Source organism: Pipistrellus hanaki (assembly GCF_964339955.1).
Source record: "Pipistrellus hanaki genome assembly, chromosome: X".
NCBI lineage: Eukaryota > Metazoa > Chordata > Mammalia > Chiroptera > Vespertilionidae > Pipistrellus > Pipistrellus hanaki.
In genome coordinates this window covers 92,046,880-92,112,251 of record NC_140524.1, presented here as the reverse complement: position 1 = coordinate 92,112,251, position 65,372 = coordinate 92,046,880, and the positions used below count along the sequence as shown (strand labels likewise).

The 65,372-nt window shown below is 43.4% G+C and overlaps 2 protein-coding genes across 3 annotated transcripts; one reads left to right on the top strand and one right to left on the bottom strand.

Moving 5' to 3' along the window:
• Positions 1–11,120: 11,120 nt before the first annotated feature.
• ACOT9 (acyl-CoA thioesterase 9) lies at positions 11,121–44,318 on the bottom strand. 2 transcript variants are annotated; one of them, XM_084869675.1, is made up of 17 exons: positions 44,113–44,294; positions 36,683–36,780; positions 36,418–36,460; positions 35,743–35,769; positions 35,085–35,130; positions 32,164–32,334; positions 31,872–31,909; positions 27,324–27,407; positions 25,619–25,722; positions 20,072–20,145; positions 15,852–15,919; positions 15,274–15,385; positions 14,763–14,853; positions 14,502–14,587; positions 13,269–13,356; positions 12,973–13,123; positions 11,121–12,083 (listed from the first exon to the last, which is right to left on the bottom strand). In XM_084869675.1, the coding sequence occupies exons 3-17, from the start codon at positions 36,419–36,421 to the stop codon at positions 11,959–11,961; spliced, it is 1,269 nt and encodes a 422-aa protein (XP_084725801.1). In that variant the 5' UTR covers positions 36,422–36,460; positions 36,683–36,780; positions 44,113–44,294; the 3' UTR covers positions 11,121–11,958. The 2 variants fall into 2 exon arrangements, with proteins under 2 accessions (XP_084725801.1, XP_084725800.1); XM_084869674.1 differs by lacking the exon at positions 36,418–36,460 and having other exon boundaries at positions 44,113–44,318.
• A 15,211-nt stretch (positions 44,319–59,529) lies between these two features.
• SAT1 (spermidine/spermine N1-acetyltransferase 1) lies at positions 59,530–62,468 on the top strand. Its single transcript, XM_084870326.1, has 6 exons — positions 59,530–59,803; positions 60,084–60,135; positions 60,229–60,312; positions 61,586–61,687; positions 61,780–61,820; positions 61,952–62,468. The coding sequence occupies exons 1-6, from the start codon at positions 59,738–59,740 to the stop codon at positions 62,120–62,122; spliced, it is 516 nt and encodes a 171-aa protein (XP_084726452.1). The 5' UTR covers positions 59,530–59,737; the 3' UTR covers positions 62,123–62,468.
• Positions 62,469–65,372: the final 2,904 nt, after the last annotated feature.

Here is a 65,372-nt window from a genome sequence, read left to right as displayed (position 1 = left end):
CCTGTCAAGGGCATGTACATTGGTTGTGGGCACATCCCTGGTAGGGGGTGTGCAGGAGGCAGCTGGTCGATGTTTCTCTCGCATCAACGTTTCTAGCTCTCTGTCCCTCGCCCTTTCTCTCTGTGGAAAACTAAGAATATATTTTTAAAAAATAAGAAAATAAATGCACTCCTTTTCAGTGCCTTTTATCAACTATCCTTTCTAACAACTGACTGGAATGCCCACATGTCCAAAATTACATCCTAAAGATGATCTCATGTGGCCATTGACGGAAAAAGAGCATCCAGAAAGGATAGTCCCCCTGGAGAGGATGGGCCCTGGGCCTGACAGGGTGGCAGCTATAGGAGACATTCCCAGAACATGCTGACCTATGCAATCGAGAAGTGCTTCTCACTCTGGCACAATTTGCCCCCAGGGGACATGGCAATTTCGAGATATTTTTGGTTGTCACATCTGTGGGGGTGCTGCCCATCATCCTACAATGGGCAGGACAGCCCCACAACAAAGACTTACCTAGCCTAAACTGGTTTGGCTCAATGGATAGAGCGTCGGCCTGCGGACTGAAGGGTCCCGGGTTCGATTCCAGTCAAGGGCATGTACCTTGGTTGCGGGCACATTCCCAGTGGGGGGAGAGAGGGTGCAAGAGGCAGCTGATCAATGTTTCTGACTCTCTGACCCTCTCTCTTCCTCTCTGTAAAAAATCAATAAAATATATATTTTTTAAAAAGACTTATCTAGCCCAAGATGTTAATAGTGGTAAGGTTGACAAATCCCTCTAGAGACAGCTGCCACCAGATAAAGGAAAGGAGACCAGTACAGTTTAGTAGCTGCCTCTGCAGCAGGACAGACCATGCCATGACATTTGGAGCTTATCCAAAATAATAGGTCAAGAGTGGCTTGGAGGTTCTATGAAATCACTAGGCAATCTCTCTTCAGTGCACACATTTATATACACACATGCTAGTATGTATCATATATAATTCCATGCTTCTCCCTCCAGGTCTGATCTGCTGAGTATTTCCCAGTTACGTCTTGCCAGTATGCCGAGCTTTACAGTGACTGTAGCAGACTGTTCTCCCAGGGATTTCTGAATCCCAGAATCCCATACAAGAAATCAGTCCCCACTCCCATCATTTCTTTTCTGTCCATGGTCACATCTAATCCTACATCCTAAACTTTCCATCTGTCGGTAGTCTTCCTGGTTGTATATTTTGTTCACAAAAACGTTAATCACTATTTCACTAGGTTATGATGCTCTATACTCTAACCACCCACCATCTGATATCACGGAATGCATCACTGTATTTCATTACCCATGAACTTTCTGATGCTATGTCACTGAAATATTTTTGAATAGACTTATCCTATATAATAAAAGGCTAATATGCAAATCAACCAAATGCCAGAACAACCAGTCACTATGATGTGAACTGAACACCAGGGGGAAGACACTCAACGCAGGAGCTGCCCCCTGGTGGTCAGTGCCCTCCAACAGGGGGAGCACCTCTCAGCCAGAAGCCAGGCTCATGGCTGGCGAGCACAGCAGTGGTGGCGGGAGCCTCTCCCACCTCTGCAGCAGCACTAAGGATGTCCGACTGATGGCTTAGGTCCACTCCAACATCCCCCAAGGCAGGGGTCTTCAAACTACGGCCCGCGGGCCACATGCGGCCCGCAGAGGAGTCTGATCCGGCCCGCCAGGTTTTTTGGGCAGTGAGCGCAGCCAAGGTGTTACAGTAGGAATTAGTAGTTCATATAGTCCGGCCCTCCAGCTCTCTGAGGGACCGTGATCTGGCCCCCACTTTAAAAAGTTTGAGGACCCCTGCCCCAAGGGCTCCTGGGCTGGGCTGAGGGATCCCCCCTCAAGTGCATGAATTTCGTGCACTGGGCCTCTAGTTAATATATGAATGAGATAAAACGTGTATCTCAGGTAAACAGCTCTATAAAGGTCTCCATATCAGGGGAGATCGCTATATGCTTGTGTGTGTATATATATAACATACATATACAGTATATGTATACATGCTTCTATAAACTCATTAAAAATTTTACCTAGCTTTTAAAAGAAGGAAAATATTTAGCATGGTATTTAGTCTTAGACAGCAAAGCAACTTTTACCAATTCCATTATTCACATAATATAATTTTGGCATAATGTACATTTATGTAAAATCCTGACAATATAGTTTTAAGTCGAGGCTTAACCTGACAATTTTTAAAAATATATTTTATTGATTTTTTTTTTTTTTTACAGAGAGGAAGAGGGAGGGGTAGAGAGCCAGAAACAACAATGAGAGAAAAACATCGACCAGCTGCCTCCTGCACACCCCCCACTGGGGATGTGCCTGCAACCAAGACACACGCCCCCGACTGGAATCGAACCTGGGACTCTTGAGTCCACAGGCCGACGCTCCATCCACTGAGCCAAACCGGTTTCGGCGTGACAACTTTTTAAATTACAAAATTCAAAAGCCAAACCAAACACCCAAATTCACCTACATCATTCATTTGTTCATACAAACAATATTTATTACTTACACATAAACAAGGTACTTTGCTAGTCAATGCAGATTCAAAGATATGACATCTCTTCCCACAAGAAGCCCACAGTCTCCCAAATAAGAGCATGCAGAAAGAGCAAGACGGTGTAATAAATGCTAAAAGACACTGTCACCTGTGGTAGCTCCAAAGCAAGCATAAGCAACTAAAAGGAAAAACTGGGATGAAGGAAGGTGTCACAGAGGAGGGGATTGTAAACCCATTTCCGATTGCTCCACTGAAGGCTGTCACCTATGAGTGCACTGTCCTTATAATGAAAAGACTATCTGTGACCCAACTTCAAGAGACAAAGCACTGACTGGTGTTCCTCTCATAATCTTGTGGGGAAATGGCACATACTTTAGAGCTTACTGGCTAAGGCAGTGGTCGGCAAACTCATTAGTCAACAGAGCCAAATATCAACAGCACAGCGATGGAAATGTCTTTGGAGAGCCACATTTTTTAAACTTAAACTTCTTCTAACGCCACTTCTTCAAGACAGACTTGCCCAGACCATGGTATTTTGTGGAAGAGCCACACTCACGGGGTCAAAGGGCCGCATGTGGCTTACGAGCCGCATTTTGCCGATCATGGGGCTAGGGTCAGCAGTGAGGGTATGACCAAGGTGAGATGGAAGGTAAGAATTGAGTCTGCAGTCCTACCAGCATGGCTCAGTGGTTGAGTGTCAACCTATGAACCAGGAGGTTGTGGTTCGATTCCCAGTGAGGGCACATGCCCGGGCTATGGGCTTGATCCCCAGTGTGGGGAGTGCAAAGGACAGCTGATCAATGATTCTCTCTCATAATTAATGTTTCTCTCTCTCTCCTCCATACCTCTCTGAAATCAACAAAAAAATATATTTTTAAAAATGGAATCTGCAGGTGTGGTTTTTTAACTTTATATTCTGGTCATTTACATAGCTCAGAAACAGGATTTACAAGTTTTTATTAAAGGGAGTACACAGCATTGTGACCCAAAGGCCACGAGAGGGCGCTCGGTGCACTGAAATCCCTCAGCCATCTGCCCCCCTTTCAAGCTACAACTGATTAGCAACAATGAATGAGAACAATTTTATGGGTTTTTTTTTAACCAATATAATTTAGAAAAAAAATCAGACCAATTCAAAACTAATTACAACTCAAGTAGGCATCTTAATTTGTACTGAGTATACTCCCACTAATGACCCTGACCCAGTTAAAGGCACATTTTACATCGTGACCTAGTATGCAGGTGCATGCGTGGGCAATTGCACGTTCACAATGAGTTTCACACACCGTTATGCATGATGCATTCTGAGCTTTTATTTTTGTAATGCTGGTCACAACCCAATAAATTTCATGGCCCAAGATATATACTGAGTGTCCAGATTATTATGACCACCCTATCAGCACTTCGTTGGGCCACCTTTTGCCTTCAGTACTACGGCGATTCTTCTTGGCATTGACACCACGAGATGGTGAAAGGTGATGGGAGGAATCTGACACCGTGCCTGATGAATAGCACCGTCCAGTTCTGTGAGATTGGATGGTGGTGGAACCAGCTGCCTGATGGCTCTTTTAACTTCCTCCCACAAATGCTCAATTGGATTGAGATCTGGGGGTTGTGGGGGCCACCTAAGCAAGGCAAAGTCTCCCTCGTGTTCTTGAAATCACTCCTGCACAATATGAGCACCGTGGCATGGCGTACTGTCTTCTTGGAAGCAGCTATCTCCGTGGGATCCGCCATCAACAGGATAGGATAAACTTGATCAGCAACAATACTTAGGTATGTTGTGCTATTCAGACATTGTTCCACATGAATTAATGGGCCCAAATCATGCCAGGAAAACATGCCTCAAACTATAACACTGCCCCCACCAGCTTGAAGGGTTGTACTCATGCATGTGGGTGCATGCTTTCATGCTATTTCTGTGAAATTCTCACTCTGCCATCTGCATGATGCAACTGGAAACATGATTCATCGGACCACATGTCTTTTTCCCAATGCTTGGTTGTCCAATCCTTGTGTTCCTGTGCGAATTGGAGACGTTTTATCTTGATAACTGCAGACAGCAAAGGTGTTCGAACAGGCCTTCGGCTTCCATATCCCATACGATGCAGTGTACAGATAATTTGCCTACAAATGTCAGGTGGTATACTGAGTGGCCAGATTATTATGACCACCTGAGATATATATATATATATATATATATATATATATATATATATATATATATATATATATATATATATATCTTCAGGATAAAAATAAATGCCTACTATATAAATACCTTGTCATCTGTACTTTTCATTTTACTTCCCTTATATTGTTTTAGGCATATTACCCATATTATTCCCTCTATTAGAGCACAATTTCTGTGAAACAAAAATCATAATATCCGGCCCAGCTGGCATGTTCAACTGATGAACAGGAAGTCATATTTGGGTTCCAAGTCAGGGCACACGCCTGGCTTGCGGGCTTGATCCCCAGCAGGGGGCATGCAGGAGGTAGCCGATCAATGATTCTCATCACTGAGTTTCTACTCCTCTCTCCCTCTCCCTTCCTCTCTCCGAAATCATTTTTTTAAATTTAAATCAAAATATTCCTACCCTGCCTTTGGTTACTATAATCCTTTCGCTGGGGTATTAATTTCTCAGTGCCTCTGGATTCCTAAATGGTTTTCAGAATGGCCTCTTTTCTTCTGAGGTTCCTTTTCTTTCTAGCATACAAATCTTAAATAGGATTTGATTTTTAAGATGATATTGAAAGAAATGTTCATTAAAATATTTCACTCACTGAACAGCTGACTCAAGTGAAGGGATATCAGAAGACTGTGGGGTGAGAACAATGCCCCAACTTTTATGGAGGAAGAATCAGACCTGAAGCAATGAATCCCCCCACCCTACCCCTTGAACTAGAGGCCTGAAGACACAGATCAACCTCACGGGCGTGAACATTCAGGCCAGCACGCTTCCCCACAGCACTCTGCCTGCCACAAGCCCACCCACCTGGACCACAGCACCCCAATCCCCCTCAGATCCAAATAATCTTATGATACAACAGTTTCATGAAACAATGTGATTTATTAAGGACCTTTAAGTCCATTTTAAACTTACCAAAGCCTTAGTTTTTAATTCCTCTTTCCTGTTACCTGTTTTATAGTAATTCATTATTTGTTGCCAAATGAGGGGTTGAAAACATTCACAAGTCAATTTAAAGAGTCAATCACAAATGTAGAAAACGTCTTATTCTAAGAGTTTTTTTTATGCTAAAAATATTTCAGCCAACCTCATCTATTATGGTTGAGATTCTATCATGTTCTGATATATATATAGTATATTCATACCATATACATAAAATCGTGTTAACTTTTTATCTTAACAGCTGAGAAAATATGTATAAAATGTGGCAAAGGGCCAAGATTCTAGATCTAGTCTGTGTCTATGTTCCCCTCTCTAAGCCTCAAATGCTATCCAAACTTTGGTTTTAAGAAACATAATACTGCCCTGGCTGGTTTGGCTCAGTGGATAGAGCACCCACCCATGGACTGAAGGGTCCCGGTTCAATTCTGGTCAAGGGTACGTACCTTGGTTACAGGCTCATCTCTGTTCCTGGTCCAGATGCATGCAGCAGGCAACCGATAGATGTGTCTCTCTCACATTGATGTTTCTCTCTGTGTCTCCCTCCCTCCTTTCCACTCTCTCTAAAAAAAATCAATGGAAAAATATCCTCTGGTGATGATTAACAACAAAAAATAAACATCATACTAATATTTTATTTTTCAGAGAAAAAGAGTGCAAATGATTTACTCCTTGGACATACTGTATAATATACTGGCCTTTCATGTAACAAAATAGAATAAAGAATGTGATCCCAGCTTTGTAAGAGTTATAAAAACTCCTAGTGTTCTTTATTTATTTGTAGGTGCTAACAAAAAGAAAAAGGTCCATGGTCAAGTTAAACAGGTGTTCTTATGGTCCTACTTTTCAGTCTTTTGTAAGCTAATATCCATTCGCTAGATATCAGAGGAGGGTTATCCTAGGCCAGTGGTCAGCAAACTCATTAGTCAACAGAGCCAGATATCAACAGTACAACGATTGAAATTTCTTTGGAGAGCTGAAAACTGACTTCTGCGCATGGACCACAAAGTTTCAATCACACTGTACGTGTGCGCCCGCACGTGGTATTTTGTGGAAGAGCCACACTCAAGGGGCCAAAGAGCCGCATGTGGCTCATGAGCCGCAGTTTGCCGACCACTGTCCTAGGCAGTTTCCCAACATTACTTGTCAATAAAATGTTTATAAAACAGCATCTCACTAGCAGCAGCATCCAAGGAATTCACCCAGGAAAGAGAGCTGGATGTTTGCAATGACTCAGCCCCTTGTCATCCAGATAAAAAAAAATAAATTAAAAAAAAAAAAAAAAAAAATATATATATATATATATATATATATATATATATATATATATATATATTAATTGATTGTTTTTTTACAGAGAGGAAGGGAGAAGGATAGTTAGAAACATTGATGAAAGAGAAACATTGATCAGCTGCCTCCGGCACACCCCCTACTGGGTATGTGCCCACAACCAAGGTACATGCCCTTGATTGGAATTGAACCTGGGACCCCTGGGTCTGCAGGCCGATGCTCTATCCACTGAGCCAAACCGGTTAGGGCTCATCCAGCTTTTTGAAATTGTTTTTTCTTACCAGCACCTCTTGATCATCCAACCTGTACCCTTTTCCCAATGCTCATCTTTGTCAGCTTCCACCAATTATTCCCTCCACAAAAACGGCTTTGAGAGGCAGGAGGGGGATATAGTTATGAACAAAGAATGTGTCTGGTTGCTCTTAGACCCCTTGAGCCTCAATTAAAGAAATCCAACCAGCCTATTAGAGAGGCGTGGGCAGCCCCCACCCATGCCAACCACCCCAGCTGAGGTGCCAGATGCGCCCATACTAGGCAAGCTACCCCAGTGCCACATCAAGCAGAAGAACCTCCAGATGAGCCCAGCCATCCCAAAGAATCAAATGTCTTTAGAAGGATCAAAGGTCTCTTACTGCACAAACTCATCAAAAAGAATATGCTGAACTCCCTGGGGTAAGAGAAAGACCAGTTCTTCAGGAATCGAGCTCCTGGTTCTATACAAAGAGATGAGATAAAGTAGATCATGTCATAGAGCATGCAGGCAGCAAAAATACATGGAGACAGGGTATTCAGATTGCAAGAAAGGATCTATAGCAGTGGTTGCCAACCTTTTGGACCTCACGGACCACCGGTTGGTGACTACTGATCTATAGTACATATGATTTGGATCAAGGGCATGTACTCAGTGGGGGGGGGGGGTTGCAGGAGGCAAGCTGATCCATGTTTCTCTCTCATCGATGTTTCTGACTATCCCTCTCCCTTCCTCTCTGTAAAAAAAAAAAAAAATCAATAAAACATATCTTAAAAAATTTTTAGCCCTAACTGGTTTGGCTCAGTGGATAGAGAGTCAGCTTGCACCTGAAAGGTCCCAGGTTAGATTCCAGTCAAGGGCATGTACCTTGGTTGCGGGCACATCCATAGTAGGGGTGTGCAGGAGGCAGCTGATCGGTGTTTCTCTCTCGTCGATGTTTCTGGCTCTTTATCCCTCTCCCTTCCTCTCTGTAAAAAATCAAGAAAATACATTTTTTTTAAAATGTTACCAAACAAAAACCTCTAGTTTCTATCATTTAAACAACTATATTGGTAGATAACAGATTTGTGGTTAAGACTCCAATATCCAAAATTACTCGAACAAGTAACAACCAAAGAAACAATGAGCCCTGGCCGATCTGGTTCAGTGTGTAGAGCGTCAGCTCGCAAACTGAAGGTCCCTGGTTTGATTCTGGTCAAGGCCATACAGGAGACAACCAGTCAACATGTTTCTCTCACATTGATATTTCTCTCTCTTTCCCTCTCTCTTCCACTGTCTCTAAAAATCAATGGAAAAATATCCTCAGGTCAGGATTAAAAAAGACAATGAGCAAATTTTTTAAAGTTCAATCTCAGTAGAATTAAAAGACAGGCAATTGATGAATGTAATTTTTTGCCTATCAAAATGGCAAAGATGTTTTTAAAAGAATAGGATAAAATGTGGCTAAGGTCAGGCCAACTGCTGATGAGCAAGTGAACGCATGCAACTGTTCTGGAGGGCAATGTGAAATACACTCAAAGCCTTCAACATGTATGTACTTCAACGTATGAACATGTGCAACTGTTCTGGAGGGGTATGTGAAGTACACTCAAAGCCTTCAACATATGCTCTATTTGGTCCTGGACATCACTTCTCTACAATTTTCCTAGGAAAATAATTTAAGGGTTAAATATTTTATTTTTAAAATATATTTTATTGATTTTTACAGAGAGGAAGTGAGAGGAATAGAGAGCCAGAAACATCGATGAGAGAGAAACATCGATCAGCTGCCTCCTGCACACCCCCTACCGGGGATGTGCCCGCAACCAAGGCACATGCCCTTGACCGGAATCAAACCGGGACTCTTGAGTCTGAAGGCCGACGCTCTATCCACTGAGCCAAACTGGTTTTGGCAGTGTTAAATGTTTTAACTACTTAAGATATTGATTGCAACACTAGAGGCCCGATACATGAAATTGACGCAAGAGTAGGCCTTCCTTCCCATGGCTGCAGGCACCCACTTCCCTCTGGAAGGTCATCCAGAAGGACGTAAGTCTAATGAGCATATTACGCTTTTATTATTATAGATTACTTAAAACAGCAAGGAAAGCTTTAGAAGAAGCTACAGTGCACAGCAATAAATGGATGAATGGATAATGTAGATTTCACATAACAGGATTAGGTCTCTTCACTGAACTCCACTTAACACATTCACACAACTCCCCAGAGCCCCTCCCTCTTCCTTCATCCCTCCCGGAAGCCACTTCAGGGGCCGCACTGGATTGTGGGTAGATATGCAAAACGCTGTGCTAAAGGGCCAGATGCAGCTCAGGAGGCCAAGACTGATGAACGCCACTCAGGCTACTGTTCGTTCTCAGGACTGGCGATGTCAGAAAGGTTTGTTCCTAGTAACTGTGATTTCCATAAAAACTAGACTAGCAGGATTTTTAAAGTATGCCAGCTGACTCTGAGGCAGAGCCAAGTTTGTGACTACTGATCTGGAACCCCCACTAAAGACTGCTTCCTTCCTTTCCAGAGATGGCTTTTTCTTCTCTGCAGCCCGGTCTTTGTCTCTTCTGAACTTGATCGACTTCCTGTCCCATCCAGGAAGAAACCGTGTCTTGGCTGCGATCTCAAAGGTTACCCCCCTTTGGTAATTGTGATATTGGGTACAGCCCTCCTAGGTGACACTGTGATTGATACTGGGTGTGGCCTCCCTTGCTACATTCCTAGAAAGCAGTCCAGTGTACTTACTGGTCAAGAGTACCCTGGCCCCACACAGTCTCATTCAAAATCCCAGCACCGCCGAAACTCGTTTGGCTCAGTGGTAGAGCGTCGGTCTGCGGACTGAGAGGTCCCAGGTTCGATTCCCATCGAGGGCATGTACGTTGGTTGCAGGCACATCCCCGGTAGGGGGTGTGCAAGAGGCAGCTGGTCAATGTTTCTCTCTCATCGACGTTTCTAGCTCTCTATCCCTCTCTCCTCCTCTCTGTAAAAAATCAATAAAATATATTTTTAAGAAAAGAAAAAGAAAAACAAAATCCCAGCACCACCCACTACTAGCAGTGGGACCCTGGCAACCTCTCTGTGCTTGTTTCCCGACCTAACCCTATGAGGGGGCTACAGAACCTACCACATAGTACTGATGGAAGAAATAAATGAGCTTGTCCAGCCAGTGTGGCTCAGTGGTTGAGCGTCGACCTATGAACCAGGAGGTCATGGTTCGATTCCCGGTAGTCATGGCATATGCCCAGTTGCTCACTCATTCCCCAGTGTGGAGCGTGCCAGAGGCAGCCAATCAATGATTCTCTCTCATCATTGATGTTTCTATCTCTCCCTCTCCCTTCCCCTCTGAAATCAATAAAAATATTTTTAAAAGAAATAAATGAGCTATCACATAGCAAGTATGATCCATAAGCATACGCAGCTGTTATTATTGTTCTTGGGTGTGTTTTCTTTTCTTTTTTTAAAAATATATTTTATTGATTTTATACAGAGAGGAAGGGAGAGAGATAGAGAGTTAGAGAAACATCGATGAGAGAGAGTCATCGATCAGCTGCCTCTTGCACACCCCCTACTGGGGATATGCCCGCAACCAAGGTACATGCCCTTGACCGGAATCGAACCTGGAACCCTTCAGTCCCCAAGCCGACGCTCTATCCATTGAGCCAAACCGGTTTCGGCTTGGGTGTGTTTTCTGTTGTTGTTGTTAATCCTCACCCGAGGATATTTTTCCATTGATTTTTAGAGAGAGTGGGAGGGGGACAGAGAGAGAAACATCTATGTAAGAGACACACATCGATTGGTTGCCTCCTGCATGCGCCCCAGCCCCAATGAGGGCCAGGGATTGAGCTTGCAACCGAGCTACATGCCCTTGACTGGAATCGAACCTAGGACCCTTCAGTTCGCATGCCGATGCTCTATCCACTGAGCCAAACCAGCTAGGACTTGTTTTTTGTTTGTTTTTAGTATTTTATTGATTTTTACAGAGAGAAAGGGAGAGGGACAGCGTTAGAAACATCGATGAGATGAGAGAGAAACATCGATCAGCTGCCTCCCGCACACTCCCCACTGGGGATGTGCCCGCAACCAAGGTACATGCCCTTGACTGGAATCGAACCTGGGACCTTTCAGTCCGCAGGCCGATGCTCTATCCACTGAGCCACACCATTCAGGGCAGGACTTGTTTTTATTATATATTCCACCTAGTGCCAGCAGAGTACCAGGAGCTGTCTAGTGAAAGAGTGAACACGCAGTCCTGTTTCCTCATCTGGCTCATCTCTGAACACCTCTGCTTATGGCTTCAGGTCTAAAGCTTCCCACAAATCTTTCACAATACCACCTCTGTCATCCAAACCCCCCCCCCCCTTTTCGTCTATCTTTTGCTAACAACAAAAGCTGGAAAGCAGGAGGAGGCAAACACTAAGGAATCACGGAGGGCTGCTGGGATTGAGAGGACACGGGGGAACTGCCCCCAAATGCCTGGGCGAGAAGCCGTGGACACGCGGACAGCCTGTGATGCGTGTAAGAAAAAGCGGTTTTCAATGGCATACAAAGGCATGTGTCCCGATCTCTTCAGCGGACAGGAAGCAACATGGTGGATTCACAATGTCAATCGTTTCGAAAGCGTTTATTCTTTAATGACTCTCTCTCCCTCTGCCCCAGCCAGCCACTGTCTCGTTCTACTTTTCTAATCACCCTAAAAGCTGAATACATTCTTTTTCTCTGCGGGGGATGAGCATGAACGCTAAACCAATACACGTGATGGGCCTTGTCAGGCGCCGCGTCACTGAGACACGCTGGTCTCCAAGGGTGGCTGTCCCTGCGGCTTCAGAAGGTAGTCCTTTTTCAGGGTCTGCGATGCACTCATGGAGTTGAAATGCCGCTGCCCATCTAGATACAGCATGGACTCTGAAACACAAGAGAGAGGACCACGGAGAACCTTGCAGTGTCTCAGGACAGCGAGGTACAGACACAGGACTACTCGGCAAGCGCTATTGGGCCAGGAGTGCGCGAGGTTCCCAGGGGAGCAAGCCTCGACCCGCACCCCTTTCCTTTGGCTGGACCCGTCTTTGACCTCCAGTGGCTGCTCGCAGCTGGCACCAGCCCTTCAGGCGACAGCCAGGTGGGCAGAGCAGCCACAGCCACCCGTGGGGCCAGGAGGCATTCTGGCCTTCAGGGCTGCAGAACCTGAACATGTGCAATCTCCTAAAGAGAAGCTCAGTGGTTTGAGTCCCCTTCAGGGCACATGAGGGCTTGATCCCCAGTAGGGGACGTGCAGGAGGCAGGCAATCAATGATTCTCATCATTGATGTTTCTCCCTTTCCCCCTCCCCCCTCCTCTCTGAAATTAATATATATTTTTAATAAATTAATAAAACACACACACACACACACACACATATATATATATATATATATATATATATATATATATATATATATATATATATATATTTTTTTTAAGATGTGCTCTGAGCTAACAGGCATCAGTGTGCTTCCTACAACAATTTAAAAGAAATTTTTTTAAAAAAATATTTTATTGATTTCTTACAGAGAGGAGGGAAGAGGAATAGAGAGTTAGAAACATTGAGGAGAGAGAAACATCGATCAACTGCCTCCTGCACACCTCCCACTGGGGATGTGCCCGCAACCAAGGTACATGCCCTTGACCGGAATAGAACCCGGGACCTTTCAGTCCCCAAGCCGACGCTCTATCCACTGAGCCAAACCGGCCAGGGAAAAGGAGAAAATTTGTTGCAAAGTTCCTGCCTTTGTCAAGGACAATCCTGGCAGCTTACCTCCATATGTCCTGGGGAAAACCAAAGGCACTTCGTTCTCCGACATGAAGGTGAAGTGAAAGACATTGGTGGTTGTGTGTTCTTTATTGTGCAAAGAGGCCACTTCGCTGTGGACTCTGACTTGAATGTAGTTGCCTTGAGTAAAGCAAACCTAAGAGATTACAGACACGAGTGAGCCCATCGCATCGGGCAGGGGGAACAGGCAGTCACGAGAGAAGCGATAGCTGCAGGATACCAAAACTTCTCTTCCAGGCCCGAATGATCAGAGATTGTACTTTATCTTGTCGCACACCTACCTGGGAAGACAGAAACAGCAATGATCCAACCTCCACAGGTTTCTGGAACATGATGTCATCCACCGCCACTACAAATGGCCGGGAACCCCTATTGGGAAAGGCAGAATTTGGGATCAAGTGTAAAATTCAGATGCTCTCTATTTTCCCCCTAACAAATGACTGAAATGGTAAAAAAAAAAAAAAAAAAAAAAAAAAACAAAAAACCTAGACAAGGGGAAAGCAATCATACCAGTGAGGAATGGTAAGACAATATCACTGTGACCAGATCAGTGCCAAAGTCACTGTATCTTTTCCCTTCAGCATGTTATCACCTCCCTTTCTCGGAGGTCTTTACAGGCAGACCTCGGAGATATTGCAGGTTCGGTTCCAGACCACCGCAATAAAAGCAAGCATTGAAATAAAGCGAGGCATAACCTTTTTCCTGGTGGAAGGTCTTGCCTTCCATGTGTAAAAAACACAACATCTGCCAAAACCGGTTTGGCTAGGTGGATAGAGTGTCAGCCTGTGAACTGAGGGGTCCCGGGTTCGATTCCGGTCAAGGGCATGTAACTCGGTTGCGGGCACATCCCCAGTGGGGGGTGTGCAGAAGGCAGCTGATTGATGTTTCTTTCTCATTGATGTTTCTAACTGTCTATCCCTCTCCCTTCCTCTCTGTAAAAAATCATAAAATATATTTTTTTAAAAACCAAAACATCTGTGGAGTGCAATAAAGTGAAGCACAATAAAACGAGGTATGCCTGCAATGTGCTAGCTAATTTACCTAGTCAGAGTAACAGACTTCTAAAATGAGGATCAAACCCAGCTGGAATAAGTGTGACATTTATTTTAAAAACACAACAAATTCCCCGGTACATCCAGACTGGACCAAAATGTTTCATTTCAGTGGGCTCTTTCTGGAACACACCTGTGCCTTTTCTTTTTTTCTTTTTTTAAATATATTTTATTGATTTTTCACAGAGAGGAAGGGAGAGGGACAGAGAGCTAGAAACATCGATGAGAGAGAAACATCCATCAGCTGCCTCCCGCACACCCCTCACCAGGGATGTACCCACAACCAGGGTATATGCCCTTGACTGGAGTCGAACCTGGGACCTTTCAGTCCGCAGACTAAGTCAAACCGGTTTCGGCACCTGTGCCTTTTCTTTCTCTGGTGTATTAAAAAAAAAAGTTTCATTTCAGTGGGGTAGTAAAAATTGCTTCTCAGAAGTCAATACTACCTTAAATCCAACTTACCCAAAGTTACAAGCAGTAGCCCATCCGAGTTCGTATGCTTTCCTCATAAGGAAACCACCAAAGATCCGATTGAAAATATTCCTCTCCTATAGGGCATGAAATGAATGATAGGAAATAAAATATATATGGCCAGCTGCATATACAGAATAAAGGAATTACCAATGCCAAAGAACAGAGGCCAGTGTAAAGATGTCATATCTTAGATGAATATCATGGATGCAAGTTATCCCATTCAGAAGATTTTTCATCATCTCACAGTACCTGAGGGTGGCAAATTTCCAAGCTCTTCAGTTTTGATTTCTCCATCCATACTGCATTAGGGGGCAGAATTCGACTTTGAAAACTTATAGTCCTGTGCAAATAGAGAATCAGGAAACCCTGTTAGGGCCATGGTTTTAGCTGCTAACAAGTCAAATATTTGCAAACAATTTCCAATATGTTTAGGCAAGCTTGGCTATGGAGAACACCAAGGATGAGTGCATTCCTAACATGGAATCTCACCAGCCTCTTACTAACTAATATTTGTTTCAAAATATATTTTATTTTAAAGAGAAAGGGAGAGGGAGAGAGAGAGAGAAACATCACTGATGAGAGAAAATCATTGATCGGCTGCATCCTGCACACCCCCGCCCACCCCCCACCCCCCCACACACACACTGGTGATCGAGCCTGCAACCAGCATGTGCCCTGACCAGGAATCGAACTGTGACCTCCTGGTTCATAGGTCAGTGCTCAACCACTGAGCCACACCGGCCGGGCCAGCCTAACTTACTTTTGATCCAGTGTGTTAAGAAACATCTCGTGGATGGTCGTCCTCTCCTCAGCACTGGGAGCCATTTTCAGTAACGACATGGAGCTGAAGGCGACCCTTCTCCCCTTGTTCACTGCAACATGGGACAATGAGGAACCATGGTGTCAGGAGGGTCACACTGCACTCCGGGGTTTCTGAGCTAGGCTGTACTTCCAGACTGCAACAATCCCCCTGGAATTGTCCACGTGTCTCACAAAAGCCTTCTGTGATTCTTCGCCAGCTCGGTGTAAAACCAGCTATGATCATCCTGACCTCGAGCCCCAACCAAGTTATTACATTAAAGATACATTTACCATTTCATGAACAGTGAGAAAAAATTACTTCAATTAATAAATGTTGGCTGATTGATAAAATTGTTCAAAGTATGAACTTCATGGAACAAAAAATAAGGTATTTTTCAATTTCAATAAACTCTTGGAATGAGTAAGACACCTGACTAATATGAGGAGTCCATGCATACTCTTAACCATCATCTCTTCTGCAGTACAGTTAATGTGCTTTTAAAAGTTTATCTTATAATAAAAAAAGAAATGATATACATTCTCCTTGTTTAAAGAGTGCTTCTTCCTTAGGGCCTTCAGGGATGAGTGGATTTACAAATGCCGACCTAAAAAGAAGAAAAGAGTATAAATTAAAATGTTATTATCTGCCCTAGCCAGTCTGGCTCAGTGGACAGAATGTTGGCCTGTGACTGAAGGGTCCCGGGTTCGTTTCCAGTCAAGGGCACATGCCCAGGTTGCGGGCTCCATCCCCAATGGGGGGCAGCTAATCAATGATTCCCTCTCATCATTGATGTTTCTCTCTCTCTCCCGCTCCCTTCCTCTCTGAAATAATAAAAATATATTTTAAAATATTCTTTAAAAAACAAGCAAACAGCAAAGACTTGAAAACTAGTGGGTAACAGTTCATCTTCCATTTCTATTAGAGAATAACATTTTTAAAAAATATATTTGACCGGCCTTCTACATGCCCCCCCACTGAGGACTGAGCCTGCAACCCGGGCATGTGCCCTGACTGGGCATCCAACTGTGACCTCATAGGTCATAGGTCAACAATCAAGCAATGAGCCACACCAGCAGGACTTTGCTGTTCATTTTGAATAACGCTGACTGACTGCCTCGCACGAGGACTCTGGAACAATAGAGGAAGCTTCCGGTTACAGGCCCATCTGCACAGTAGAAAGTTCACATTTGCAAAAGGACGTGGCTGCCTGCCAACGTGTTTCACCTGATCCTAATCAGGAGGAAGCAGTTAAAATCGGTTGCAGAACATTCTACGAGACCTCTGGACTCCACTCTTCAAAAATGTCAAGACAGAGAACGGCAGGGTGACTAATTTAAAGAACCATGGTAACCGATTGCGATACATGATCCTTGACCAGATCTTCCTTAAGGGAAGAAGCCATAAAGGATATTTTAGGGACAATTGGCAAAGTTTGGATATGGATCATATATGGCATAATACAATTATATCACTGTTCCATTTCTTGGGTATAATAAAAGCAGTGAGGTTATGTAAGAGAATTATCTTATTCTTAGGAGATATATGCTAAACTATTTATGCATGAAACAGTCTCAAACTTTCAAAGGATTCCAGGGGGGAAAAATGTGTATGTAAAGTAGGTTGGTGGCAAAACATGAACTGGCGAATTTAAATAAAGGGTATATATAAGTGTTCATTGCATTATTCTATTTTTCTGTAGGTGTCAACTTTTTTAAAATAGAAAATTAGCAAAAAGGAACATAGTATTGCACTGTGGTAGAACCCAAAAGTTGAATGAAACAACAATGGCAAGAAAAAAACCTGAAATGGCAGTTTGGGAACCTGAAATCCATTAGCTGGGAGGAACGTTAAGTAATGCCCCCCCTCCCAGTGCTGGCAAAGGAGCCCCAGGCCAGGCACTGCAGCAGCAAGCAGGTCAGCTGGGGATGATGGGAGGACTGAAGCTATATGGGTGCATTCTTTGCTCAGACCAGTTGCCAAGGTATTTTTAAAAATATATATTTTATTGATTTTTTACAGAGAGGAAGAGAGAGCGATAGTTAGAAACATCGATGAGGGAGAATCATCGATCAGCTGCCTCTTGCACACCCCCTACTGGGGATGTGCCCACAACCAAGGTACATGCCCTTGATCGGAATTGAACCTGGGACCTTTCAGTCCACAGGCCGACGCTCTATCCACTGAACCAAACCAGTTTGGTCCTCGCCAAGGTATTTTTCTTTCTTTTTTTTAAAAAAAAATATATTTTATTGATTTTTTACAGAGAGGAAGGGAGAGAGATAGAGAGCTTGAAACATCGATGAGAAACATCGACCAGCTGCCTCCTGCACACCCCCCTCCGGGGATATGCCCGCAACCAATGTACATGCCCTTGACCGGAATCGAACCCAGGACCCTTCAGTCTGCAGACCGAAGCTCTACCACTGAGCTAAACCACTTTCGGCGGTATTTTTCAATCTTATCACATTTTCCATGTCAGCTTTCCACGCAGCAAACTGACTTCTCATTACAAACTCCTCACTCAAGTTTCTAATACAAATTAGACTCCCCAACTGCCTCTAGACAGTCGTGTACATACAGCAATCCCGTAACTCTCACCCACCCTACACCCTCCACACACAATTAGATGGTTTTTTTCAGTTTGAAGGCCTTGGGTGTAACTGTTGTTAAGAACCAATCAATCAATTGAAGAGAAAAAAGATAAAGTGGAAAGCCAAATAAGGTAAGGCCTGTACAATTAAACTCAAAAATGACACTATACACTCATGAGGTTGTGTATGTATTTGCTTTCTAACATATACCCAAGCTCTGTCCACTAAAAAGGCCTAGACATGATGAAAGACTAGTAACAATACAGTTCTAGTGCCTAGATTTTGGTCTCTAAATACCAGTTCCCACTAAAAGGAACTTTAGGACTGCTTGGGGAAATGGCTGTTCTTAGGCCGGGGCAGGAAATGTGTAAGATGAGCCCAAGATACCTCCTTGCACCAGAGAGCAGGCAGACATCAAAAACCAATGGGGAAATGTCAAAAGGGCTTATCACAGGAGGCAGCTTAAAGGGACTCCCACTGCCGAAACCGGTCTGGCTCAGTGGATAGAGCGTCGGCCTGCGGACTGAAGGGTCCCGGGATCGATTCTGGTCAAGGGCATGTACCTTGGTTGCGGGCACATCCCCAGTAGGGGGTGTGCAAGAGGCAGCTGATCGATGATTCTCTCTCATTGATGTTTCTAACTCTCTATCCCTCTCTCTTTCTCTCTGTAAAAAATCAATAAAATATTTATTTTAAAAATTAGCCCGCTCTATTTGGACAAACATTTCATTAGCTCACCCCTAATGCCTTGGCAGGGCCAGACCAAATGATTTCACTGGCCTTATACGGCCCGCGCACAGGATGTTCCCCACCCCTGGTCTAGAAGAGCCTTTCAAGAGTTGATAAAACAATAAGGGAGCATGCAATGATGTTAACATTTTGTGTCAACAGCAGCTCACCTAGTGAGTGTTGATACTTGAGGTCTGAATGGGGGGAAAAGAGGAGGACAGTGGAGACACAACTATTCTGGATTTAAACAACCCGTAGAGACCACTGCACAACTGTGAATACACTAAAAGCCATAAAATTGTACACTTTCAATGGGTGAATTCTATAGTGAATTCTATCTCACTGAAGCTACTGACCAACAAAACAGGCTTATGAGACATAAAAATCAAATACCGTATGTGGACTTCGTTTGTATCCTAATTTGAACAAATCATTAAAAAGATATTTGGGGAAAACTGAATATGAACTATTGGAATATACTAAGGATTGACTAGTATTTTTGTTAGGTGTACTAATGGTAGTGTAGTTACTTAAGAAAATGTTCTCATTTTTAAAAAATGTTTTAATACATATATTTTTTATTTCAGAGAGGAAGGGAGAGGGGGAGAGAGGGAGAGGGAGAGAGAGAGAGGGAGAGGGAGGGAGAGAGAGAGGGAGGGAGGGAGGGAGGGAGGGAGGGAGGGAGGGAGGGAGGGAGGGAGAGACAGGGAGGGAGAGGGAGAGGGAGAGGGAGAGGGAGAGGGAGAGGGAGAGGGAGAGGGAGAGGGAGAGGGAGAGGGAGAGGGAGAGGGAGAGGGAGAGGGAGAGGGAGAGGGAGAGGGAGAGGGAGAGGGAGGGAGGGAGGGAGGGAGGGAGGGAGGGAGAGAGAGAGAGAGAGAGAGAGAGAGGGAGAGGGAGAGGGAGAGGGAGAGGGAGGGAGAGGGAGAGGGAGAGGGAGAGGGAGGGAGGGAGGGAGGGAGGGGGAGGGAGAGAGGGAGGGAGGGAGGGAGGGAGGGAGAGAGAGAGAGAGAGAGAGAGAGAGAGAGAAACATCAATGATGAGAATCATTGATCATCTGTCTCTTGCATACCCCCTACTGGGGATCAAGTCCACACCTCAGGCATGTGCCCCGAACAGGAATTGAACCCTGAGCTCCTGGTTCATGGCTTGATGCTCAATCACTGAGCCACATCAGCCAGGCAAAAATATCCTCATTTTTTTAAAGAGATGCCTAAACTAAAGTTTTTAGAGGTGAAATGTCATTATGTCTGGGATTTGCTTTAAAATATTATAAAGAAAATAATATACTTAAAAAAAACCAGATGAAGCAAATATGGCAAAAATATTAAAACTCAAGTGTAGGTGATGGGTATATAGACATTCATTATGCTCTTCTCTCTGTGTATCTTTAAAATGTTTCAAAATAAAGAATTAGAAAAAAAAAAAAGAACAATTACCCCTTATTTTCAGAATCACGGGCCACCATTACAAATGTTGCTTCCAAAACAGGACAATATTCACTGTCTTGTAACTAAAGAACAAAGGAAAGAAAATGCAGATGTAAAAAATGCATTTCCTGGGAAGACTACTACAATTCTAACAGACAGTGTGCATACTTTGAGAAAGGCAGCAATTAGAAAAAGAGGAGAGACTGGTGCATTTATACAATAGCATACTATGCAGCTATGAAAAAAGAAGGTTCTCTTAACCTTCCAGACAGCATGGATGGACCTGGAGATTATTATACTGAGCGAAATAAGCCAGTCAGAGGAAGACAAGTATCACAGGATCTCACTTATATGTGGAGCCTAATGAACAAAATACACTGACGAACAAAACAGATCCAGAGACATGGAAGCATGCAAGAGGCTGACAGACCTCAGAGGGGATATGGGGTGGAGAGGGGGAGAAGAGATTAACCAAAGAACTTATATACATATATGCATAGCCCATGGACACAGACAACAGTGCGGAAGGCCTGGGGTGGGGCAGAGTCCGGAGGAGGGAAGCCAAGGGGGAGAAAAAAGGGGACACAGGTAACACCCTCAACATTTTTTTATATATATATATTTTATTGATTTTTTTTTTTTTTTTTTTTTTACAGAGAGGAAGGGAGAGAGATAGAGAGCTAGAAACATTGATGAGAGAGAAAACATCGACCAGCTGCCTCTTGCACACCCCGTACCGGGGATGTGCCCGCAACCAACATGCATGCCCCTGACAGGAATCAAACCTGGTGCCTTTCAGTCCGCAGACCGATGCTCTACCACTGAGCCAAACCGGTTTCGGCAACATTTTTTTTTTTTAAAGAAACAAAAAGAGAAGTGCGTTCATGAACCCAGACAGAGAACTAGGCACTGTATGGGGACAGCAGCATGACCAGGAACTTGTGGTCTAGCAGGAGAAAGACACCCCAAACTCCAAACAGTGCATTGTGGGAGATGCTGGGATGGACGTGAGCTAAGGCTGCGGAGCTGTGCCTGACTGGGCCCCAGCGACAGGGGTCACAGAGGGACCTTCTACGTCAGGGGTCCTCAAACTTTTTAAAGTGGGGGCCAGATCACGGTCCCTCAGAGAGCTGGAGGGCCGGACTATATGAACTACTAATTCCTACTGTAACACCTCGGCTGCGCTCACTGCCCAAAAAACCTGGCGGGCCGGATCAGACTCCTCTGCGGGCCGCATGTGGCCCGTGGGCCGTAGTTTGAAGACCCCTGTTACATCATCATTTCCCTGTCCCGCTTCAGACAGAAGTCTGCCTTTCTCCAGGCCTCCCTGTCCTCAAAATGGCACACGGAGCCAGGTGGGCCTCCCGCCACTCTCCTAGACATGAGCGTTTTCAGGAGCCTTGGTGTGCCAACCACCAGCACGTTCAGGATCCCTTAGCTGAGCAAAGGGGCACCCAAGAAGGAATAAGGTCAGTGACAAATCTGTGGATTAAGCTAATTACTCACAATGCACAAAAGCCTTTGAAGTAAGTTTTAAGGTGTTTCTTTATCTCTTGGAAGTCTGTATTTCCAGGACAATCCTATATAATAAAAGGGTATTATGCAAATAGACTGAACTGCAAAACAATCAAACAACCAATCAAAGCACAATATGCTAATGATATGCTAAGGCTGCTCAATCGCTTGCTTTGACATGCACTGACCACCAGGGGACAGTCAGTCAACTGGTGGAGCAGTTGCTATGATGTGCACTGACCACCAGTTGCTCTGACTGTATGTTAGCTTGCTGCTGCGGTTCAGCCGATAAGGACTGGGCGAAATGGGCAGGACATGCCCTGAAGCCCTCCCAAGGTCCCTCCCTGGCCCGATCATGCACTGGTGGGGTACCTCAGCCTGGCCTGCACCCTCTTGCAATCTGGGACCCCTCGGGGGATGTCGGAGAGCCGGTTTCAACCCGATCCCATAGGCCACTTCCATTGGGAGGCGCCAGATGTAGGGCTCATGGCTGGCAGGATGAGCAGGAGCAGCAGGTAGGAGCTGCAAGCAGCATTGGACTGTGGGTTTCGGCCAGTTCCCTGAAGGCCACCCAGAGGGACCCCACTAGTGCATGAGTTCATGCACTGGGCCTCTAGTCATATCATAGTCCTATCATAACCTGAGGGTCCATTCAGTTCCTTCATCACCACTAACACCTGTTTGGGCCCTAGCACCTCCCACCTTGACTTTCTTCTAGCATCTGCTCGAAGCCTGTGGGCCCTGTATATACAGCCCTTCACCCCAGAGCCCAATTCTTCTCCAGCTGTTCCCAAACAACTTCTTCATATCTGCACCTTTCCCATCCAGCCACGGCTAACCACCTGGAGGCCCTGGAATGGGCCATGCAGTTGAACACCTCTGTTCTATGCCTTCGCCTGATGCCTTCCTCATGACTACATTCATCACAACCACTCTTCCTGGGCCCAGTCAGCAAACACTCATCCCTTCTCCCCAGACAACTCATCATTCCCTCCTTTGTCTGCTGGCTACATGGGAAGTCCTCTCCTGACAGTGGTGCTCACCCCTGTAGAGTTATTTGGAAATGTGTAGGGTTGTCACGTGACTTGGGAGACCTTCTTAGCAGGATGGGGGTAAGCAAGGAGCTGAACACATCACAATGCAGGGGAAAGTCCTGTGGAACAGAGAATTTCCCCACATATAATGCCAATCGTGTCCCTGTTGAGAAATGCTGCATAAATACTTAATCTACTATACCACGATCATTTATTTAAGTGGCTGCATCATGAGTTCCTTGAGGACAAAGGCCATTTTCATTGACATCTGTACACTAAGCATTTAGCACAAAGACTAGCCCACAACAGGTACCTGGTATGACTACCAGTGTATGAATTGAGGCGGGTAATTATTGAGGACTACCAAAATGTGAACTCCAAGAAAATGGAATTGGGTTTTGCTTCCGGCTGTATACCTAACACAGAACGGCAGGCAATACATGATTGCTAAGTGAACTGTTAAATGAGTGCACGTCAGGAAGTGGGCTTAGTGACTCACACCCATATCCTGTTGTTGAGAAGCATATGTCCTAGTAAAAGAGAAACCATGTTCCTACGCAGCTCTGAGGAGCAGAGATCAGCAGGTCTGAGGAAGGCATCATGGGGAGGAACAGGTATTATGAGCTGGAGGACCAGGGAAGGATTCGAGCATGGAGTGACCTGGAAGCACAAGTGGAATGTGGATGTACAGAGCCAGAGCACAAGGATTTCAGGAAAAGGAAAAAGCATAAGCAACGATACTCAGCCACTTGCTTACTGTTTCAATTATGGTTTATTATCATGAACACCTACTAGCGCCAAGTACGAGGAATGCAAAAATGAACAACTGCCTACTCTTAGGATGCTCAAAGCGTCTAGCAGTGAGCTCTAAGAAGGTATTTAAATGATGTTAGAGCTAGGTCCTGGAGACCCTTGGGTCCTAACTCATCAAAGGAGTTTAGACTTTAATGAGCAGATAATGGTCAAGGTTTTTGAGAAGGAGAGTGGTGTGACTTAAGATCAGCTTTGGAAGGCCTGACAAAAATGTATCAAATGAACAGAGGGTGAAGACATGCAGCAGGCAGACAGACTAACTGAAATACAGTTTAGATGCTTACATGAAGGCAGTGAGGGCTTGAGCAGAATACAGGGGCCAAGGGCAAGAGGGAGAAAGGACCCTGGTGAGTTGCGGAGGGCGATGAATTTGTAAAACTTGGCAAAAGGCTCACAGGAAAGGGAAACATTTAAGCTATCACAAAGATTTGCAGCTGGGAAACCGGGAGGATGACAAAGGGGAAACACTGAAGGAAGATCAGGATCAGAAGCGAAGCTGACACTCAATTTGAAACGCACTGCACTGGAGGTAGCTAGAGCCCAGGTTCGGGGAGATAATACAGGTACTTGGAAAGTTGGGTCTGAAGGTCAAGCCCAGAACAGGGATTTGGGATCATCTCCATAGTAACAATAATAAATTGGCATTATTGTCAACATGTGATTAGTAGTTACTGTGTGACAGGCAACCAGGGCTTTGACAAATAACTTTTTTTAACAAATAACTTTAATTACTGCAGAGCAAGCTTCAAACTTTTTCTAAAAGGTGAAGTATTTGAAAATTCCATAGCAGAAAAAAATGTATCTAAATAACAGGTCTACTGAATACCCTGGCTAAACGAAAAAGTCATTCTTAAATACGTTTTCATAATGAAATCTTAGACATATGCTGAATTATTTAATTTCTGTGCTATTATCCCCTTTGAGGTAATTTTCCTTGTCAAATTTCTTCATTTCTTTATAGTAGCTATTCTGTTTTGCTCATTAGAGGTTCCTAACTGCTGTGATAGTCTAAGTGTCTGTTCTGGGTTAAATTGTGTCCCCAGCCAAAACCGGTTTGGCTCAGTGGATAGAGCGTTGGTCTGCGGACTGAGGGGTCCTGGGTTCAATTCCGGTCAAGGGCATATACCTTGGTTGCGGGCACATCTCCAGTAGGGGGTGTGCAGGAGGCAGCTGATCGATCGTTTCTCTCTCATCGATGTTTCTAGCTCTCTATCCCTCTCCCTTCCTCTCTGTAAAAAAAAAAAAATCAATAAAATATATATATTTTTAAAATTGTGTCCCCAAATATGTATGTTGAAGTATCTATAAACATGCATTTATTTGGAAATAGAGTTGTTGCCGATATAATCAGTTAAGATGAGGTCATACGGGAGTAGAGTGGACCCTAATCCAATATGAATGATTGATGTCCTTATAAAGAGAGGAGAGCCGGCACCGGTTTGGCTCAGTGGATAGAGCGTCGGCCTGCGGACTGAGAGGTCCTGGGTTCGATTCCGGTCAAGGGCATGTACCTTGGTTGCGGGCACACCTCCAGTAGGGGGTGTGCAAGAGGCAGCTGGTCGATGATTCTCTCTCATCGACGTTTCTAACTCTCTATCCCTCTCTCTTCCTCTCTGTGAAAAATCAATAAAATATATTTTTTTTTAAAAAAAAAAAAAGAGGAGACACAGGTGCACAAGAGGAAATGCCATGTAACGATGAGGCAGAAATTGAAGGGTTACAGCTACAAACTAAGGAATGCCAAGGACTGGCAGCAAACTACCGGAAGCTGGGAAGGAGCGAGGAAGGATCTTGGAGGCAAAAATACATTTCTGTGGTTGTATGCCATCTGGTTTACAGTATTTTGTGATAGCAGCCCTAGGAAACTAACACAGCGACCGACCCCATTCATGCCTAACGGAACTCAAACATTTGTGAAACTCTCCACGCAAAAGCAAAAGCAAGTACCTTACCATGGAGCGGAAATGATTTGAAGGTAATAAACACTAAACATAAACACCAAGTAATGTATCGGTCTCTGTCCAGGAGGAGGATATTAATAATCCACCATCTGTGTGACCCGAACTTTCAATAGTTTGTCTAGAAGTGGGGGGCTACATACAGGTAAGTGGACACACAGGTAAGTAAGCTTTCCTTTAACTAAGACTAGTGGGTTGTATTGAAACAAGGGGGCCATCTGTAGGCACTTACACACCTGGAACATTTGCATCTTCGCTTCCATAGATGTCTTCCCAACCCAGCTAACATGGCCACTGAGCTTGATGTCCCGTTCTGGGCTTAAGCTCTTCTTACACATGTCTGCAAAAAAAAAAAAAGAAAAGAAAAGAAAATCCATCCAAATCATACCCAAACGTTCCTGTGCTGCAAACGGAGAATTTCGTTTAAAATTTGGTAAATTCCACTTCGTTTGAAATGTTGGTAAATTCCACTACATTTCTTGTCTTCCAAAACTAATGACTTTTTTGACACACAAAAGAAATTTGTCCTTTTTAAAAAATACATTTTACTGATTTTTTACAGAGAGGAAGGGAGAGGGATAGAGAGTTAGAAACATTGATGGAAGAGAAACATCGATCAGCTGCCTTCTGCACCCCCCCCACTGGGGATGTGCCCACAACCAAGGTACATGCGCTTGACCGGAATCGAACCTGGGACCCTTTAGTCTGCAGGTCGATGCTCCATCCACTGAGCCAAACCAGACAAGGCAGAAATTTGTCTTTTTAAAAAATATATTTTTATTTATTTCAGAGAGGAAGGGAGAGGGAGACAGAGATAGAAACATCAATGATAAGAAAGAATCATTAATCGCCGAAACCGGTTTGGCTCAGTAGATAGAGCGTCAGCCTGTGGACTGAAGGGTCCTGGGTTCGATTCCGGTAAAGGGCATGTACCTTGGTTGAGGGCACATCCCCAGTGGGGGGTGTGCAGAAGGCGGCTGATCGGTGACTCTCTCTCATCGATGTTTCTAACTCTCTATCCCTCTCTATAAAAAAATCAATAAAATATATTTTTAAAAAAGAAAGAAAGAAAGAAAGAATCATTGATCGGCTGCCTCCTGCACACTCCCTGCTGGGAATCAAGCCTGCAACCTAGGCATGTGCCCTTGGCTGGAATCTAACTCAGGAGCCTTCAGTCCTCAGGTGACTCTCTATGCCCTTAGCCAAACCGTGACCTTCTGGTTCATAGGTCGACTCTCAACCACTGAACCATGCCAGCCAGGCTGTATGTCTTTTTTTTTTTTTTTTTTTTTTTTGATGTAGACAATGTAAAGAATATAAAAAATAAAATTGGCACCACACAAAATCCTTCAACCTAAAGATAATTATAATAAATATTTTGATATACAGCATTCTAGACATTTCCACATGCATAAAAATTCCCCTATAAAATTTTAATCGCAACAATATCTTGTAATTAAATTGGTTGTTACAGAATAGTCATGGGGATGTAAAGTACAGCATAGGGAATACAGTAAATAGTATTCTAATAACTGGGTATGGTATCATACGGGTACAATATTTATCAGGATGATCACTTACTAAGTTATAGAATGTCTAATCACTGGGGTGCACACCTTAAACTATATAATACTGTATGTCAACTATAATTGAAAAATAAAAAATGATTTAAATTTTAAAAAATAATGCCGAAACTGGTTTTGCTCAGTGGATAGAGCGTCTGCCTGTGGACTGAAAGATCCCAGGTTCGATTCCGGTCAAGGGCATGTACATTGGTTGCTGGCACATCCCCAGTGGGGGATATGCAGGAGGCAGCTGATCGATGTTTCTAGCTCTCTATCCCTCTCCCTTCCTCTTGTAAAAAATCAATAAAATATAACAAAAAAAATGTCTTGTAATTTTTAAGAATTTAAAGTATGCATAGAAAATAATATCACTTACCAATTTTGTCCACCAGGGCTGTAACTATGGATAAAGGAGACATCTTAGCTTCATGAACTTTGGTGTGCATATAGCAAATAAGAACTGTAGGAAGACAGAAGAGAACCAAATAAAAGCGAAGGAGAATTATTTCTCAGCATTTACAATTCACTCCTGAGATCTAGAAAAAGTCTTATCTTGTTTTGAAGATCCAACCCCCCTGTCCCACTGATGGTCTTATCCTTTGACCCAAGACTTTTATACATTGAAGAAACCTAGGGACCCTCTAGTCTAGCTGTCCAATCAGTTTTAGATTTGGTGAGGAAATTGAAGCGCAAGGAATAGGTCCATCAGGTGGCCTGTCACCACTCCAGAGAGACACAGTACCTAAGTCAGAAAATAGCCCGGCACACAAGTCTGATGGCGTCAAACATCTTCAGGAAAAAAAAGCAATCACAGGAACTCAGCTCCCAGTTTTCCTCCTGACTCTTCCTTAATCAGGAAGCAATTAATTCGCTCAGAGTTATCCCGCCTTCCCCATAACACCCTGTGGTTATCTGTATACTTTCCATCACTTAGCAACCATTTGTATGTGCCAAGTATGGTTCTATGCACCTTACAAGTATCATTCTACTTCTGTGTTCCATGGCCTCCCTGCTTCCTCCATGATTCGTTCAAATGTTTACCACCAACAGCACTGGGTGTGTGCTCAATAAGTATTTGCTGTGTGACAGTGAATTTTCCATCCATGCACCTGCTAAACGATGTACTGGGGCAGTGGTCAGCAAACTTATTAGTCAACAAAGCCAAATATCAACAGTACAATGATTGAAATGTCTTTTGAGAGCCAAATTTTTTAAACTTCAACTTCTTCTAACGCCACTTCTTCAAAATAGACTCGCCCAGGCCTCGTGGAAGAGCCACACTCAAGGGGCCAAAGAGTCGCATGTGGCTCACGAGCACAGTTTGCCGACCACAGTAAGTGGGAATAAGAAGCTAAAGGCAAAGAAACTCCATTTAAAAGCCTTTGTGGTATCCCCCCCATCCCCCCCCCAAAAAAACCATATTTATCTAAGAGCAATGGAAATGAAGAGAACAAAAAAGATCCAAGAGCTAAAAAGAAGGGAGACTTGACTAAAGCCAGGTTTCCAGCTGGCATGAATGAAGATGGTATACCATTCACTGAAAAATATAATACAGAAGGAGGAAAAGGGGCTGTTTTCCACATGTCGAATTCGAGAAGCCTTTGGCCCATCTAAATGAAGATGCCTGCCTGACTGGTTTTGCTCAGTGGATAGAGCATCGGCCTGCGAACTGAAGGGTCCCAGGTTCGATTCTGGTCAGGGGCATGTACCTTGGTTGCGGGCACATCCCCAGTGCAAGAGGCAGCTGATAGATGTTTCTCTCTCATCAATGTTTCTAGCTCTCTATCCCTCTCCCTTCCTCTCTGTAAAAAATAAATAAAATATATATTTTTTATTTATTTCAAAAAATATATATATATATATATATATATATATATATATATATCGCCACTTCTCGATGTTGATGGTTGTATTGTGGTTCTGTAAGAGAAGGGCCTTGTTGGTAGGAAACAGACATGAAAATATTTGGGGGTGAGAGAAACCAAGATAGGTAAACACCTGAACTTGCTGCCTCATACAACAACTTCAAAACTACAACTAAAAGACAAAACAGACATTACCCAGAACCACAGGAAGGCTGGCTGAGTGGAAATTCTATAACTAGAAGGGAAGAGAACAGCACACTGAGACTCAGAGGAGCTGTGGAAGTAAAGTGCAGAGGTACGAAGGTGCACGAGCGAGGAGAGGGCTGGCAACTAAGTATGCAGATGGCTTTTTCAAGTGGGAGGGAGACACAAGTTCCCCACTGCTCTGAACTCCATTTCCGGGCGAGACTCTGGGGACCCAGACTCATATGGGGAGAAACTGGCTGTCTGGCAGTGGGCAGAACTCGAGGGTGGCTTTGTCTCAGAGGTGCATGCAGTGATTTCCAAAGGACACTGAGACCAGGGAGCCTTTTAGGGCAGGGCTGATGGGAAGCCATTGCTGTTTGCTCCACTCTGAGACTCTGCCCCATCCAAGCTGTGCGCAGAGGCTTTTGCATATGAATGGCCTGGTCCTTTGAAATCTAAACTTAGCTAACAAACTGCAGCTGGGTCACAGAGACCCAGAACATCCAAAAGAAGGCCCAAGGCCCACAGCAGCTTGCACTGCTTCATAGCAGGGCCTCACCTGAGCACCTCCAAAACCCAAACAAAGAAGAGGAATCTGCAGATCTCTGTAGCTCCTGCTGGGTGGCCTCAGGCAAAGGCTAAATTAGCACCTCCTTGGAGATCCAAGAGCCAGTGTACCCAGGGGTCAGAGTGGGACCACCCAGATTACAACTCCTCAGATCCATAAGGGACACGCTCAGGGAGCAGACTCAGTGAGCACCAAAGCCCCTCTGAAGCAAGTCTTGCCTCATAAGGGTGTCTCCAGCACAGAAGTTCTCTCAGTGTAGACACAGCTGATCCTCACAGCCAATTGGCCTGGAAGTCAATTCCTCCCAGTGATACCAGCAACAATCAAGGCTTAACTACAACGAGACTGTGCACACAGCTCACAAAGGCATGCACCAAGAGTGTCCACCTCAGGTAACTGGGGAGGCTGAGCCACTGGGCCCTATAGGACACCTAGCACACAAAGCCACTCTATCAACACAGGGAAGGAGCCAAAATGTGGAGACAAAGAAACAGGTCACAAATGACAGAAATGGAGGAAAACAAATGACTGGATATAGAGTTCAAAACAACGGTTATAAGGTTTTTCAAGAATTTTCTGGAAAAGGCTGATAAATTTAGTGAGACCCTCAAGGATATGAAAAAGGACCAACTAGAAATTAAGCACAGACTAAAATAAAAAAATATTATACAGAGATCCAATAGCAGACTAGAGAATCACAAGAATCAAGTCAAGGATTTGAAATACAAAGAAGCAAAAACAAACACACACCCACTGGAAAAGAAAAAAGAATCTAAAAATTTGAAGATAGTGTAAGGAGCCTCTGGGACAACTTCAAGAATACCAACATCCAAATTATGGGGGTGCCAGAAGAAGAGAGAGACCAAGACACTGACAACCTATTTGAATAAATAATGACCGAAAACTTCCCCCACCTGGTGAAAGAAATAGACTTACAAGTCCAGGAAGTACACAGAACCCCAAACAAAAGGAATCCAAAAAGGACCACACCAAAACACATCATAATTAAAATGCCAAGGGCAAAAGACAAAGAGAGAATATTAAAAGCAGCAAGAAAAAAACAGTTAATTACCTACAAGGGAGTACCCATATGACTGTCAGCTGATTTCTCAACAGAAACTATGCATGCCAGAAGGGAGTGGCAAGAAATATTCAAAGTGATGGAGGAGAAACCAAGATGGTGACAAAGGTAAACAACTAAACTGATGACGAGCACAATTTCAAAACTACAACTAAAAGAAAAAATATTATACAGAGACCCAACAGCCCACTAGAGGAACACGAGAATCAAGTCAAAGATTTGGGATACAAAGAGGCAAAGCACATTCCTCCAGAGAAGCAAGAAGAGAAGAGAATCCAGAAAGTTGAAGATAGTGTAAGAAGCCTCTGGGACAACTTCAAGCGTACCAACATCAAAATTATGGGGGTGCCAGAAGAAGAGAGAGAGCAAGACACTGAAAACCTATTTGAAGAAATAATGACTGAAAACTTCTTGTAAGTGATGAATAGCAAGAACCTATAATCAAGATTATTCTACCCAGCAAAGCTATCATTTAGAATTGAAGGTCAGATAAAGAGCTTCACAAATAAGAAAAAGCTAAAGGAGTTAATCACTGCCAAACCAATTTTATATGAAATTCTGAAAGGTATTCTTTAAGAAGAGGAAGAAGAAAAAGGTAAAGATAAAAATTATGAACAACAAATACATATCTATCAACAAGTGAATCTAAAAATCAAGTGAATTAAAAATCTGATGAACAGAATAAACTGGTGAATATAATAGAATCAGGAGCATAGAAAGGGTGTGGACTGACAATTCTCGGGGATGGGGGAAGGGAATGGGGGGTGGGGGAAGAGACTGGACAAAAATTGTACACCTATGGATGAGGACAGTTGGGGGGCGGGGGATAAGGGCAGAGGGTGGGGTGGGAACCGGGTGGAGGGGAGCTATGGGGAGGAAAAAAGAAAAGAAATATTTGGGGGTGATATGCATGTCAGCAACATATTCTTCCATGATTCAGGGAAGAACAATTCTTTGTACTTGTTTGCAACTTTTCTGTAGATTTAAGACTTTTTAAAAAGTTATTAGAAAGGAGGATTAATTTGTTTCTAACTGATAAGTAGAAATCTACATTATTGGGGGAAATTATGCCAATTCAGAAGTAGTAGCTGGTTTGTTTGTTTTTTTCCTCTTTTACAATAGACTCTTTTGTACAAGTTAATAAAAAAAAAATCCCTTTCTAGCCATAGGATTCAATGTATTAGTCTAAATAAGTATTTCGAAATACTAAAATAATACCAGTACCTCCTAAGCTGTCAAGATCCTCAAGAATCCTGCCAAATCTGTGGAATAAAGAAAACGGAATTAAGTGAAAATAATTTTTATAGAAATAAATAACACTTTGGGATGATGAAAATGTTCAAAAATTAATTGTGGTGATGGCTACACAACTCTCTGAATATACAAAAAACCACAGAATTGCACACTTTCAATAAGTGAATGGCATGGTGTGTGAAAGATATCTCAAAGTTGCAATAAAGAAAAGAAATGAAATAAAGGCAAATAAACAACACAAATAAAAACAGTGCTATGTTACCTTACGGTGTTTTGAACAGTCAAATATTTCTCTCGTAATTCAGGCTGACTGCCCAAAGGCAAGAGAACTTCAACGTAACTGTCCTTCATTCTCCTAGGCGGCAGTGCTTCCTGTGACTTCGCCAAAAAACTACGAAGTAATTTTCTTTCCTCCATTGCTTTCATGTGGTCTCTGAGAAGAAAGGACAAAAGCTTCATGCAACACAGGAGCAGTGCTGTCCCACAATTCCAGTTGTACACAGGCCAGACAGGCACCATCAAAGGAGGAAATAATTCCACTGAATTCCATATTCCCATTTCTGTACTTGAAAGTTCTCATATTCTCTGTGCCCCAACTCTCTTCTCTTCTTCACCCGCGTCTGTGTCTGTCTCTCTCTCTCTCTCTCTCTCTCTCTCTCTCTCTCTCTCTCTCTGTCTCGTCAACTTCAGGAAAAAGACAGAAGAGGAAAAATTAAGTATATCCAAAAGAGGAAAAGAGGTATGGAAGGCAGAGCAAAAGGTAAAGCGGAAGAGAATATGAGACAGAAAAAGAAGAGACAATTAAGGTGAAGAAAAGAGACAAGGGAATAGGAAACTAAAATGTTTACAATATCATTAAATAAGATATCTTTTTGCCCTAACTTGCTTGGCTCAGTGGATAGAGCGTTGGCCTGCAGACCAAAGGGTCCTGAGTTCGATTCAGGTCAAGGGCATGCACCTCGGTCACAGGCTCCTTCCCGGCCCAGGCTCTGATTGGGGCTCATGCAGGAGGCAACCAACCGATGTGCTTCTCTCACATCGATATTTCTGTCTTTCCCTCTCTCCCATTCTCTCTAAAAATCAATGGAAAAATGTCCTCTGGTGAGGATTAAAAAATAATAAAATAAGATTTTTTTTAAGCTTCACTTATGAAGTATTTATTTTTGCCAGAAAAGTTTAGCCTGCAAGAAAATATAGAGGATAGAGGATTAAGTTAAATGGCACCAGGTAAATCCAGAATGTGGACCATTCTACAAGATAAATGGCTTGGCCTCTTTAAAGTCAATTTTGTGGTGATAAAAAAGGGACAGAGGGATAGCTATTATTCTCAATTGGGGGTGGTGGGGACTAAAGATTCCTAACCACCAAATGCAATATGCAATCCTTTATTGGATTTTGATGGTTTTTGTTTTTTGTTTTTTAAATATGTTTTTATTAATTTTTTTTTAAGCGAGGAAGGGAGAGGGTAGAGAAATAGAAACAATGATAAGAGGGAAACATCATTGATCAACTGCCTCCTGCACGCCTCCTACTGAGGATGGAGCCCAAAACTCAAGCATGTGCCTGGCCAGGAATTGAACTGGCGACCTCTTGGTTGCTAGGTAAATGCTCAACCACTGAGCCACACTGGCTGGGCTGGATCTTGATGCTTTTTATAAAGCTAGACTTATGTGCAAACTCGGGCATTCTGGGAAAGTGATTTGGGGAGGGAATCTATAAAAGACATTTGAGGAACAGTTGAGGAATTATGAATATAAATGTGTAATATACTACTAGTGAATTATTGTCAATTTCATTATGTTACAGACTGTCTTGCCTGTGTAAGATCTATGACTACTGATTTTGTTACATAGGAGAACGTATTTATTTATTGGAGATGTATGCTGAAGTGTTGTGATATCTATAATTAACTTAGAAACAGTTCGGCCAATATGTGTATATTGGCAAATCTGGGAAAATGTTAATAGGCTAAAATGAGATAAGAAGTTCAAGTGATCACTAGGCATACAATAATCTATTGTTGTCCAGATGGTGGGGACATAGGTATTCTTTTTCCTAGTTCTTAGTAAGTTGAAATTTTCCTATAAAGAAGTCATTGGATGACTTTTTTTTTATTGGATATTTTTTAAAATATATTTTATTGATTTTTTACAGAGAGAAAACGAGAGGGATAGAGAGTTAGAAACATCGATGAGAAAGAATCATCAATCAACTGCCTCTTGCACCCCCCCCACTGGGGATGTGCCCGCTACCAAGGTACATGCCCTTGACCAGAATCGAACCCGGGACCTTTCAGTCCGTAGGCTGACGCTCTATCCACTGAGCCAAACCAGTTTCGGCACTGGATGACTTTTATACCAACAATGGGTTATATTTTTTATTGACTTGAGAGAGGAAAGGGAGGAGGGAGGGAGGGAGGGAAGGAGGGAGGGAGGGAGGGGGAGAGGAGTGGAGGGGGAGGGGAAGGGGGAGGGGGAGGGGGAGGGAGATTTGTTATTTCACTTATTTATGCATTCACTACTTGATTCTCATATGTGCCCTGACTGGAGCTCAAACCCGCAACCTTGGCATATCAGGATGATGCTCTAACCAACTGAGCTACCCAGCCAGGGCACCAACAATAGATTATTGTATGCCTAGTGATCACTTGAACTTCTTATCTCATTTTAGCCTCAAAATTCTGTGCACCAAGAGGAACATTATCCTATTTTACATCAGGAAAATACTGAAAGAGAAAGAATGTGTAAGAACCTGGTTAACTGTCAACTAACAAGAAACAATAAAGGAATCAGGCTACATGAAATAGAAAACCCAGGGAGCTTGGGTTCGAATCCCAAACCCTGATAATTATTGAATCTCTTGAAGTTTCTGTTTCATCATACATAAAAAGGGATAGGAACATATACCACAAGCCTTTCACAACTCTTGTTGAGAACCAGTGAAGTAATACACCTGAGTGCACTTTGAAGAATGTGGAGTACATGTAAATCACATTATTTTATGTCAACAATGATGAATATGTTGAAATGCTGATCTTCTCCCTGAAGTCAAAAAAGCACCTTTCAACCTATTTCCATACATAGCTCCTCCCTCCCCCACCCTACAGCGAGACCATCAACTGATTCTAATTACAGCCTAACATACCACTTCAGGAATGAAAGAATGATATACAAGAGTGCGTACTTCCAGTTGGTAGATACTCCTACTATCTCCCGCAGCTTATCTCGAACTGAAAGAAAAATAAAGAGGTTATCCCTTGAATCAAAGAAACATGAGAGCGATGGCAACAAGCGCAAGAACTATGAGAAGCGATTCATGCACTCAGAAGCTTTAAAGATCCATGAATTTTCATTGAATGCCACAAAGACAGCTCAGAGAAGGGTTTAGGTCTCTGCTTCCTGAAAACGTGAAACAATTATTGTCTCCTAGGCGCAGGAAAAGAATACCCTTGTGCCAATCACTAGGGTTTACATAAGCAAACAAAAAAAGGATAATTCCAATTATTCATTGGATAGGGCAATGTCAGTGCTAGTAGGAGCCCCTTTTTGACGGAGATGCTATGAACAGAATCCCCATCTATCTTATAGGCAGTAGATCAAATTAGTTCAGGAACTAACAATAATATCCAAATCTGAGGATTATTCTAATTGATTTCTCATATATAATATTTATACTATGCCAATTGTTAGAAAAGCTTAAGCCAGTAAAAAATGAAGCGAAAATGTAAATCAAGGAAAGGCAAAGAACCCGATTTAATTTTCGTTAATGGCCACTGCCCAAAGGTAGAATAATTAGTATAAAAAAATAATCACTTGGTTGATACTAATTACCACACACACACCATTATTCACGTGTATAGGTGAAGACGCTATATGGATAAAGGGAAAATAAATTAGATGAGCAGTAGCGATTCAAAACTGAAACATACATCTTTAGGATTTCAAATGATGTGTTGAGTTCATGTTTTTCCTTTCTAGCATTTAACAATATATATTCCAGTGACAGGAAATTAATGGTCCTTGTCCTTCAATACTAACTGAGCAAAACTAAATATGATTAGATTAACATGGGAAAATGGTTGGCTTTTTGTCAATTATATAAATCCCATCAATTTGGTGCAAACTCTAATTACAAATAAATCATAGAAAACTAAAAAAAAAATTAGTAAATTAGTCTCATTTCTGATTTTTTTCTCCTGAGTTCCTTAAACAAATGAACAGAAAGTACCCAGAACAGCATACAGACTACTGATGCTCGCTAACGTAAAGCGATTATTACTGGTTTAGTCAGTGTAAGAAGGAAGGCCAGTGCTGAGGGCCAATATGTATGTGGACCTTTTAAAGAATCCACACTTTTAATTATAATGAGTACTCCTAAGTTGATAAAGACATCTATCATTTGCATATCAGATTAATAATTGAAATTAGTTTCAATTAAACATGGATTAAACGGGGTCCCTCTAAAAACTATGCACTAGCAGTGTTTAGTTGGTACAACTAAAGTATCCATCTCTTACTCATGTATCAGATTTCTTTTTTCCGTGTCTTCCTCTTCAGTACCTACACATGGGAAGTGGAAATCATTTAACTAAAAGAACTCAGTCCCCAAGGTTCTGAATGTGATCTCTGCCCACAGCTACCTGGTCATTTTATCAATGAGAAGCTTATGAAATATCTACCTGTCGTATGCCTCATTTGCCCTGAATTCTCAATCTAGATGCCTCCCAAATCAAACGGGGTTTTTTAACCGCTTGAGTCTAAAAAGTAGACACCCATACTTGCCTTCATGAATGTGGAAGACTCTCTGTTTTTCAGGATTCTGGAACCCTTGAGTCAGACCTCTGCCAGGAGTAAGCAGCCCCCTGCTCAAGGTAGAAAGCCTACAAAAAAAATAAACAAGAATAAACACACTTAGAGGAGGTCCCATGGCTTGTCCCAAAGACCTGTGCCTCCTCTCAGAGCACTCAGCTATCCCACATCCTCGGCATAATCATGCACCAAATAACATTTTGATAACAGACTGCATATGCGACATGATATACCATATAGCCTAAGAGTATAGTAAGCTATACCATCTAGGTTTGTGTTGTGTAAGTTCATTCTATAATGTTCACTCAACGACATAATCACCTAGCAAAGCATCTCTCAGAACTATCCCCGTCATTAAGCAATGCATGATGTACCGTATATTGTCTTCTAGGAGTCTATACTTATTTCTCCAGTGTATGCACATTTGCATATGAGACTACTCCATAAATCACCTCTCCAACCAGAGTACACATTTTTCTTTTCAATTACAATTTATATCCAATATGATTTTGTATTCGTTTCAGGTGTACAGCATAGTGGTTATACAATCATAAATTTTACAAAGTATTCCCCCTGGTATTTTCAGTACCCACCATACAGTTATTACAATAATATTGACTATATTTGCTTTGCTATATTTTACATCCTGTGACCATTTTGTAACTACAAATTTGTACTTCTCAGTCCCTTCACCCTCATCACCCAGTCCCCCAAACCTCTCTCCTCTGGCACCCATCAGTCTCAGAGTAAACATTTTTTCTTGTTTCTTTTTTTAAAATATTTGTATTGGCACTAGCCGGTTTGGCTCAGTGAATAGAGCATCAGCCTGCAGACCAAAGGGTCGGATTCGATTCTGGTCAAGGGCATATACCTTGGTTGCCGACTCCTCCCTACCATCAACCAATCAATGTGTTTCTCTCACATCAATGCTTTTCTCTTTCCTTCTCTCTTCCACTCTCCCTAAAAACTCAATGGAAGAATATCCTTGGGTGAGGATTAAAAAAATATTTTTATTGATTTTTTACAGAGCGGGGAAGGGAGAGGGAGAGAAAGCAAAACATGAATCAGCTGCCTCTTCTGGGGATTGAGCCCACAACCCAGGCATGTGTTCTAACCAGGAACTGAACTGGCAACCTTTCCATGCACAGGACAGCACTCAACCAACTGAGCCACACTGGCCAGGGCTCAGAGTAAATATTTATTTTCTTTTTTTAAAAAATATATTTTATTGACTTTTTTACAGAGAGAAAAGGAGAGCGATAGAGAGCAAGAAACATGGATGAGAGAAAAACATCGACCAGCTGCCTCCTGCACACTGGATGTGCCCGCAACCAAGGTACATGCCCTTGACCGGATTCGAACCTGGGACCTTTCAGTCCACAGGCCGACGCTCTATCCACTGAGCCAAACCGGTTTTGGCCAGAGTAAATATTTCTTGAGAGCAGAGACCAATTAGGTATCTAGTTACAAAACACATAAAAGATACTAATCAGGTTTAATGGATTTATTCTTGCTCTTTCGATTTGATTAGCTTCAGAAGCCCAGAATTGATTTAGTAAATGAATAAACAATTATAAACATATTTTTTTTCATTATCACAACGTATTTCCTCAACAGATAAACTAAACCCAATTATAAATTTATCAACTTTGAAAAGAGAATTAACCCTTTCCAGATTCAAAGACAGTATTTATTGCACTTAGGCAGAAATTTTCGAATCCCCAATGAAATAAAATAAAAGCTAATTATCCAAATGTGCCTACCCTGTTCTCCAAAAATAAGTCAAGTTGGTTTTTATTCCCTATTGCTTTCTGTGTTGACTCCTAGCCATACACTGTCATATCAAGAATTATATATATATATATATATATATATATATATATATATATATATATATATATATATCAGGGATTAAAAAACTGAAAGGGAGAGGGAGAGATAGAAACATTAACAATGAGAGAGAATCATTGATCTGCCTCCTGTACACCCCACACTGGGTATTGAGCCTGCCACCTGGGCATGTGCCCTGACCAGGAATCAAACCCGTGACCTCCTGGTTCATAGGTTGATACAACCACTGAGCCATGCCAGCTGGGCCTTGTGTTTATTCTTTAATCAAATAAGTAATAAGTCTCTCTACCTTATATATTTTGGCTTTTTTCCACAATAAACCTTCCACTTCTATACTTTTATACGTATATTAATATTTCAAGTCTTCTAAGTCTTGACCTTCTAATTTGCATTTTCTTAGAACATGACTTGCATTTTCTTTTGTTCTCACTATTTCACTTTACATATTTTCTGTAGGTTCAAATCCCTTATTGAAGGAGACAGTCCTTCATTCTGCCTTCTCAGACACTAGCATTCTGCAATTGAACTTATTGGATTTAAGCTCACTGGGAAAAGCTAATATTGTAACAGTGGGCAACTGTAACTCACCCCACCATTGTTCTGACATTGTTTCTGTAAATGCTGACTCAAACTAATATGTAGCTTATAGGTAAACAGCATCTACACTAATAAAAGAGAAATATTCAAATTGACAGTACCCCCATGACGCCCACAAGCCAACCAGGAGTATGCACATTAACCCAACAAAGATGGCAGATTAATTTGCATATGCAGGTGTGGAGCGAAGACTAAAGGCTCTGGCCAGAGTGAAGACTGAAGATGGAATAGGTTTGGCTTCTCCGCTGCGGCCGGAGCAAAAGCCTGGGTCCCAGGTGCCAGAGGAAAACCGATGCAGGCAGACAGAGGAAGGAAGGCCCATTGCACAAATCTTCATGCAATGGGCCTCTAATGTTTGTATACAAATCCTAGGAACTAACTTCAGAAGATAAAGACTCTGACCTTCAGTCATCCCAGCTCTAGAATTGCTGACCTTCAACAGTAAAACCAGGATGATGAAAACCGGGATGATACACAGCAGACATCACTTGAACAGAATGAACTGTGTTGGCCTGCATGGAGAGAACTTTTCAACCTCCTCCCCTTGATCTCTTTGTTCTGCTTTCCCTCTCCCTCCATATAAAAACCTCTGCCTGCACTGAGGTATAAAGATGGGCTTTGGACAAAAGCGACCAACACCTGAATAAACCTCTTTCCTTTTTCACCAGCATCTGTTTCATGAGTATGGTTTTCGTGGCGACAGGCAGCCGAACCTTGATTTAGGTTACAGTATTTCTCATTGCTACTATTAGCTGAAAGCAAAAGATCATGCCCTCAAAATATTAACTAGCAGTTACAATAGATGCAATACATGCTCCCAATATAAGAAATAAGACCTGACTCTGAGTAGCTAAATATATTGAAGTAGAGGCCCAATGCACGAAGATTCATGCAAGAATGGGCCTTTCTTTTCCTGGCTGTAGGCACCACCTTTGCTCCAGCTGGAGCCGCTTTTCTGCCTTCCCACACTGCCCAGAAGCCTGGAGCGGTGCAAAACACCTGCATCATCGCCATGGTGACAATGGAGCATCCCACCCCAACCCTGGCCGCTTGGCACCTGCCTATGCAAATTAGCCCGCCATCTTTGTTTGGTTAATTTGCATACTCACTCCTGATTGGCTGGTGGGCATCACGAAGGTATGGTCAATTTGCATCTTACTCTTTTATTAGTATAGATATGCATTACAAACTAATGGGAGGTATATAACCATCTCATAAACTGGGTAAATACACATATACATAAGCATTTTTGTTTTGTTACCCCAAGAAACAGCATTTCTGAAGAGTGATGAGAACCATCCCATGCTGCCTGAGTGAGAGGCAGTACAGTACAGAAGAGGCTGAACGTGCTGTTTGTTAGCAGAGTGACCTTGGGCAAGCTATCTGACCTCTCTGAGCTTCAGTTTCCTCATCTCTAAAATTGGGATAATAATAGTACTTATCCCATAGGATTGTCATAAGGATCAGGAAGTTATTATGTTAAACCCTTAGAAGTATGCCTAATACACTGGCAAAGTCCTCAAAACACACACACACACACACACACACACACACACAAAACACCTACATCAGCTATTACTATTGCAGAAAGTCATATTTCTCCAAAGTCTCCCCTAAAAGTAAAAAAGGACTAAAAATTTAGAAAGCATAAGCGAGGCACTATGATGGGCCATGTCTGAATTGAGAACCAAATTGAGTTGATGGACATAGAGAAACACTTGAGACAAATTATTTGGAAAACTGCGGTCCTACAGCCCTGTTCTTTATATATTGCCTTAACAAATTTGGAGATATATCCCTGTAACAGAACAAAGGCATGACTTGAATACTTTTTAAAATATATATATATTTTATTGATTTTTTTACAGAGAGGAAGGGAGAGGGATAGAGAACTAGAAACATCGATGAGAGAAACATCAATCAGCTGCCTCCTGAACACCTCCCACTGGGGATGTGCCCACAACCAATGCATGTGCACCTGACAGGAATAGAACCTGGGACCCTAAGTCCGCAGGCCGATGCTCTATCCACTGAGCCAAACCGGTTCCAGCAACTTGAATGCTTTAAAAAATTGTTGACTATACTAATCAAAAAATGGTATAACAAATTTCTATTGCTCTTGAACATTCAGCCTATAACTTCCAATTTAGTATTCTATCTACTGATAATCTGATGAAAATGGATATATAAAAATAGCATATACTATCTCAGAAGGTTCACAGTCCACCCCCTTTTGACACCCTCATAGGCCCTTATATTTAAAACTTCTAATTCAGATCAGCCTGAAAAACCTGAGGTTCAAAGAATTAGATGACTTTTCCCAGAGCCAGTCAACTAGAGAGCGCCCAGTTCTGATCCCTCTTCCATACGTACACATGTCCGTACACACACACACACACACACACACACACACACACGCACATATGCAGCTGCTCTTTTCACAATCCCGGCCACTTCCCTTTATATATGCAGCAGTGAGGAAAGGGAGAGGGAGAATGATTTAGTCATTACCCAACACCCAAGCACCCCACAGTAACTGGCTTATTCCGTGAAAAACTGCGGCTCGGGAGCCACATGTGGCTCTTCCACAAAATACCTCAGCCTGGGCGAGTCTATTTTGAAGAAGTTGAGTTAGAAGAAGTTTAAGTTTAAAAAATGTGGCTCTCAAAAGAAATTTCAATTGTTGTACTGGCGATATTTGGCTCTGGTGACTAGTGAGTTTGCCGACCACTGCCCTAGGCCTGTAAATAAGGTGACCAGACTTCCCGCTTTTGGCGGGACAGTCCCGATTTCTAACAATTTGTCCCGTGTCCCTCCGCGTTTTAAAAAAAAGTCCCGATTTTTAAAAATATATATATTTTATTGATTTTTTACAGAGAGGAAGGGAGAGAGATAGAGAGCTAGAAACGTTGATGAGAGAGAAACATCGACCAGCTGCCTCTTGCACACCCTGCACCGGGGATGTGCCCACAACCAAGGTACATGCCCTTGACCAAATCGAACCTGGGACCCTTCAGTCCGCAGACCGACGCTCTGTTCACTGAGCCAAAATTTGTCCCGCGTCAGTTTCGGCGACGCGGGACAAATTGTTAAAAATCGGGACTGTCCCGCCAAAAGCGGGACGTCTGGTCACCTTACTGTAGAAGAAACTGTCGAAAGGCTTTGGGGAAACCCAGGCCCTAGCGCTCCCTAATTAAATCCTTCCAAGGAAAGGAGCCCAAGGAGCCCAAGCTGTCCACGGCTTAAGGCTCTGTTCTGGATCCCAAGCTTAGGGTGGGTGTCTGGGAAGCATTTTCAGCGCAATAACAGGCAGCGCCATTCTTGCCTGCCACTCTGAAGCAGTGTTTCCCACACGAAGACAAAGCTCTAGTTAAGTATACAATTTTACCTATATGTTCCCAAAAACTCTGGTTTAGCACTTCTTAGTTGGGATTCAGGAATCTGTCGCTTAACAACTCCACCAGGTGATTCTCGTCATGAGAGAAGTTTGGGAAACACGGCTCTAAAGGAGTGCTTCGATTTAGAAATAAACAAATTCAGGTGTTTGTGAGTGGGAGGAAAAGAAGCTACAGAGCTTGCCCACCGGGCCCAGCTGGCATGGCTCAGCGGTTGGGCAAAAATATCCCAATATCAGTCAAATAACCTAATCATCTCGGACAGTCCGCCTGCATTGATGAACGCTTTCTCTTAAGCACTAAGGAGCACCGTCTTAGGATTCAATAGGACTCACGAGAACGGAATGCACATGTATGCGTGTTCATGGCAAAGAAAGCGGACTTCCAAGTTGAGGGAGAGATCAAGAAAGGCTTCCTGGAAGAAGGCGCATGGGCAAGACTGTGGAGTTTGTAGAAGCCTTTCACATGATGTCCAACTGTGGTCCTTTTTTTTTTTTTTTAATCTTTATTGTTAAAAGTATTGCATATGTCATTCCCCCAACCCCCAGGTCATTCTTTGAACCTGACTTTATACCTGTCTTCAAATAGTATTAAAAAAAAAAAAAAAGTGATTTTTAAGTGGTATAAACAAGACCCACACACACACACACAGAACTTTTCTCAAGTGATAGCAAGGTCCACAGAGACCCCCGGAGAGAGAACCAGGACCCCCAAGACAATTGAGGGGCAATCACTGTCAGAAGCACTGTGGGCCACACTACAGGGGCCGGGCGGGGCCCCTGTAGCTGGATGATTCCAGAAGCTAGAAGGGTGAAGGGGCCCCGCGGGACCCAGTCAAGCAGAAAGAACTCGAACAGCTGGAGGGCTCCAGCGAAGGGGTTTGGGAGAGAGCCAGGCACCCTGAAATCTAACGCCTCAGGCCCCAACTGGGTAAGCTGGGATGATGACATTTATAAGATAGCATCCTCTTCGTCCAAGCGACCCCATCAGAGCTCCCCCCCTCCCCTCGCCTTGCTGCTCATTAAAGGAAAAGTCGCAATCAGCACCAGGGGTCTTCGTCATCCAGTCCTGCGAGCCCAGTAAGCACCCTACATTACAACACACTTAAGGCTGAGTCCAAGTAGGCCAAGCACTTCACCCTAAAAATGTTCTCCCAAGGAGGGCAAAGGGCTGCAAAGGTGATACGGGACTCCGAATACCAGCTCTCTGATTAGGGGCTATCCCCCAAACCACACCCAGGATGAGCAAACGCAAAGGAATTTCGGGGAACACCCAACTTCCTCCCTTCAAGTGCCGCTTCGCTATTAATATCGCCCTCCCAGCCACAGGGCGCTAAGGGGGGGCGCGCGGTGCCCCACCCCAGGCGGGGGCGCACCCGGGCCCGGCGTGGTCCAGGCCGGAGGGCGCCCTTTGCCTTCCAGCCTCCCTTTGTGCCCAGATGCCTAGGCATGGGTGCCACCCGCCGCCAAGCTGGTGCTTCCGCCCGGGCCCGCTAGCGGCGCCGCTGACAGGCGTGGGCGCCCCCCGACTGAAGGCACGTCAGGTGCCCCCGCCACCTACCGCAGCGCCACAGGCCTCATCGCGCTCCGCCGCTGTGCACGTGACCGGAGACCCGGGCCCGGCGGAGGGAAGCAGAAGCGAGGAAAAGGGCGACAGCGAGCGCCACTGAGACCAGAACTCGCTTCCCAGGCCGACCGCGCCCCGGCAGCCGGGCAGCCCAGGGGCGGCCCCTCCACCCACGTGGCCTGGGGCGGGACCTCGCTGCCAGGGGCGGGGTCTAGCTGACAGGGGGCGTGGCCTAGTTGGCAGGGGCGTGGCCTCGATGCCAGGGGGCGGGCCACGCTGGGCCTGCAGCTCCGCTCATTGGCGGGAAACTGGCGTCCGTCTCTCTGCGGAGCTTCCCACTCAGTCTCGGGCGGGCTGCACCCCGCCACTGTGGATTAAAGGCACCGCGGAGCATGGCCGGGGTGCGAGGTGGGGGCCAAGTGCTGCCAGGTCCTGAGAGTGTGTCCCCATTATCCCTCTTCGCTGAAAGCGTGTCCCCATTATCCCTTTGACGGCCACGCCTCGGCTCCCCATCCATCCAGTTCTGGGCTGTAGGTTGTCATCTTCCAGGCATTTTTCCAAACTGCTGCTGCCTGGCCCCACCCTCTGGAGACTTGATTTATTTAGTTATATCAGGGGTGTGGCCTTAGTCTTAAGGATGAGTCTAAAGGAGCCCCAGGTGATGCTAAAGTAAGCAAAGATTGAGAACCTCTGGGGAAAAAATCCCTCCCTCTTCTAGTCTCCGCCTGCCCCCTAGTGTTGACAAGTTGGAAACCTAGGGTCGAGCCAGGAAAAATTCAAGGTCACGCCCTTATGATTTCACCCTAGGACCTTATTCTGCATTTCATTCAACGAATTCTTACTGGGCTGTTTGCAATGCGCCAGAGCGTTGTTGCAGATGCTGGGGGTGCAACAAAACTGATTTATTTTTAAATCCTGCCTTTTGGGGACTTCTCTGGCAGAAAAGGAAAACAAGTCAGCAAGCAAGTTAGCAAAAGCATTTCAAACGTAGGACAGCTGTCTAAAGAGGAAATAAAATAAGGTAATGAGGGAGTGTCTTTCGAGAAGACAGTAATTTCTTAGAAGGCAGGGTCCATGTTGTGTGTTTCTTCTGATACCTCGTGCTTACCAAAAATGTGCCAATTTGAGCCAAAGGCTTTTCCCATTTTTATATCCTGTTCCAACCTGTAGTCAGCCAGAACATGGCATGTCATAGAAGACATCTAACAGTGATCTCATTCACTTAAGAGAAGGTATCATCAAATAAGTCCAAAGAATTCATAAGGGAGAACCAGAAAAGCTAATGCAGAGTCTACTACTGTGGATCTTATACTAGGCATAGTGCCTGATACACTGTAATTATAAAATAATATGGATTGACCAAGTGACTACATAGTAGTATGATAGCTACCATGTATCAAGTATTTATCTCAGTGCCTAACATGTTGAAACAGACATAAATAAATATTTATTCAACAAATGAGGAAATGTCCTGGCCAGTTTTGTTCAGTGGATAGAGCATCAGCCTGTGGACTGAAGGGTCCCAGGTTCGAATATGGTCAAGGGAACATTCCCAGGTTGTGGGCTCAATCCCCAGTAGGGGATGTGCAGGAGGCAGCTGATCAATGATTCTCTCTCATCATTGATGTTTTTCTCTCTTCCTCTCCCTTTCTCTCTAAAATCAATAAAAATGTTTTTTTTAAATGAGAAATTAGAATCATTATTTATTGAGCACTTATTGCTCTATTATTTTATTTAATCCTCACAAAGTCTAGGAGAGGGATAATCCCATCATTTCCATTTTATAGATAAGGAGATCGGGTTATAGAGACGTTAAATAACTTTAAAAAAAATTGTGATAGCCAGCCGAGATCGGTTTGGCTCAATGGATAGAGCGTCGGCTTGGGGACTAAAGGGACCCGGGTTCGATTCCGGTCAGGGACATGTACCTTGGTTGCGGGCATATCCCCAGTGGGGGGTGTGCAGGAGGCGGCTGATCAATGACTCTCTCTCATCGATGTTTCTGACTCTCTATCTCTCTCCCTTCCTCTCTGTACAAAATCAATAAAATATATATTTTTTAAAAATTGTGATAGCCAAAACCGGTTTGGCTCAATGGATGGAGTGTCAGCCTGCCGACTGAAAGGTCCCAGGTTCGATTCCGGTCAGGGGCATGTACCTTGGTTGCGGGCATATCCCCAGTAGGGGGTGTGCAAGAGGCAGCTGATCGATGACTCTCATCGATGTTTCTATCTCTCTCCCTTCCTCTCTGTAAAAAATCAATAAAATATATATATTTTTTAAAAATTGTGATGGCTAGCAAGCATTGTCTAAAGAGCTATTACAGATGTGGAGTGAGTGGTGTCCTCCACCAGAGGGCAGAGTCTTGTACCCAGGCTTGCCCTGAAAAACTGCTAAGGGGAGTAGATCTGGGGAATTAGGCTCCTGATTCCAGACATGTATAACAGCAATCACTGTTTGAATCATGGGATTCTGCAGAATCAGAGGGACCAAACTGGAAAACAAAAAATAATCTAGAAACCTATAGTTAGGGCTATGGGAAACCCCAAATAGCTGCTTGGCTCTTCCCAGTTCCTAGCATTCTTTTTTTTTTTCTTTTTCTTTTTCTTTTTCATTCCTTCATCTTCCGTAGACCATTTGGGCGGGCTGAACTTCATTCAATTGCCACTTAGTCTGAGTTATCGATACGTTCTTCTTGTTGGGTATGTGTTTTCTGCACGAGTTAAAGCTTTCCCCTGCCACAAGGATGGCCCCCTCACAATGGCAAAGAAACTGTCAGAAAATGTTTCCCACTTGGGGTACATCTTCCAAAATCTCTAGTGATCGAGGCACCCAAGCAAGTCATACAAGACGTGATGGATCCGAAGCTGGTTTGGCTCAGTGGTAGAGCGTCGGTCTGCGCACTGAAAGGTCCCAGGTTCGATTCCGGTCAAGAGCATGTACATTGGTTGCGGGCACATCCCCAGTAGGGGGTGTGCAAGACGCAGCTGGTCGATGTTTCTCTCTCATCGACGTTTCTAGCTCTCTCTCTCTCTCCTTTCCTCTCTGTAAAAAATCAATAAAATATATTTAGAGACAGAGAGAGAGAGAGAGAGAGAGAGAGAGAGAGAGAGAGAGAGAGAGAAAGAGAGACGTGGACGGCCCTGCAAACTTCTTTTTTAAAAATATATACTGTATTGATTTTTTACAGAGAGGAAGGGAGAGGGATAGACAGTTAGAAACATCGATGAGAGAGAAACATGGATCAGCTGCCTCCTGCACACCCCCCACTGGGGATGTGCCCACAACCCAGGTACGTGCCCTTAACCAGAATCGAACCTGGGACCCTTCAGTCCGCAGGCTGACACTCTATCCACTGAGCCACACCAGTTAGGGCCCTGCAAACTTCTTGGAATTATCACTGACCCCATCTCCAGCCCTATCACCCTCAGTTGTCAGTCAAGGCCAAGAGAACTAAAGGGGAAACTCGATTCCAGCAGAGCAAGTTGAATTAATAAACCAACTGAATGAACTGGTGAGAAGAGCTAAAATTGTATGACTCTCTATTTGAAATGTTGGTAATTTTTCAAATCTTTTGTTTTGCAGATATAAATAATTTTTATTCCTTACACCAGGGGTGGGGAACGTCCGGCCCGAGGGCCGTAGAAGACCTGAGAAATCATTTGGCCTGGCCCTGCCAAGACGTTAGGGGTGAGTTAATTCAATGTTTGACCAAGTACAGCAGGTGGATTTTTAAGTCGATAATCTTTATGGCCCTCGAGTAATGTTATAAATATCCAAATGGCCCTTGACTGAAAAAAGTGCCCCACCCCTGATTTGAAAGCAATATTGAAACATTTACCTTTTCTCTGTAATTGATCCCTCCAGATTGTAATCACGCAGAAGCTTTATGTTCTTTAATCTGGCCTTTCTTTTTTCCTTTGACTCAAACTGGCCTCTCACCTAATGCCCTCACTCACCCATCTCCCTTCTCCCTTGCTTAATCATTAAGCCCTCAGGACAATGAGGTTCTGGTCAGCATCCAATAACCTTAGGAACAAGGTCCTGGGTCTGTTGACTACTGAGATAGCGTTAAAAATAATATCATAGCCTTAGTTGTGTTTTATTTTTTTAATTAATTTCTTTATTGATCACATATTTGTCCTCAACCCCCCATTCCAATACCCACCCCCGACTCATTCCCCCACCCCCCTATTGTCCTTGACCACTGGTTAGGCTCATATGTGTGCACATAAGTCCTTTGGTTGATCTCTCCCTTTTATCCCCACCCTCCCTTCTTAGTTGTGTTTTAGCTCTGAACCCAGGAAAGTGGAACAATTTCACAGAACAAATTCTTGCAAAACTGGACAGAACAGACTTCATGGCTCACATCAGGACCAATGCACTTATCAACTGCCCAACCAATCAGTAGAGACCATGCCCTGGCAGACAAAACACTACGGGCAGAGTGCAATAGGCATTGCAATGTTGATTCCTGATTCTGTGACCATTGGTACAGGGCTTCTTGGTTGGGAACATTCACAGAATCATTGCACATTTGTTATTCATGAGGAAAGTCAAAGTTTCATGACATAGGTCAATGAATAGGAGAATGATCCTGTGTAGAGGCAGGATAAAAATAGATTTAGGGTCAAATTATTCTCTCTCCCCATTGAAACATTCACAATTATTCCTGCTATTTTTATATTACCAGGTAGACATATGTTTTGGAATTATCACTAGCGGGTACCTACTACATGAGTGGCCAGATTATTATGAGTTCAGAGATCATAATTATTTGGCCACTCATATATATATATATATATATATATATATATATATATATATATATATATATATATATTAGAGACCTGGTGCATGAATTCGTGCATGTGGGGTCCAGCCAGTCTGGCCAGGGGGGTGGGGACATGGACGGTTGGCCAGCCTGCCTGTTGGTCGAACTCCTGGTTGAGGGGATGATTTGCATATTGGCCTTTTATAATATAGGATATACACTGAGTGGCCAGATTATTATGCCTTTGGAGATCATAATAATCTGGCCACTCAGTATATATTCTAAACACTCTACAAAGGACTTTTCCACAACATTTAATATTCACAACCCTAGAAGGAGGAAACTTTTAACTCTATTTTACAGATAAGCATCCTGAGTTTCATAAACCTGTCCCAAATCACACAGCTGATAACTGGCAGTGCTGGGGTTTGCACCTAGGTCAGCCTCAGGCTGTGGACTGAAGGGTCCCGGGTTTAATTCCAGCTGGGGGCGCATGCCCAGGTTGCAGGCTTGGTCCCCAGTTGGGGGCATGCAGGAGGCAGCCGATCAGTGATTCTCTTTTATCATTGATGTTTCAATCTCTCTCTCCTTCTTCCTTCCTCTCTGAAATCAATAAAAAACATTTAAATTAAAAAAAAAAATAAACGTACTTACTGAGTCAACTACCCTTCGGCTCCGTGCCAACAAGGTTGGCATTGTCTAAGTCATTTGGTTGGATAAGAATGCAAACTTCCTGTCTGATGGTGAGGTACGCTCTCTAAGAGGGAAGAACATACATGAAGAACAGTGGACCATTTTCAAAGTAGTAGGATAGCACTTATCTCAGAAAGAATGACGGTTATTATGATGCCCCAGATTCACTGACGAGGCATCCAGAGAGGAATCCTCCACGAGCAGAAAGTCCTATGGCCTCGAGAATTCTCCTTCTGTGAAGGAGTCTGGATGGGGGCAGCCTCTGGGGGTGCAGAGATCTCTTAGCAAGCTGTAGGCGCTCCCGATCCACACTGCAATCCTACGTATCAGTCCCATTCTTGGGATTATGGGGGGCATAGATGCAAGGCAAAGAAAGGAAGCTGGACACATGAGGAAGACTGGAACTTGTTGTGATGAAACAAGGTGTGTGCTAGAGAAACTTGATTTGTGAAAAGGGGACCAAGTGTGTTGAATATTTACAGTTCTTAGCGGAAGGGCCAGCCCTAGGACGGTATTTCATCAAATCTGTTTTTAAACTTTCCATGTTTGCTAGAAGATCTACGAGGGCTATAATTACAGGGTGTAGTCAGAGATCTCTTGCCTAAGAGTCAGGAGATCTCAGTTGTATTTCTGACTCTGCTACTTTCAAGCTGTGTGACCTTGGACACGTGCTTTATCCTATGGGCTTAGGCTTTCCCAGATGAGGAATTTGGGACTAGAGAATCATTAACATCCTATGTGTCTATGATGGCGAAATTCTCAACAACACTGACTAAAGAGCTTTGGAGGAAAACATCCTTATTCTTCCAGATTATATTTATCCAGGCCAGCTGTATTTAAATGACTGATTATATTATATTCCCTGAAGCTCTGAATGGAACTGTATAGTTAACCTTTTTTTTTAGTATACCAACAAATATCCTTTCAATTAAAAGAAATCTAGATGACATATGTAAAAAATAAGTAATATTAATACTATGTGAACCCTGTCTGGGTAGCTAAGTTGGTTGGAGAATCATCTCGATACGCCAAGGTTGCAGGTTCGTTCCCTGATCAGGGCACATATAAGAAGCAATAAATGAATGCATAAATAACTGGACCAACAAATCTCTCTCTCTCTCTCTCTCTCTCTCTCTCTCTCTCTCTCTCTCTCTCTCTCTCCTATCTCTCTCTCCTATTGTCTCTCTCCCTTAATTAAATTTTTAAAAGACTAAATAAAATCACATCTGTAAAATGCCAACCAATGCAAGCCATGCCACTCATAATAGACACTAAGAAATGCTAGTTGTGTTATTTCACTTCTTCCTCTCCTATAGCCGCCTCCTATGATTTATCTCTTAAGAAGACCTTAAAATGTATTACATCTCATCATTCCTGTGGTTTGGGGTCCCCTTTTGATCTTGCACCCTTCTCCCACTTCCATCATCCCCCAATAAGGAATCACTCACCCCATATCCTCCATCACCCCAGCATGAGCTCTCAGGTAATAACCTCTGTTGTCTCCAGCAGAATATACCCATATCCACTCACATGAGGCAAGCACATGAGTCTCTTCCTTGTTCTCAGGTCAACAGAGGCTGCTCAAGTGGAGTTCACTCCCTACTGTGTTTCCTTCTTTGAAGTATCCTCTATTTTCCTAGAATCACTGTTAACATGTAATTGCCAGTTTATGAATGGTACAAAGAATGGGAAGCTGGATTCTGAACTTTAAAATCTATTGTGTATGCCCAGGGGCCACAGAGAAAAGAGGGGGTGTCTTCTACTTTGTGTACCAATAGGCAATTATTTAGACTGGTCTTATTTTATATATATATATATATATATATATATATATATATATATATATATATATATATATATATATTATTGATTTTTTTACAGAGAGGAAGGGAGAGAGATAGAGAGCTAGAAACGTCGATGAGAGAGAAACATTGACCAGCTGCCTCTTGCATACCCCCTACCGGTGATATGCCCACAACCAACGTACATGCCCTTGACTGGAATCGAACCTGGGACCTTTCAGTCCGCAGACCGACGCTCTACCGCTGAGCCAAACCGGTCTTATTGAGTAACCTCCATACTCAGATTCATAGAGGTGACATTTCAGGAGACCTAGGGAGAGCCGATTGCACTTTGCAGATTCCCTACACATTTCTGAGGAGTTAAGTCTTGGACCATGAGCTTCGTCTTCCCTTTGGGCATGACTTCAGAAGGAGAGAAAGGGAGGGCGGCCCGGAGAAGGCAGGTCATGCTGAATGGGTGACTGACTGCGTCTCTGCCCCTCAGTTCTGATTGTTCCTATCTTTTTTCTCCAGGTGGCTGAACCCCTTCCAACCGTAACTAGAACTGTCAGGGATTGTAATGTTGAATTATAAGTCCCTGGACGGCAGGGACTAAGCCTTATTAATTTCAGCAATCCCCGAGCTCAGTGCTTGGCAGGAAACAGACCTTAATAAATATTTGTTGAATAAGAAGCAGGCTTTTACTGCCCTTCAAATGCAGACAGACTTCAAGGTGACTCCCATGATCCTGTCTTCTGGTGTTTACACCTCTGTATTGCCCTTTCTGCTTGAGTGTGGGCAAGATCTGTGACTTGCCTTTAATTCGCAGAATATGCTGAAGGTGATAGAGTGTCACTCCCAGGATTACGTTACATTATGGAAAGCTCTCTCTTGCCAAGCAACAAAAGCAAAAATTAGACAAATGAGACTACATCAAACTTTTTAAAACTTTCACACATCATAGCAAACAACCAACAGAGTAAAAGAGCAACTTACTGAATGGGAGAAAATATTTGCAATTCATGTATCTGATAAGAAGTCAATATCCAGAATACCAAAAGACCTACAATAGCTCAATAACAAAACACCTGATTTAAAAATGAGCAAAGGACTTGAGCCCTAGCTGGTTTGGCTCAGTTGATAGAGCATTGGAGTGAGGACTGAAGAGTCCCCAGGTTGGATTCTGGTCAAGGGCACATGCCCAGGTTGTAGGCTTGATCCCCAGTAGGGGGCATGCAGGAGGCAGCCGATCAATGATTCTCTCTTATCATTGATGTTTCTGTCTCCCCCTTTCTCTCTGAAATCAATAAAATATTTTTTGAATAAAATGGGCAAAGGACTTGAATAGACGGCTCTCTGAAGAAGACATTTAAATGGCCAATAAGCATATGAAAAGATGTTCAAAGGGGAGTGGGACCATAAAGGGTAAAGGGAGTCAAATATATAGTAACAGAAAATGATCTGACTTTGGGTGGTAGACACACAATGCAATATGAAGATCATATATCACAGAAATGTGTACCTGAAACCTATATAATCTTATTAACCAATGCCACCCCAATAGATTCAATAAAAGAGATGTCCCGGCCGAAACTGGTTTGGCTCAATGGATAGAGTGTCGGCCTGCGTTCTTAAAGGTCATGAGTTCGATTCCGGTCAAGGGCATGTACCTTGGTTGCAGACACATCCCCAGTAGAGGGTGTGCAGAAGGCAGCTGATCAATGTTCCTATCTCATCGATGTTTCTAACTCTATCCCTCTCTGTTAAAAAATCAATAAAATATATATATTTTTAAAAAGATGTCCCACATCACTAATCATCAGAGAAAGGCAAATCAAAATCACAATGAGATATCACCTCACACCTATTGGGATGGTCATTACCCAAAAATATAAAAATAAAAAACCCAGAATATAACAAGTGCTGGTGCAGATATGGAGAAAAGGGAACCTTTGTGCACTGTTGGTATAGAGGCTCCTCAAAAAATTAAAAATAGAACTCCCATATGAACAGCAATCCCACTTATATAACCAAAAGAATTGAAAACAGGATCTTGAAAAGATATTTGCAGTTCTATATTCATTACACTATTATTCATAATAACCAAAAGGTGGAGAAAACCTAAATATCCATTGATAGGTGAGTGGATAAAGAAATGTGGTATTGCCTGGCCATCATGGCTCAGTGGTTGAGCACTGACTGACCCATAAACCAGGAGGTCATGGTTCAATTTCCAGTCAGAACAGATCAGTGGGTTGCGGGCTCAATCTCCAGTAGAGAGTAGGCAGGAGGCAGCCAATCAATGATTCTCTCTCATCACTGGTGTTTCTATCTCTCTCCGTCTCCTTTCCTCTCTAAAATCAATAAAAATCTTTTTAAAAAAAGAAATGTGGTATATACATAAATTGGAATATTATTAAGCCTTGAAAAAGGAAATTTATTCCATAGGCTATAACATGGATAAATCTTGAGGACATTTTACTAAGTGAAATAAGCCAGTCACAGAAAGAAACTACTGCATATGATTCCACTTATATGAAACATCTAAAGTACATACTCCAACAGTGACAGAATGGTGGCTACTAGGGGCTGAGGGAGGGGGAAATGGAGAATTGTTCAATATGTACATATAGAGTTCCAGTTTTTCAAGTTCTGGAGATCTGTTACACAATAATATGCATTTAGTTAACACTACTATCCTATATAATAAAAAGGTAATATGCAAATTGAACCTAACAGCGGAACAACCAAGAACAACCAGTCACTATGATGTGCACTGACCACCAGGGGGCAGACACTCAATGCAGGAGCTGACCCCTGGTGGTCAGTGCATATTCACAGGGGGAGCACGGCTCAGCCAGAAGCCAGCTCATGGCTAGCCAGTGCAGCTGCAGTGGCGGGAACCTCACCTGCCTCCATGGCAGCATCCCCCAAGGGCTCCTAGGCTGCCAGAGGGATGTCTGACTGCCAGCTTAGGCCCGATCCCCTGGGGAGCAGGCATAAGCCGTCAGTCAGACATCACCCGTGGTGTCACAAACTGAGAGGGCACAAGCTGGGCTGAGGAGCCCCCCTAAGTGCACGAATTTTCATGCACTGGACCTCTAGTCCTATATAATAAAAGCCTAATATTCTAACTGTCCAACCATTCAACCAGCTGCTATGACATGCACTGACCACCAGGGGGCAGATGCTCCAACTGGTAGGTTAGCTTGTTACTGGGGTCCGGCCAGTTAGGACTAAGCAAGACGGGCCTGACATGCCCTGGAGCTTTCCCGAGTCCCACCCGGGTCCCGATCTTGTACCGATGGGGTCCCTCAGCTTGGTCTATGCCCTCCCACAATCTGGTACCCCTTGGGAGATGTTGGAGAGCCGGTTTTGGCCTGCTCCCTGCAGGCCAGGCAGAGGGACCCCACTGGTGCACGAATCTGTGCACTGGGCCTCTAGTACACTTATAAATGGCTAAGATGGTAAATTTTATGTTCTATGGGGTTTTTTTCCACGCACACACAAAAAGACTGTATCTTGCTAGCAGACTACTCTAAAGATTCTCCTGGCTGGCTTGATGAAGTAAATGGCCATGCTGGATAAGCCAAGGTGATAAGAAACTGCAGGCAGCTTCTAAAGCAATGGACATCCTCAGCCAACAGGCAGCAAGAAGCCAAGACCCTCAATCAAGGAAATGCATTCTTCCAAAGCCCACAACTTGAGCTTGCAAATAGATTCTTCCTTGGTCACAATCCCAAGGTCACAGCCTGGCTGGCACCTCGGGCAGGGGACCCACCTAAGCCATTGCCCAACTCCTGACCTACAAACACCACAATAATAAACATGTATAAGTTGTCACTAGATTTGCATTAATTTATGTGACAACAGATGATTAATACAAAAGGGATGTTATAAGATAACTGTTACTGAATTAAAGGTTTGTTCCCCTGAGTCCATCAAACTCGAACAGGAGTTTGCAGTTGAAAAGTAAAGGTGTATTAGTTAAGGAAATGGTACCAAACCTGAATGACAGGTGAGCCATTGCTCTAAAGTAGGGGTGTCGAACTCAATCAGAGAAGGGGCCAAAATCTAAAATCCAGCCTAAATCGCGGGCCGAATGGTTTACTGAACAGTCATAAACTGACAATGTCATAAACTGACAGCGGACTGCAGTGATGACAGCGTGGTGCGGGCCACATTGCAAGGCCTGGCGGGCTGGATTTGGCCCACGGGCGTTGTGTTTGACATATGTGCTCTAAAGCCTAGCTCCCAGTTGGTTTCTAGGGGATGGTTTATGTAGGGGTAAAATCACTAGTTCTGGTGTTTAAGGAAGTTAGGGGTCATGGTCTCTACTGGTCGGTGCTAGGGTACCAGGTAGTTGATCAGTACTTCTGGTCCTGATATCAGCCATGGCGTTGCTCCATCTGGTTTTGCCACTTTGCGGGGCCTGGAGCTGAAACACAACTGAGGCCTAGATGTTATCTCTAGTTTGACCGAAACTATCTCTGGGGTCAAAAGACCCAAGGTTTGATTCCTAAGGTTACTTGATGCTGACCAGAGCCTCACTGTCCTGCGGGCTTACTGATTAAGGGAGTGGACATGCAAGGGAGAATGAGGCAGGTGAGTTAGGTGCTGGATGAGGCCAGTTTGAATCCAAAGGAAAGAAAAGAGAAAATGTCATATTAAAGAAATGAAGTTTCTGTACAATTATACAACCTGCTTTCATATTGCTGTGCCCCAGCCATGAAGACAGAAGAGAAGCAGTCCAGAGATGGAAGACGCTGACGACGCCTCGCCATACTAGCAGACAGCAGCTGTGCTGAAGGATGCCCAGGACCAAACCAGAGAGGGTCGGACCTGCATCACCACCATTTGTCCACCAACCAGATCTGAAATATCATGGCTGACATGTACACATAAGGAACTGTTTGACATTGAAATTGGGACTCAAAAGAACTGTTGGCCCAGAAAGAAGCTCACTACAGACTGATTCATATGCCTTTCAGCATAACCATTATAGCTTGTCTCATTCTCGGTTCTTACAAGGGTATTTCTTGTATCACGTGAGCTCACTCATCTAGGGGAAATGATGAACAACATAAACCAATGAACAAAAACAGACCCAGAGACAGGGAAGCATTGATCAGACTGTCAAACCTCAGAGGGGAAGTAGGGGAGGATGGGGTAAGGGGGAGAGATCAACCAAAGGACTTGTGTGCATGCATATGGGCCTGGCCAGTGGTCATGGACAACAGGGGGGTGGGAGCCTACGTGGGGAGGGGTTTGGGATGGGAATGGGGTGATGAGAACAATTATGTGATACCATAATCAATAAAGAAATTTTAAAAAAGAAAAAATAGTATAATGCATTTTAATGAAATAATTTCTAAAACACTAAGCAACCAAATAAAAAATGGCTTTTTTTTTTTTGCCCTAGCTGGTTTTGCCCAGTGGATAGAGTGTCAGCCTGGGGACTAAAAGGTGATCCCAGGTTCAATTCCGGTCAAGGGCACATGCCCGGATTGTGGGCTCGATCCCCAATAGGAGGCATGCAGGAGGCAGCCAGTCAATGATTCTCATCATTGATGTTTCTTTCTCTCTCCCTCTCTCTTCCTCTCTGAAATCAATAAAAATCTATATTTTTTAAATGGTCTGATTTTGCTTCAACTAAGCAGCTCTCATTACAGCCTAGTCACGGAAGTCTAATTTATAATTAGCAGTAAATTTGTTGCAAGTTCTCCTAAGTCCTCTTGCATGTTTGACCAAAGCAGTGGAGGGAAGAACCTATGAATGGTCATCCGTGCGTCATGGTGTCAGGAAAGAAAACACCTACAGTAGCTTAGGCAACTGAGAACTAATGACATTTTTAAAGACCATTGAGAAAGACATTTCGTAAACTCTTACGGTGAGTCACTGCGCATGACATCCCCAGGAGGTTCTCAGAACTGTGAACCTACTTTTGCTTTCTTTTCTACATGTGGGATATTCCTAGCAAAGGCAGAAAATCACTTGTTGAATGATTGGGGTGGGGATCATTTGGTGATAGTTCAACCTCGCATTTTACAGACTGAACACACTGCAGGCTCCTTTTATGCTTTCTCTTTCTCTTTGACTCATCCGGAAACCCAGGCACGGCAGCCCAAGCAAGATCCTCAGAAGGGTCTGTCTGGGAAGGTGGGTTGTAAAAGAAAAACTATGTGCAAGAGGTTTGAGTAATTGTTCCAGGCATAGCTATATTCTAGTTTAACTGTTTTCAAACATTTTGACATTTAAAAATTATCGAGTCCTAACCAGTATGGCTCAGTGGATAGAGCGTAGGTCTGCGGACCGAGGGGTCCCAGGTTTGATTCCAGTCAAGGGCTTGTACCTTGGTTGCGGGCACATCCCCAGTAGGGGCTGTGCAGGAGGGAGCTGATCAATGTTTTTCTCTCATTGATGTTTCTAACTATCCTTCCTTCCTCTATATATAAAAAAAAATCAATAAAATATATTTTTAAAATTATCGAATGCAAAAATGCTGTTTGAAAATTTTAGAAAACATGAATACACAAGCACACATTCCTTTAGTCACCAGAGCAATATGCCATTGCATCCTGTATATTTATAATTATTTCAAAATAAAAAATAAAGGGAAAAAAGAAGCACAGAAGATGGAGCAAGTAGGGATTACAACAACCCTCAACATAGATGTCATCAATATGCTGAAAGAAAATAACTTCCAACCTCAAATTCTATAAGCAGTGAAATAAATCCTTCAAGAATTTTAAGAAGATCCCTAACCAGTTTGGCTCAGTGGATAGAGTGTCGGCCTGAGGACTGAAAGGTCCCAGGTTCGATCTTGGTCAAGGGCATGTACCTTGGTTGCGGGCACATCCCCAGTAGGAGGCAGCTGATTGATGTTTCTTTTCCATCTGATGTTTCCAAATCTATCCCTCTCCCTTCCTCTCTGTAAAAAATCAATAATATATATATTTATATATTTAATATATATATATTATTATTTTTAATATATATCAATAAAATATATATTATATTATTTAAAATATATATATTATTATTTTTTAAAAATATATATATATCAATAATATATATATATTATATTTTATTGATATATATATATCAATAAAATATAATATATATTTTTAATATATATCAATAAAATATATATTATATTATTTAAAATATATACATTATTATTTTTTAAAAATATATATATATATCAATAAAATACATATATTATTGATTTTTTACAGAGAGGAAGGGAGAGGGATAGCGAGAAACATCGATCAGCTGCCTCTTGCATCACTCCCTACTGGGGATGTGCCCGCCACCAAGGCACATGCCCTTGACTGGAATCGAACCCGGGACCTTTCAGTCCTCAAGCCGATGCTCTATCCACTGAGCCAAACCGGTTTCGGCTAAAATATATTTTTTAGAAAACAGTTTTAATAAGAAATAAATACATTTATACAAGCACAACCAAATTTTACAAAAGCAGACTTTCACTAAAGGAAATTATGAAGAGTGTAACTTAGGAGTGTTCCCATAGGAAGATGAAAAATTTTAAATGAAAAAAAAAGTATAAAAGAAAATATTTTGTTAACTAAATTACAGGTACTGTACAGGAGGAAAAAAAATTACTGAGAAATCCAAATAGCTTACTCTAGGACATCCTACAAAACACAGAATATACAAGAACCTATTCCTTTAGTCATCTGAGTAATGACTTGATCACACATCAGATTGCCTCTGGAAAATTCTACGGAGATTGAAAAAGACACATGACGTCTTACTATTGTTATGAAACTAGTTTTGACGCCGACTCCCTACGAGGATCTTGGAGCCCAAAGACTCCCCCAGGCCACAATTTCGGAAGCGCTGCTCAAAACCCTGGTTTCCTGAGTTCCCTTCTCTCACGTTTCAAGGAGGAAACAGCCAAGTCACCCTCTTCCACTTGCAAAGGTGACGGGGACACCTAGGCCCCCACGTCGGGCTTCCGGGAGATTCGGAAAATCGCCGCTAGAGGGCGCCGCTGGCGAGCTGGTGGCGTGCGTCATCGCCCCGCCCGCGCCGGGAGGGTTCACACGGGAGCCAGAAGGGAAAGCCACACCCCCGGAAGGAGCTCGCAGCCTCATTGGACGAGGAGCCATCGCCTCACGACGGGGGCGGGGCTACCTCGCGCTGAAAAGCCCGAGCGCTGCGCCACAACCTCACATTTCCCAGCGGCTCTGGTCAAGGCTTTCAGTTGCTCACCGAGGCTTCCCGGGTCATGGTGCCAGCCTGACTGAGAAGAGGCCGCTCCCGGGAAACGAATGAAGAACCACCTTCTCCTGTTGTTCAAGTACAGAGGCTTAGTCCGCAAAGGGAAGAAAAGCAAAAGACGAAAATGGCTAACTTCGTGATCCGCCCCGCCACCGCCGCCGACTGCAGTGACATCCTGCGCCTGATCAAGGTTAGCCGGAGGCGCCGGCTTCCCCCGGGGGGCGGGGGGCGAGGCGGGAGGTCGGAGGCCGCCATCTCCGCTGAGCCTGGGACTCAGGCCGGTTCTCCTTCCACCCGCCTCCCCCCAACAACCCCTGCCGGGCAGCGGCTCTGATGGGACTCCCCAATGAATCACCGCCCCGCCGCGCCCTGCCCTGCCTCGCCACCTCCTCCCCCCCTTCCCTCTAGGCTGGCCGGGCCCTCACTCACTTTTCTGCCTCTTTTCCTTTCTTCTATGTGCATCGCCTTAGGAACTGGCTAAATATGAATATATGGAAGAACAAGTAATAATAACTGAAAAAGGTAACGCAACCGTGGCGGGTTGGAGGGGGGCGGCAGGTGCCTGGCACCCTCCCCGACGCCAACACTGAGTGATCCCACTGCCCTTTCCCGCAGATCTGCTGGAGGATGGCTTCGGGGACCATCCCTTCTACCACTGCCTGGTGGCAGAAGTATCCAAGGAGCACATCACTCCGGAAGGTAAACCGCCCTCCCCTTCCAGAAACCAGAGAGGCCTAGCGTGATAGGAACGTAGTCTGCTGTGTAGCACTGCTGACAACACAGGCTTTAAGTGACCGAGATGTGGCCAGAGATCATAGCCAGCTAGTATTCTAACCACTGAGGATGTAAAATAGAGGTAATATGCTTATTAGGGCGGGTGAAAAGAGCTATTTAAGTATCAGAGTGCCGTGGAGACCCGGAAGTACTTGAGCTGTTTCAGAGTAAGTATTAGAGTGCTGTGGAGCTCCCAAAGACTTAGGTATGTCGTGTGTTGTAATTCAGTTTCATAAATGGTTCTTGTTTGACCCTATCGTAAGCTCTTCTTTTTGTAATTCTGTTAAATCACGTTTTTTTCTTAATTTGTCCCAATCTTCAGGTTACAGTCTCTAGCTTCGCCATGTACATGGCCCTTCCGTGTACATGGATGGGCGGGGAGGTAACTAAAAGATCCTTTACACAATAAAGTAGATGATCATGATAAAATGAGGTAAGGCCCTACTATCACATGGTAGATATTAAACACGGTAGATCAGAAACTCTATTCTACTCGCTTCCTTTGTTTACAAAGGACTATCAAATGGCAAGAAAGTTTAATTTGAAACCTTTGCCTCCATTTGGAATTGTAGACATTCAATAAAAGGGAGTCTTATTTTATTTATTTGCTGGTCCCTATTAACTGGTAAAAAACAACAACAACAACAAAAAACAACCCAGAACTAAAAGGGGAAGTTGTTCGAGTAGGTGCTTACCTCTTTTTCCCCCGGAAGTCTGTTCCCCAAGCTAGAAGAAATGAGCAGAAAGCATAAGGGATGAAGTATTTTTTTTTTTTTAGAGATATGTGGATGTTACATGATACCTGTTTCTGGATACCTCTGCTTCTTCTGGCTTAAAAACTGGGGAGAGCAAATTGAAAATGTTTGAAATGGAAGGAAAGATCTGAAATGAAATGTTGCACTTTTGGCCTCATGTCCTGACTTTAAGGAAGCAGGGTTTCTAAACTACAGATATTTACTATTCTGAACTGCCGTGTAAGCCTTATCCCTAAGTCACCATACGAGTCTATGACTAGGATGTGAATAATGTGTGACTTTAGTTTAAGACTAGAGCGGTTTTGCTCTGGCAAGTAATGAAAGCATTCTTCTCGCTAATACATGCATGTATGTTTTTAAAACCTATGATAGGCTTTGGATTTTGCAACTACAGCTTTTATGAATCCATTTTGTCCATAGCTCATATGATACTCTGATTACAGGACACAGCATTGTTGGTTTTGCCATGTACTATTTTACCTATGACCCATGGATTGGAAAACTCTTGTATCTTGAGGACTTCTTCGTAATGAGTGATTTTAGAGGTACGGTTGAGTTCAGAAGGGTGGCTCAAAGAGGAATCAGGGCTTAAAGTCCTTCACGTGACTTTTTTCAATGGTACTTCTCTTTCTTTTAGGCTTTGGGATAGGATCAGAAATTCTGAAGAATCTAAGCCAGGTATGTTTTGCTTTTGGCTTCCTGAAATTGTATGAGTTAACTCAATTATTCTAACTGCTGAATCCAAAGTGGATCCTGGAAAGCAAGTAAAAGGCCACTGAGTTTGTATTGTACTCTCCCCTGGGTCACAGGTTGCGATGAAATGTCGCTGCAGCAGCATGCACTTCCTGGTGGCAGAATGGAATAAACCATCTATCAACTTCTACAAAAAGAGAGGGGCCTCTGACCTGTCCAGCGAAGAGGGATGGAGACTCTTCAAGATCGACAAGGAGTACTTGCTAAAAATGGCCGCGGAGGAGTGAGGCGTGCTGGTGGAGACGACACCTCCATTTGTATTTTAGAGCAGATTCTCAACTTCTCTTCTTTCTATCATGTTTGTAGTGAAATAAGACAATGAGCAACCATTCCAAAGCTTTATTACCAGTGGCGTTGTTGCATGTTTGAAATGTGGTCACTTTAAGATGGCAGTGCAGTTTGGAGTCAGATTTATCCTTGAACATCTTTTGATAACGTAACAGGGTGGTGTAATCTTAATGTATATGAAAAAAAAACTTCATTCTTGTGAGTCATTTAAATGTGTACAATGTACACACTGGTACTTAGAGTTTCTGTTGTGATTCTTTTTTAATAAATTACGCTTTGATTTCATTGTTTGTTGTACGCCTTTTTACTACTCCTTTATTTCTTAAGACAGTTTTCCTGTTGAGTGTAAAAGAAAAATGGCCAAGAAACAGAACCTAAAACTTGGTAATTGTTTAAACAACTCTGGAAAGAAGCCAGTTGAAAGCCACGGTTTTATTAGTAGCAACACCTGTAAGATAACTTTATATTGCTGACACTACATTTCACCTGCAGAATTTTCCAGAGCTTAGAACTCCCTAAATAAGCCTGAATGTTACACAAGGAAGAGTCAGAGGTGGGATTCTGAAACACGAGAAAAAAAACACCTTGCCCAAAACAGTCTCATCCTACATAAAATACTACTCAGGAAAAGTGGCTCACTTTGCTAATCGGACAGGAACAAAAAAGCCCACGTTTGTACAGGACATTTGCAAATAGGCTGGAGTTGGACACAGGTGCCAAGAAGGGAAATTAGCATCCTATTGGGAGGGCAGTTCCTTAAACTAGTGCTTAAAACCACCAGGGGGAAAGAAAGAAAAATATTCCCCAGGATGAAGAATGAACTGCAGAAGAGGCATGAGGAAGAGACTATTTCAGAACTACTTTTATTACCCATTGCACTGATCTAAGTCCCTGCACCCGCTAATGACCACAATAAGGAAAATGGTGGTTGATAAGAACAATTGTACTGATTGCCAAGATGAATGTTTTCCAAAAGAAGTTGACAGATCCCTGAAAAACCCACCCTCCGCTTCTGCTTTCTGTGTTGGCTAGGACAGTGGACACCAACCATCTGTGAGGCCTGGAAGGTTGGTGACCACTGGCTGGTCTAGGGAATAAATCCTGGGCTCCTCCGAAGGGGGATTTTGCCTTGAATCCCTTTGTGTTTTTTTAAAAAATATATTTTACTGATTTTTTACAGAAAGGGAGAGAGGGATAGAGAGCTAGAAACATCGATGAGAGAGAAACATCGACCAGCTGCCTCCCGCACACCTCCCCACACTGGGGATGTGCCTGCAACCAAGGTACATGCCCTTGACCAGAATCGAACCTGGGACCTTTCAGTCCTCAGACTGAGGCTCTATCCACTGAGCCAAACTGGTTTCGGCTTGAATCCCTTTGTTTCAGTGTTTGTTATGGCTCCTAAATCAGAGGGCGGCCATATAAACAAGTGTGAACCCATATTGGATTAATCCAGGGGAGATCTTCCTGGTGGCTCAGCACGCCCCCAAAACAGGCCTACAGAGTCCACCCACAACCACGGTCCTGCTAGGTGGCCAGTAACCACAGGCAAGACGCTGGTTAGCAGAAAAAGGGTTAACTGAACCCAAGGAGCTTGTGGGGAAAGAAAACATTTTGAAAATGGTGTTTTGGAAAGTGAGCCTCTTTAAGGAAAACAACTACCTGCTGACTGTGGTTAAATATGTGAATAAATTAGATTAACCAAGCAACTTACAATAACAACTCTTTGTTTTCTCATTCTTTGAGCTTGACCCTAAAGGCCAAGTGTTGTCAGCACAAAAGCTTTTATGAAGTTTCTGTGTCCATTTTAAAGAAGTCCCTTACGTTTAATATTGGAAGCTGAACACCCCAGCACCAGCTCACTATATATTCACCTCAATCACAGACACCTCTTTAAAAACTGAACTATAAAACAAATCTGAGAAGCCTGAAATCCCTGGGCAAGTAAGAGAACGTATTCTAGCCGAAATCGGTTTGGCTCAGTGGATAGAGCGTCGGCCTGCGGACTGAAAGGTCCCGGGTTCGATTCTGGTCAAGGGCATGTACCTTGGTTGCGGGCACATCCCCGGCAGCTGGTCAATGTTTCCTTCCTCTCTGTAAAAAAATCAATAAAATATTTTTAAAAAAAGAAAACTGGGAAAATATGAAAGGAAATATTAAACAATCATAAGCCTGGAAACGGAGAAAAGTCCATGTAAGCAGCACTTCTGAAAAGATAACTAAAATTACTATTTTACTAAAATATTATCCCCGACAGTCATTTGGGAATTGTACTGCAGGCCTAAGGCTACTTTGGGGTTTTCTCTGGTGAGTGTGTATTTTTTTTTTAAATAACTATTATTTGCTAAGTTTATTCTATCTCTTAAAAAACTTATAAAATCAGGGGGAGTGGAGAGTGGATGAAAGAAGGATAAGGGATTAGCCAAAGAATATACACTGAGTGGCCAGATTATGATGATCTCTGAAGGCATAATAATCTGGCCACTCAGTGTGTGTGTGTGTGTGTGTGTGTGTATTAGAGGCCCAGTGCATGAATTCGTGCATGGGTGGGGTCCGGCCAACCTGGCCAGGGGGAAGGGACATGGGCAGTTGGCCTGCCTGCTGGTTGAACTCCTGGTCAAAGGGACAATTGGCATATTAGCCTTTTATTATATAGGATATACACTGAGTGGCCAGATTAGTATGTGTTCAGAGATCATAATATTCTGGCCACTCAGTGTATATGCATAACTCATAGACACAATAGTGTAGTGATGGCTGGAGAGGGGGGTGGCAGGGCTGGGTGCAGGTGGGGAAAAAGGGGGGTGAAAAGTGGAGAAGGGGAGATTGAGACATCTATAATAGTGTCAACAATAAAAATAAAGTAAAAACAAAGCTGGCAGCCCTAGCCAGTTTGGCTCAGTGGCTAGAGCTATGGCCTATGGACCAAAGGGCTCTCGTACTTGGTTGTTGGCTCTGTCCCGGCCCGGGCCCTGGTCAGACTCATGCAGTAGGCAACCAATCAATGTGTTTCTCTCACAATGAAGTTAAGTTTCTGTCTTTTCCTCTCTCTTCCACTCTCCCTAAAAATCATGGAAAAATATCCTTGGGTGAGGATTAAAAAAAAATAAATAGAAAAATAAAGCTGGCAAATTAAAAAAACATATCAAATCAAAATTTTTATACAGTTCCCCCCTTATCCACGGATAA

Excerpts from the sequence above, each read along its gene's own strand:
- ACOT9 (XM_084869674.1), bottom strand. The coding sequence starts at position 44,132 with ATGAGGCCTGTGGCGCTGCG. Across the intron at positions 20,146-25,618 it reads CGAAGATGCAAATGTTCCAG|TTACAAGACAGTGAATATTG; the intron begins GTGTGTAAGTGC and ends TTTGTTCTTTAG. Across the intron at positions 14,854-15,273 it reads CTTAACACACTGGATCAAAA|GACTATAAGTTTTCAAAGTC; the intron begins GTAAGTTAGGCT and ends CTATTTGCACAG.
- SAT1 (XM_084870326.1), top strand. The coding sequence starts at position 59,738 with ATGGCTAACTTCGTGATCCGCCCCGCCACCGCCGCCGACTGCAGTGAC. Across the intron at positions 60,136-60,228 it reads AGTAATAATAACTGAAAAAG|ATCTGCTGGAGGATGGCTTC; the intron begins GTAACGCAACCG and ends CCTTTCCCGCAG. Across the intron at positions 61,688-61,779 it reads CGTAATGAGTGATTTTAGAG|GCTTTGGGATAGGATCAGAA; the intron begins GTACGGTTGAGT and ends TCTTTCTTTTAG.